The 71,519-nt window shown below is 43.6% G+C and overlaps 3 protein-coding genes across 6 annotated transcripts; 1 reads left to right on the top strand and 2 right to left on the bottom strand.

Moving 5' to 3' along the window:
• The first annotated feature begins 18,320 nt into the window (after positions 1-18,320).
• Positions 18,321-24,425, top strand: LOC125744340 (cytochrome c oxidase subunit 4 isoform 2, mitochondrial). Its single transcript, XM_049016032.1, has 5 exons — positions 18,321-18,501; positions 21,996-22,095; positions 22,590-22,754; positions 22,930-23,061; positions 23,281-24,425. Exons 2-5 carry the CDS (start codon positions 21,996-21,998, stop codon positions 23,412-23,414), a joined length of 531 nt encoding a protein of 176 aa, XP_048871989.1. The 5' UTR covers positions 18,321-18,501; the 3' UTR covers positions 23,415-24,425.
• Positions 24,426-27,996: 3,571 nt separating this feature from the next.
• On the bottom strand, positions 27,997-43,847 carry bcl2l1 (BCL2 like 1). 2 transcript variants are annotated; one of them, XM_049016030.1, is made up of 3 exons: positions 43,664-43,847; positions 41,191-41,904; positions 27,997-28,523 (listed from the first exon to the last, which is right to left on the bottom strand). In XM_049016030.1, the coding sequence occupies exons 2-3, from the start codon at positions 41,758-41,760 to the stop codon at positions 28,380-28,382; spliced, it is 714 nt and encodes a 237-aa protein (XP_048871987.1). In that variant the 5' UTR covers positions 41,761-41,904; positions 43,664-43,847; the 3' UTR covers positions 27,997-28,379. The 2 variants fall into 2 exon arrangements, with proteins under 2 accessions (XP_048871987.1, XP_048871988.1); XM_049016031.1 differs by lacking the exon at positions 43,664-43,847 and adding an exon at positions 42,777-42,996.
• Positions 43,848-45,387: 1,540 nt separating this feature from the next.
• On the bottom strand, positions 45,388-71,165 carry arfgef2 (ADP-ribosylation factor guanine nucleotide-exchange factor 2 (brefeldin A-inhibited)). 3 transcript variants are annotated; one of them, XM_049016027.1, is made up of 39 exons: positions 70,776-71,165; positions 68,063-68,093; positions 67,517-67,640; positions 66,918-67,064; positions 65,291-65,470; positions 64,955-65,198; positions 64,690-64,851; positions 64,269-64,399; positions 63,515-63,648; positions 61,324-61,558; positions 61,080-61,179; positions 60,509-60,648; positions 60,301-60,409; positions 59,199-59,388; positions 58,219-58,330; positions 57,707-57,912; positions 57,525-57,609; positions 57,135-57,306; positions 56,626-56,777; positions 56,285-56,413; positions 56,035-56,193; positions 55,746-55,893; positions 55,295-55,391; positions 55,043-55,083; positions 54,787-54,956; positions 54,331-54,482; positions 54,044-54,216; positions 53,715-53,875; positions 52,793-52,923; positions 51,536-51,665; positions 51,285-51,420; positions 49,982-50,120; positions 49,672-49,729; positions 49,343-49,457; positions 48,969-49,108; positions 48,594-48,765; positions 48,029-48,167; positions 47,533-47,650; positions 45,388-46,700 (listed from the first exon to the last, which is right to left on the bottom strand). In XM_049016027.1, exons 1-39 carry the CDS (start codon positions 70,939-70,941, stop codon positions 46,536-46,538), a joined length of 5,493 nt encoding a protein of 1,830 aa, XP_048871984.1. In that variant the 5' UTR covers positions 70,942-71,165; the 3' UTR covers positions 45,388-46,535. The 3 variants fall into 3 exon arrangements, with proteins under 3 accessions (XP_048871984.1, XP_048871985.1, XP_048871986.1); XM_049016028.1 differs by having other exon boundaries at positions 64,269-64,396; XM_049016029.1 differs by having other exon boundaries at positions 64,690-64,848.
• Positions 71,166-71,519: the final 354 nt, after the last annotated feature.

The following is a 71,519-nucleotide window of genomic DNA, read 5'->3' as shown; positions in this document are numbered from 1 at the left end:
TTTCCTGCACCTTCAGTCCACCATGCTCATCAAACCCGAGTCATCTCTGGGCCACTGTATAATGAATTAGCTGCAATGCACTTCATCATTATACGAAAGGGTCCAGGATGTCAAGGATTCAGAAGAGAAACAAGGCTAAAGAATCACAGGGATGCCATGCTCAGTGCACCTTCCAGATGGACCATTTCCAGAGGGACAGATAAGCTAGAGACCAACTGTTATTTTTTTATTTACCATGGAAGCATTGAGCTCTCTGATGTTGAGATAATAGAGCACAGATGTACCTCTATTTATAACCCCGTACCCCTATACCACCATACCTCAACTGCAAGAATCTGACAGCAAATGAAGTCTGGCTGTTGAAAACAAAGGCACACTGATAGATCTGGGGTATTCTGCTGGCTGCTGGTCTACATTCGGCTGTCTCTTTAGGGTAAATACAGTGGATACTAACTAAATGCTGCAAATGATGGCGTTCTTAACCAACACCACTCCCTCTGGAGACTCTATAGACACCATATCTAGTCAATCTCCTGGTGCCATACTAGCTGAAAACCTGGAATGCATCCACTCAGGACCTCAGAAATGCCTCCTTGTCTGGAACCTGTCCTTTCATATTCCGCAATTTTTAGTATGCCCTAAAGAAAGAAAAAGCTTTTAATTACTTAATACTTAGTTAATTTAAACAAACGAAAAACTGTTCAGAAAGTTACTGTAAGAGTATTGTAATGATAAAATGTAATTCCCCCTTGTAAGCCTAGTATGTGCAAATACCTAGTTTGACCTTTGTATTTTTCCAGATCATAAATATTGCAACAACAGGACTGTATTCACCACTTTAAAAGGCTATTCTTTCCATAAGCATTAATATTAAAGTTGTTCTTTACTGGTTCTGCTTACCTCCAGCACACTGTACTGTAGTTCAGGGCACACTTGGGAACATGTGAGGGAAGTCGTATAAACCTAAACAGCGATACTGTGTCCATTGCTGAACATGAAAGCGCTGAGAGGGAACCCTGCACCCTCTAAACATTTGTAGCCTGCCCAGCCTAAACCTGAGCCCATCTGCTCACTTGCTGTCAGGCTGGGAGTGACTCTTCCACTCCCGTACCTTCCTTTGTGTCTAAAGACGAGGGGCATGAACACCTGCACTAGAAAGTTATCACAACCAAATGAAAGGTACATGCACCACAGACAGAGAGCGCCAGACAGCCCTACTCCTAACTAAGAAGGTGCGCCTAGATTTATTTAGTAAATTATTCACACACTAGTATACAGCACTGCGATGGGCTGGCCCCCCATCCTGGGATGTTCCCTGCCTCGTGCCCATTGCTTCCAGGATAGGCTCCGGACCCCCCGCAACCCAGTAGGATAAGCGGTTTGGAAAATGGATGGATGGATGGATAGTATACAGCAGGCAGAAGGAAATATTATAGTAGTGACAGCAGTGATGCAAGGTATGTAATAAGGAAAAAAAAAATACACAGATTTGTATGCTTTATCTTCATTTGAGTATGAGCAAGGAATAATGACACATGAAGACTAAACACATTAAAAACTTTTAACTTTGTATATAACCAGAGGAGGACCCTATAACCAAGACTACAGGTATCTAAAAAAATATTTGCTACAGCCACATGTACAAGTAGGTCTGCCACGAGTACAGTCCACGACAGAATAGTCCTTTCCATTTCCATATCGTTTTCTTGCACCTCCAAGACTGTGCTTTCTAATGAATGTAAAATACCTAATTTATTTGAATTATAACTATGCTATAGACTATGCTGTATCCATTAATAGATAAATTGGAATTGTCCCACTGTAATCTTTACACTTCGATATGAACATCACTAAAATCACTTACCATATAGCATAGAACGAAAGCTTGCTCAACACAATGCCCATAGACAGTTGCTATATAATCAATGATGATTTATTATGTCAAATAACACCACTGTAATAATTAAACAATATACCCACACAGCAGTCTCTGTCAAGGTGGTTCGACAAAATCGGCATACAGCAAAATGTTTCTTTTTCTGAGACGTTTTGCAAATATTCTGTTTGTCCTCTGTAAAGCCAAAGTTAATTACTGCCTACTTCGTGGACTTTTTCGGACATTTCTTTGCTGACTTTGCTATGATGCAATGTGTATGATGTGTGTGGACTGTGAAGCGCTGGCAGTGTCCATTGAGAAAATGAATACAATACAGTAACGTTTTTAAAATAGATGCATCTGACTGGTTGCATTTGAATTGAGGCGCGTAATAAATAATTATACTGTTCTGTGAGGATGCGCTGTTTTCTCTTTTTTTCCCCATCCCATTGAGACCACTATGTCGAAGACCAAGACAAGACCAAGACCAAATAGAGTCGAGACCAAGACAAGACTGAGACCACAAAAAGACCAGTCTTGAGACCAAGACCGGGTTGCATCCGAACCAGAGAGGAACAAGTGTATTGGGGACACGTATGTGTAGAGTAGTTGAGGAATGTTTAAACTAAGGACTGGGGGGACAGAGAGGTTAGTGAAGAATTTAGGTGGGGAGAGACGAAAAGCCCCAATAGATATTAAAAGTTGGCACTTTAAAAGGCCTACCCTTTGCGGTCTGTATTTAAATGCAAGAGTATTAGAAACAAAATTCATGATTTAGAGGCTATAATTTCATCAGACACTTACGACATTATAGGAATAACTGAAACATGGATGAGTGACAATGATGGTGAAGAATATAATATGGATGGTTATACATTGTTCCGTAGAGACCGGACAGGCAAGAAGGGAGGTGGTGTTGCGATATATATAAAAGAAAACATGCAGGCAAGGTCACTGATAAAAATAAAAGTACAGAAGCTGGATGGATAAAACTAGATGCTAAAAACTCAAACGGCATAATGGGGCCTTGGGGTTTGCTATAGAGCACCTAATGTAGCTGCAGAGTAAAGTAGAATGTTATATGACGACATCAAGATTATGAGTAATAAAAATTATGTCGTGGTTATGTGTGATTTAAATGTACCTGGGATACAGTGGGACACAGTCTCTGGCTCTTCCGTAAATGAACTTGAGATGGTGGAATTAGTACAGGATTTTACTCAGTTTGTTAATACCCCTACCAGGGGAGAAGCCCTTCTTGATCTTGTTTTCTCTAATAACCAGGATAGGACTGGAAAATTAGAGCTTTATTTAGAGTTTTAGAACCATTGGACGGTAGTGATCATAGCATGGTTAAATTTCAGGTTAATTTTAGTGTCTGAAGAGCAAAGGCCACAACCAAAGTACACAATGTTAGGAAAGCTAACTTTAATGGTATGAGACTGAAACTAGAAACTGTAAACTGGATGGAGTTAAATAGAAAAACGGTTGAAGAGGCATGGGAATTTTATAAAAGCTCATGGTTGCAAGTGCAAGAGGACTTCATACCTGTTTCCAGCAAAACTAAATCTAGGAAACTACAACCAAGGTGGTTTACTAAGGAAATTAAGAATAAAATCAGGAGGAAAGGGGCTCTCTTCCAGAAATGGAAATTAACTAATGATTTAAAAACTAAGCAGGAGTAAGTCTACAGGTTGAGTTAAAAAACAACATCTAAGTTAACCAGGAAATTCCAGTTAACCAGTAAGAAATTCTGCTTCATGATGCAGGCCGCTGTTGTGTGGCAGCACATCTTACATTACAGGACACCAGGTTCATTGTGTTCTGCTGCATCGAGGAGGAAGTAAACACATCTGTAGTGCATTCCGACGACTCCTGTAATTACCTCTGTCCTGTGTTATCGTTTGGCTGTGATTAAATGAGAGTTCTCCCAGTTGCAAAATTCTGTATGGCTCTTCAATGTCAAAGAAAATGGATGTATGCATTTGTCTCTCCCTTTGTTGTATTTGAACATTTTTAGGATCACATAAATGCACATGCCTAACCACAATTCAATGGTTACAGACTTACTGTCATGCCCTGCTCGTCGGCTCCTCCTGTGTGCCACGCCCCCTGCCTACCCACGTGTTTTCTCCCGATTTGTACCCAGCTGTATCTAGTTTATTTGCTCAGTCCTGTGTATATCAGTCCGTGTCTTACCCGAGTCCAGTGTCCGTCATTGATGTTTGTGAGAGTCAATGCCTGTTTCCCGTCCTGTTCCTGAGAATAAACCCCCGTTTTCCCCGTATCCCGCTTGCTTGCCTGCTCCTTCCGCACGATCGCCGCGCTCGCTTACCAAGATCGTGACACTTACTTAATAAAATTAAGTCTTTCTCCTCAAAGAAAACAAGGGGGAAGCTTGGAGAACACTGGCTTCACCTTTTCTTTGGAAAAAAAAAAAGTTTCGCTTCATTTCCATCACTAAAACACAATAAAAATATTTGGAAAAGAGAATTTGGAAGGACTGCATAGAAGTCTCCAATTCCAATGTCACTTCAAAAAAGGTAAATGTGCACTTGCATGTGTGATTTAGTGTGCATCTTTTGAAAGTAATTACTTATAGCCGATGCTAAAATGATAAAGACTTTATATGTTACATTTGCATGCTGTACGTTTTTTGCTTGTGGGTGGCATGGTGACACAGAGGGTCACACTATTGCCTTGCACCTCCAGGGTTGGGGGTTTGAATCCCCTCTTCACTCTCCATGTGCAGGTTCTGCGTGTTTTCTCTGCATTACGCAGGTTTCCTCCTGCAGTCCAAAGACTTGCAATGAGGCTGATTGCTTCTCAGAATTGCCTGTGCAGTATTAGCGTATTAATCTGTATACTGTGTGTTGATTGGCATCCCCTCTGGGGTGGACCCCTGCCTTTGTACCCCATACTCCTTGGGACAGGCTCCAGGTTCCCCATTATCCTGTCCAGGATAAACGGTTGGAAGCTGGACAAAGAAACATGAAGAAAATATATAACTGAATATATTATATATATAATTAATTTAAAAGGGATAAAGGGCGCAGGATGCAAAAGAGTGAGAGGGAGGAGTCTTTGAAAACCTGAGCCAACAGAACAGCAGCACTTCCTTAATTCCTTATCGGGTTACCCTCTGTGGGTAGAGGGAACTCTGCTGCACCATTGTTCCCCTGAACTCCATAAACAAAGCTGTGCGATCTCAAGGCTACCCACGCGACACCTACCCTATTCCTGAACCGAGCCGTCACTCCACATCTACAGCCACCCCTTCAGCCTATAACTGAGCCTTCTGTCATTCTCAAGTGCTGCCAGTCAAATGTTTGGTGCTTCTGAGAAAGAAGACCTTCTTTCTCCTTGCTCTTTTGAATTAATAAAACAGGGATCCATCGCGACAATCCTATAAAATGTCATGCTTGATTTTAATGATCTGATTGAAACCATAATGGAATGTTCTGTAGGAAAACTGGACTGGCTCACAGATAAGTTGGTAGGTAGAACACCTGTTAACATGATATATAGACCAAAGTCTATCGGACTCAAGGGAGTCTATAAAAAACGGAACACAGACATTTCCCGACCAACAGGTCAAAAAAGCAGTCGTCTTTACAAGCGGCTATTGTTCCTTCAGTTTGAAGCCAGTATATTGTTTAATGCAAGAACTTTCAGTCAAAGGGGCATTTATGAGAGACAATTGAAACAATGCCAAGCCAGTGAGGGGAAGAGCAGAGTAACCGACAGCAGAACCTGTTTCACGGATCTCAGCAAGGTGCACAGATTTTCACTCTTCCTTCTAAACAATAAATACAGTTGTGTTTCATATGAATCTGTTTATTTTTTGGCATCCATCATGAATTCCTTCCATTGTCCTCTTAAGAACGATAGCTAAATAAGAAAAGGAGGGGAAAGTTTTCATAATCTAGCATTCATAACAGCTTGAGTGATTATTTTCCATGATAAGAGAGTTTGACACACCTCTGTGCAGGTCTTAATTACTGTCTTGACTATGGCATATTCACTCTGTTTTTTTTCCTTATGTACTGGCTGTTCTCGGTGGATTTTCAGTTTCTTATGGTGGCATGAACATTCATTTCCATGTACTTGCCTTTCTAGTTCCCATTTTATTTCAGGTGTGCATCTCTGTCTCTTCTGGCCATGGAAAGAGTCGCATGCAAGGAGGATTGTATGGGCTGTGTAGCCCTCACTATTTTCTATCTCTTTGGAACATGGGACGACTGCTTGTTCTCAAAACTACAGAAAGTTTTTTATAACACTCACATGCACGCACAGTATATATGCACAGTATGTGTATGGACAAAGAAGGGGTGCATTTTCTTCAGTAGTCCTCCAAGTGATTCTCCATTCTGTGTATGTTAATGGTTTATCTCTCCTCTGCATCCCATTTGGCCTGAGTCTATTCTTCCTTGTATTTGCTGGCTGTCTGATTGGTATTGTATTACTGCCGTGCATCTTATTTCTCATTTTATTCAAAGCAGTTCAAAGCAGACCTAATTTCCCTTTTAGTTGAAAAAAAGGCAGAGCAGTAACTTCCGGCAGATATCATTACAAATCACGTTTCCTGTCTTTAGCTTGTCCCTTTGCCTGACAACATCTGGGCATTTTTGCACGACTCTTTCTGTGTCACACCAACCCCCATATGCCTAGATAGCAGCATTTTACGTAACAGTGCAAATTTAAACCATGACTATTTCCATTTTGAATTCCCAGCAGATGTAAGCTGCTCATGTTAGAAACATGACTCATTTATGGCAGACTAGTGTAGTAGCTTAAACCTTATAACCACATTAGTGTTATGTGTGAATGCTTTGGAATGTAAGATACTTCTCACGGTGCCCGATTGTCCCCTTTTGAGACTTAGCACTCTGTTTGACATACAAACGTACATTTCCAGTGGCAAGTACAACCACTGTATTTCCCATAAATCTGATAAATTAAATGTAATTAAATCGAATTAAACCTCAGTCCTGTACAGGATAACCCATTACAGAAGATAGTCAAATGGATCTACTTATTAAATTAACTGATTAGATGAAAACCTCATAGTATGGACATCGATTGTGTCTGCTGTCTATATTCGTGTACGGAGTTTCTGGGAGGGACGGGTCAGGGATTTGGAGGGAGAGACCAGCAGGCACACTTGTGGTGCTTGTATAGGATCAAGGCCCCAGCAGCTAAAGGTCAGGTGATTATTGAACTACGACAGACGGAGATTCACCACCCTGCAGCCACTGCTCTTTGGTGGGTAATGACAGGGGTGACGGGCACCAAGACAACTTGTCAAACAAGCACCTCTGACTTCTTTTGTGAAACAGGCACCTCCAACTTGTGTTCAGTCTTTCATCATTTCTTTTCTGAAGGAAAATAAACTATGCATAGAAGCTTCTTAGAGTCAACCCTAGACTGCTTGCCAAGAGGATTGTGAAATAAAGTTCTGCAAAAGTGTGTCACCCTTACCGGTATCACTTTCATATCCCTACCCCATCTTCATTTCCCTCTTTCTCCAGACGGACAGCTGCTATCATTATCCACCCATTTCAAATAATGCCCCTGAGGAAGGTTTGGGGGGGGGGTGGTGGTGAGCAGGCAGGAGAGGTTGAGGGAGGCCCTTCAGAGTGACTAGACACTGGGAGTTAAAGGTCAGGCCTTCACGCTCTGAGATCATTGTGTCATTTCCCAGCGAGGGTACGGCAGAAAATCACCCCCCACCCTCGCTGAGCCCTTGGCAGCTCCCATTGTCCTGCTGCTTACCCCGCCACCCCCCTACAGGCCACGCCCACACAGCGCACTCATTACAAGAACAGTCGTCAGCAAGAAAGATGAGAGCCCAAGGGACAGGTTTCTGTGCACAATAGCGGCATAGGAATAAGCACAGGCCCTCCCTTTGCCCCTTAACGGCCCCACTCACTGACAGCCTGATTACCGGCACTGCTGCACTGTCACAGGCTCCATACACAAAGCAATACTGAGATTAAAGAATATCCAGTCATTTTTCCACCCTATTGACATAAGAGAGAATATGTCCCTCAATGACACAGGTAGCCAACAATTTAGAGCTTCCAGGATCTAAGGGCATTTCGTCCATCCTTTCGGTACCTGAGAGTTCAATATGCTTGGCTCATATTTGATTGTAGGTCTCGTTCACTTTATCCAATCGTGATGCAGATGAGCCCAAAGACATTAGAAAACACAGAACCCTGAACGTGTTTACCATATCATGCCTGAGAGATTGTTCAGTCAGCACACGGTCTACAGGAGAATAAGAATGGTGTGTTTCAGGGGTATATATAAAAGCAAAAAATGTGGACTGATGGGAAGGCAGTCATACAGTGAAAAAAATTACTAAGCAAGTCCTTGTGTGTGAATATGGCAGAAGCATTTGCACAAACAGTTAAAGCTGCACGCAAACTTGCGAAAAGGCCCTTTGTGAGACAGTGGCCTGGTGGCTGCAGCTTCTTGGCATGCTGCTGTGATGGAAATGAAAAATACCATCAGCTAATGGGAGAGGGTTTGTTGGGCTGGTGTGCAGCTGGCAGTGAGGGGTTAATGTGCACCGGTCTGTCAGGGTGTCTATTTATACATTAAATATAAACAGAGCAAGAGCCGTTATTCTGGGGAACCGGTTTAGTCAGTTTTTTTGTGAAGTGCGGAACTATACTTAATCTCCTCTTTCATGGCGCATTAGCCTGGCTGTGGCAGAGGGCCCCGGTCCCTTTTGTTCCTTCAGCTTCAGGCAGGCAGGTAGTAATGCACAGAGGCTCCCAGTTTGATTGTAGTACCCTAAGGCAAAGTGCATAACTTGACTTCCCACCCATTCATTGATCTTCCATGACTGTTTCTCCAGGGCAGAAGTGATTTTATTTGCTTCAATATACTCTCAGAAAAAAGGGTAACAATTTGTACCTTTGCTTGTCACTGGGGCTGTACCCTTGTAATTGTACCTTTTAAAGGTACATAAATGGACCTGAGGAACATCCCAAAGGTACTATTGTATCATCAGAGTCCATTTCTGTACCTTAAAATGTAAAATTACCTACAGCTAAGGGTACAATTGGCAGAGCCTTGAAGGTACAGCAAACAACACATGACAAACATAGGTACGAATTGGTACCCTTTTTCTGAGAGTGTATACATGCAGCTAAAGGTATAAGGAAAGGTGTCTATAGAGCAACACAATGAACATTTAAAATTTTCAATTTATTAAACTTTGCAATAAATTAGACATGTTTCCCCACTTTCACTGTTTTTAAATAATATTCCTGCAAAACAAAAACACATCCAAGCCTAATGGATCTCTGCAGAAAACAACATCACCCAGATGTCACACAGACTCAGGCCTTGCTGACATCCCTCCTGCATTATTTGGTATGATGACCAGTCATATCCTGCGATGGGCTGGCCCCCCATCCTGGGTTGTTCCCTGCCTCGTGCCCATTGATTCCGGGATAGGCTCCGGACCCCCCGCGACCCAATAGGATAAGCGGTTTGGACAATGGATGGATGGATGGACCAGTCATATCTAAACCCCTGAGGATTATTATTCAACCACAGACTAAATTAACCAGCACAAAGTGCTTAAGCCACACAATAATCCACTAGTGTAAACCAGAATCTAGTTTTTGCCCCAAATCTGTGATAAAAATGCTTGGTAAACAATTAACTAATTGCACACGATTTGCCATCCACAGCCCTGATGGGCACAGGCTCCATCTGAAACACGTCAGCAAAGCTACAGTAAGCTAGGTAGCTTCTGATTGCTGAAGTCTGCTGTTGCAATGAGACAGGCCGGGAGGACACTGAGAGGACACACAAAACCAACAGCTCCATCACGTACCAAAGTGCTACTGGCTCCTTCATCCAAACACCAGCCCTATGGATTTATTTTCATCACTTTTCCAACTTTGGCCCCTTAAAACATAGGCAGACAGATTAATGTGACAGCCAAGCTTTGTCCCCCAGATTAATTTGGACAGAGTTCATTTTGAGGACGGCTTCACAGTAGCCCCCACTTCTATTGTAGCCCTGGCAATAGATCAGGGGCTGCGGGCTGCATGCCGACATTAAGGGGAAGGTCCCAAATCAAACGGCAATATAGGATATGCGTTTACTGCCCTGGCAACAGCCACACACCAGCCAAACAGACGCTTCTGAATGTTGATGTCTCCTGAAAAAGAAATGCCCAAAACCTTCTACCGTCTTATATTCCTTTTATTTATTTATTTTTTATAACACATGGAAATTATTACATTTGACTAACCTGCCATTACATGGAAAATGGACAGGTGATGGGATAGATATAATTAATATCTGATAATAATAAGCGCCACTAAATTGTAAAAGCAACTTGCAGTACAGAACATCCCCACACATCCCTGCAGAGCCCTATATTACCCTACACATCCCTGCAGAGCAGTGGTGGAAAAAGTACTCAATTTTCATATTTAAGTAAAAGTGCATTTAACACACATAAATGCTTCTTAAGCAAGTCCTCCATTAAAAAATACTACTCAAGTAAAACTAAAAAATACCTGGTTTTCGAAGCACTTAAGTAAAAGGTACTGTATCGATGTTACAAAAAACAACTTATCCTTTTAATTAATTAAAAACACGTTTTAATACAGCATTGTGAATTACAGTGCATCACAATAAGGAAAACTGAGTCACATATTTCTTTTTATTCAGAGAAAAGGTGAAACTTGTTGAACTTGCTGGTGCATATTAGCGGAGTGACTTTTTTATTCTGTGGGAAACTAATGATCAAAAGGTCAAGATTTAATAATGAATTATAAATATTTAAAAGATGGTACCTTTAGGCCTCTTATAAGTAGTGAATGTACTGAAGAAAATGAGGGTATATATATTTATAATTTAAAATATGTATATATTTTACCGTCACCGCGTGCGTGCATGTGTGTCTGTATCTGTGTATCTGTGTGTGTGGATAAGGATTATATTATATTGTGGGGACCATTTCTTAGGTTCCACAAAGATCTGTGAATGCAATCAAAAAGTAAAAATGTCACAAGTCTTGTAATTTGTTTGGTTACTTAGGGTTAAGGTTAGGGTTGGGTGGGGGTCAGGGCGTCATGTTGTGATTACAGTTTTCCCCATAGAAATGAATGGAGAGTCCCCATAAAGATATAATTACAAACCTGTGTGTGTGTACTTTGAGAAAGATACAGGCTTTTGCAAGTCCATCACAGGGTGCTGTTTGCACTTACTGTTTTGCAGATGTTATGGATGATTCAAGATATGTACCAAAGTGACAAAATAAACTGTAATAGAAAAGTAATATATTGCTCAAATGGTTAATGATGTGTGTGTAGAATGTAAAAGTTGCACCAATTTAAAATAATTAAATACAAATCCAGAAAAGCCTACATAAACTGCCCTACACATCCCCAAAGAGCCATACAGATCCATAAACTGCCCTACACATCCCCAAAGAGCCCTACAGATCCATAAACTGCCCTACACATCCCCCAAGAGCCATACAGATCCATAAACTGCGCTACACATCCCCAAAGAGCCATACAGATCCATAAACTGCACTACACATCCCCCAAGAGCCATACAGATCCATAAACTGTCCTACACATCCCCAAAGAGCCCTACAGAGCCCTATATTGCCCCACATATCCCTATGGAACCCAACAGAGACCTATACTCTCCTATTCATTCTTGCAAAGCCATGCAGTGCACACCAACAGAGCTACACAACTTTAAACAGCACCCTGCAGCACCAGAAAGACTAAATCAGCCCATAACATCCTCTCTGGGATCGCAGGAATTAGACTGGTGTTCTGTCCAGCATCCAACAAAATAGAGATTAAATAAAGATTAAAATGAGTGGGTGAAAACTGGGACACTAAGAAATGGTACAGTCCTCAGCTGGTCACCATCAACTCTCAGTTAACAGCTTTTATTTTTGACCACAATCACAAGACTGACGCCATTACTTCATACCCTCTTGACACAAAGGAATCCTGTTGACTCCTCTATTTGAATGGTGAATGCATGGGGGAGCAGTTAGTGCAGCTTAGGGGACACGTTGATGGCTTCATTTATATATGAAATATATAGTTATACAACATCCAAACTGCTTATCCAATGCCTGAAGCCCATCCCAGGTAGCACAGGTCACCGGGCTGGGGGACATCCTGGATGGGATATCAGTCCATCACAGGACACATGCATGTATACATTTACATGCATACACATACAGACAATCACACACTATGGGCAATTTAGAAAAACCAATTCACCAAATTGAATTGTTTAGAAATGCAGGAAGAAACAGAAGTACCCAGAGAAAACCCTCATAACTCAGGAAGCACCTGGAAACTCCTTTTCAGAATTAGGTAGTTGTGTAACCATGGTTTAAATATAGACAGAGTTCAGCTCCACCTCCTTATGTCCAAATCACACCTTACCGGACCACAGCTCTGCCTCCTTATGTCCAAATAACACCTTTCTGAAGCGTAGCTCCTTCTTTTTTTCCAAATCGCACCTTTCCAGAGCGCAGTGCTGCTTCCTTCAACACTAACCTTTTTTTTATATCCCAAAATTTTGTAAAAGGTTCCAAGTGAGAGGTTTAATACAAGGTCAGTTCATCCATCCATCCATCACCACCCACGGGGGTGGCCACTGAAGGGGAGATTCCCAGGCCTTCCTCTCCTCAGCCACCTCTACCAGCTCTTCGAGGGGGATGCCGACGTGTTCCCAGGCTAGCTGAGAGATATAATCCCTCCAGCGCGTCCAGGGACTGCCCGGGGGCCTCCTCCCTGTAGGACATTCACGGAAAACCTCTCCATATAAATGCCCAGGAGGCATCCGTGCCAGGTGTCCAAACCACCTCAACTGGCTCCTTTCGACATGGAGGAGCAGGGGTTATACTCTGAGACTCTCCCAGATATCCAAACTTCTCACCCTTTCTCTAAGAGAGAGCCCAGACACCCTGAGGAGAAATCTCATTTCGGCCATCTGTATCCGCGATCTCATTCTTTCAGTCACTACCCACAGCTCGTGACCATAGGTGAGGGTAGGGATGAAGATGGTCCAATAGATCGAGAGATCGACGAACCGGTTAAGCACCTGCAAAGCTGCAGACGCTGTTCCTTTCCATCTGTCCAGCTCTCGATCTCGCCTACCCTCACTCATGAACGAGACCCCGAGATACTTGAACTCCTCCACTTGAGGCAGTACCTCCTCCCTGACCTGAAATGGACAATCCACCCGTTTCTGTCTGAAAACCATGGTCTCGGACTTGGAGGTGCTGATCCCCATCCCCACCACTTCGCACTCGGCCGCGAACCGCCCCAGAGCTCGCTGGAGGTCCCCAGCAGATGAAGCCAACAGGATGACATCATCCGCAAAAAGCAGCGACGCAATCCTGAGGCCACCAAACTGGACGCCCCCAATACTCAGGCTGCACCTAGAAATCCTGTCCATAAATATTATAAACAGGACCGATGACAAAGGGCAGCTCTGGCGGAGCCCAACCTATAGTTGGAACACTATAGTTGGAACCTCTTTCTGAAATAAGGGGACCGCCACCCCGGTCTCCCAATCCAGCAGTTGAGCAGTGAAATTACTCCTCTCCAAGTAAGTTTCATTTACATGTTTAAAATTTAAATACTATTTAACCATGTAATATGTACAATAATCATAAAATAGAAATATATTTTCATCACATTTTTAGATTCTTTTGCATTGCTTTAAATAGGTAAGACAACGTGATGACGAATGAACATACTGCATTCTTAAGACTGTGATCATAAATACATATAATTACTAATAAACTAATGTACAGAGAAGCCTATTCACTCCCCCCCCCACACACACACACTCTGTACTTGACAAGACTCCCCTCTTTTCTGTTTCTGATTTAGTCCCTTTGTGTAACCGATCCGGTCATAAGGGTTCTTAAATAAACTAAGCCAAATATATTATGTTCTGACTGTTCGATGTTGGAACTGCCCATCACATGCCTAAATATCATAATCCTTTTCCTTCATGCCTCCTTCAGCTGGCGTGGAGTGTTAGCTGCGTTTGCTGGAGGACAGATTGACTTCATAATGCTTTTCAAGGCCTAATTCCTCCCACAATCTACATTCCTTTTTTTCATTTTCATGAAAGAAATAGGACAAAACAAAGTGAAAAAAAATGACAAATGGTATCTGTGCTGGAAGAAATTTTCAATGCTAATGTGGCATTGAGTGGGAAGCTGAACAGCTCAGGGGTCCATGGGACAATGGTGTCTGTGGGGTGGGTTACATCACTGCGCTCTGAGCCTTGTTCTTTGTGAATGAATGGGGGCACGTGCCGCTTGGTGGGGGGACAGTCTGCGCCCTGCGGGTTCCGCGTCTGTCCCGTGCTTTGTGCACACAGCTGTTATCATCATGTGAAACGTCAACCATAGCCTGCCCCTCCTCTTTCGGGCTCCCACCGGGACACCACCCCATTCACACCCAAACAGATCCGCTGTAACATTCATCTGACAGGTGTCAGGGTGAGGCCGAACACTCAGCTGGCCCCGGTCTGACGACACACCCCAGTCTGTCCAAGTCCAGGCCCCATTCATCACTGGCCAGTGTGAACCATGTCCACTTGGGCTGTCTCCCAGTCCCAGAAGTTCTGACCTGCTGACCTACTTGACGGCGTTAGCCAATCACATGTGGCCTGTTTAACCTAACAATGCAGAATGCACCTGTTCTGGACTCTCTAAGTGATTTTTTTTCCCGATATATGTTGAGAAACAACTCGGTGACTAACGTGACCAATGGTGCCCATTCAACGGAGTTGGACCATGATGACTCTGATGTTACAGTAAAGCCTTGTACAAGGAGCAAAGTTCACAGTTTTTGTCTGGCGCATGCAGTAAAACAACATACAGTGAAACGCTTGCGATGGCAGATTCATCAGCTGTGCTGTATAAATAGGGAATACATTATTTACATAGCAGTATCTGAATCTGCCAGAAATGCTTGTTGTTATATCTAAGGTGATGCTTAGATTATGATGCTTATGAGATTATGTACGTTGCAATATATGCCATGGGGTTTCACAATGTTTATATTATATCGGGGACCCCCAGACAGCCCACATTTTTGCTCACTCCGAGTTTCCTACCAGAAGGTCTACATTTTTGCTCCCTCCCAGCTCCCTACCAGACAGTCCACATTTTTGCTCCCTCCCAGCTCCCTACCAGACAGTCCACATTTTTGCTCCCTCCCAGCTCCCTACCAGACAGTCCACATTTTTGCTCCCTCTCAGTTCCCTACCCAGGGACTACTTTTGAATAGCAGGGATAAAGGTTTCACTTTTATTAGTTCTCAAACAATCACACATCCATTAAATCATCTTCAATAACTATTGATCCAGCTCAGGGTCACAAGGTTATTATCATTAACAAAAACTAAAGTTAAAACAAAACATTTTCATAAATAAAATAAGGTACAAAGACAAAACTCACATCCATAAAACTACAACTAAATACAAATTATGAATATTGCTTCTGAAACTAACAAATAAAATAACCAACTCCAAATACTTTCCGTTACCATTTTTAATACTATTTACTTGTATGTAATGATTTGTTTATCTTTAATTACTCTTCATAATACCTGGAACAAACCACTGAAAACTAAACTGGATTTCAAAGTGAAAACTTTAAACAATATAAAAATAAAAACTAAATTTATAAAAAAAAAAAAAATCAAAACTGATTGACACTGCAGGGCCGTGATGAGCCTGGAGCACTAAGACAGGCATACTCACATGCAGATTATAGGGCCAGAGTCCTAAACTCTGGGATAGGATGCCAGTCTGTCAGAGCGCTAAGACATGCACACTCACATGCAGATTATGGGGCCAGAGTCCTAAATTTGGCAGCCTAAGCCTACAGGACTAACCACTAAGTCATGGTGGCCCACAAGGTAAACCATTCATACGTATCCCTTTTGTGTGGCTGCTGTCTTAAGCGGTGATGAAAGCGAAAGCGAAAGCAGACTATGTGAGACTTTTATCATGGATTTGCTCCATTCCACAGTATGTGAACCAGCATGTGTGGGCATGTGGATACCCATCGCACAGCTGCATCCCGTTTCATTTATCATTTTGTTTACCTCACCCTGGCTAATGTTTGTCCCATGGAGGACCGGATCCAGAGGTACCATTTCAGACCAGAAGATCCATTTCCGCTACTCACACACAGCAGAAACAGCTGCAGTGATATTGCTTCCTATGCTTGTGGTTTTATTTCCTTTACGGACAATATCATTCACTTGTTTATAATATTTCTATGTTAAGGTTATCATTCTCGAACTGGAACCGGGCTCCTGCTTAATTCTTGTTGAGTGGAAGTAGCACTAAGACACCATTCATTGAGGTATCCACAGTGGGAACTATCTGCTGTATGCTTCCTAGGTTAGGATCCAAATCCTTTGTGACCCTACAAAAGTTAAGCAGTTCTGTAAAAGGGACTTACACTGCCACCCACTGACCAGTAACAGTATATAAACACATAAACACTGAACATATAGTGTAATTTTACCATTGCTGCAGATTGTATTAAACATACTACCTTGACCCACCATGCAACTTAAAGCCAATGAAATGAAAAAAAAATCAATATGTAAAAGTTGAAAGTATTTTCAATATGTAAAGCATGGATCTATATACTATTGTTTTTCATTAAAAGAAATATTCCATTAAAGAAGAGGAGATGTTATAAGAAAAATGTTTTTGTGTGATGTGCTCCAGGTTCCGTGTGACCCTGCTCCGGACAATGGGTTGGAAGATACAGAACAGGGTTATGCTGACTTAAATAAATTTCAACCAGATCATGTTCTAGATCGTTTGGTAGAAACAATGGAGTAAAGGTCTGGTGTTTAATATCAGGAGAAATGCTTCAGCAGTACAATTGACAATTGAGTCTAATGCCATAGGTGAGCAGTGACAGCTGCTTTATATACAAGTCTGTCATGTACATGAATACTGAAGTAATCATGCTTGGGCTCACAGGAACTCTTCGGTGTCCAAAGTACCATGTCTGTTCAAAGTTCTGGAGCAGGTAGCCTCAGCTCGGCTTCAGTCGTACTTAGACACACACAACACTTGAAAGAACTTGAAAGATCCCAGTCTGACTTCCATCAAGGAAGCGGCACTGAAACTGCTTTAACTAGAGTTGTGAATAATATAACAATGGTGACTGTTATCACTGCTTCATGCACCATTTCGTCTAAATATTGTAATAATGGATTCTCGCATACGATTGGCAAGTATCTCGGGGCAACTCTTGCAGCATTTGTCAGCCTGGAAAGAGGGATGGAAAAGAGGGATGCTCGGTGGAATACCGTAGGAGGTAGTTGAAGATGAGTTGGAGACGAGTTAAAGTCAATGGAAGGAAAATACATGGATGAAAAAAGGGATGAAGGAGGGTTAAATGAATGAAAGTTGGTTGAATACTTTTGAGTGGCACACTGGATGTCTTCAGCAAGTTTGGAGGTTTTGTGTTTAAGACTGACTGAATGGAAGCAGTGTGAAAAAATTCCCAAGACAAGTCTACGGGAAAATGGAATGGAAAGAGGGATGAAAAAGAGGGATGCAGGTGCAATATCAATAAGATAAATACAAGCACACTTGTATTTGAAAAGTGGAGTTTCTAGGTAAAAAAAACTGTAGAAGAAAGGGATCAAAAATCATGGGAATAATAATAAAAGCAATAAATAAAAAAAACTTCAGAATAATATGGGATTACTTGCTCAATCACAAAATGAATTGAATTAAAAGAATAAACTGAAATTTTTGACTGCACATTGTGGGAATGACAAAAATATATGGACATATGGATGGTCATATGTATAGTTTTACACATTTTAAAGTATTTGATACTGATTTTGAGAAACAATGTGGTGATAGCTCTGTAGAATGTGCTGCCCTTTTAAAGAGGCATCGTGAGGGCAGCTCAGAGAACCAGCCCAGGAAGCTGAACATAAAATCTGTCCTTAAACGCTCCCCCTGTGGTCTCCATTTACCCCCCCCCCCCGCCCCTCTTCATTTAAAGCTACAACTAGGCCTGTGAAAAACATCACCAGATGGGAAGCATGCCAATCCAAAGGGACTCTGCCCAGAGCCGAGGCGCTGCTAAAACTAACGCAGAACTGGCCTCAATTCAGAACTCACTGGCCTTTTTTCAGGGCCCGTCCATTCCCCGTTCACTGGGGAGAGACAGCTCACCTCCTTTCAGACTCAGAAACAGCCCCGTGGGCTGATCAAGACACCACTAAAACTTAGGATGGGACTAACAAGAAGATAGTTTCCCAGCTATGGTCCTTCAAGCTCAGCCCCCCTGCGTGTCTGCCAGCAGTCACATGCCTTTGGCCTGTTTACATAGACTCCCCGAGTCTGTGAGCCCACCCTCCTTCTCCTCCTCCCCTCCATGCCTCTCTTGGCCAGAGTATCAGGGTGCCTCCGCCCGTAGCCTGAGAGCGAGACAGAGAATCGGAGAAACGTGGTGAGAGCCCTTGGAAAAGGACAGATTTTCTTTAAGTTTCCCCTGCAATTCCGACAGCCAAACGGTCCACTTTGGGGAAAGAGCAGTGAGTACCTGTTGCATGCTTTGCATGTCAAGGTCTTGACCGTGTTGTCGAGTTTGTTTCTGCAACTGTAGCTGAGCAAAATTATTTGAAATTAAACACACAAAAAATTCATGAACAGGTTTCACTAAGGAAGATATGTTGAAAGATAGCATTGCTTTAGTTTTTTTTAGAATAAAGAATTATTATTCTTTTTAGAATTCAGTGCCTGGGTCTATTTTAGTCTGTCTTGCGTTGTTGGTAACAGTTACTGTCAAGTTTTGCAACAAACAAAGAAGTAACTGCCATCATTCATGACCATTTTGGAATAGTATCAATGAGTTTATTACAAGCTAAAATGGTGCGTCCTGCCTCGATTGTCTTCAAAGCTTGTATACAAGTTAATATCCTAAGTTAAAGATTCTGTGCATGGAGGTCATTAGGACAGTGCTTCATGGCTGGGGTGCCACACAGCTGTCAAATCTGCCAGATCTTTCACTAGAAGGACAGACAGACTTGAACCACAGCCATGTAGGCTGTTTACTATGTTTTTAAAATACCACACTCTATATGAGTGTATTTCACAATCACCATATGAGTTTTGACTGTAAAAAATAATTCAGGTATAAAATATGACATTTGTTCTTGGTGAGCCCAACTTTCAAGGCAGGTTTCCGAAAGATTATAAAATACTGGCTTAGATTACAGTCTTTTTATGCAGTTTTCAGATGGACTAGGGAAACATCCTCTACAGGTAACAGATACTGTGTCATTTTATACCCTCTCAGTTTTCCCCTAAATAGTGTAATTTTTAACATCTGCAAAGCAGTAAGTGCATTTCTCGAAACAATTCATACAAACAGCACCACACAATTTGTTACCTGCAAAAGCCTGTAACTTGCTCAAAATCCTTAGTTCATCCCTCAAAAGTAAATATTTATGCCATTGAAATTATTGCCATCAGAATGGCAGGTCCTTGTGTCATTGATCATGAACCAGATGGTCAAAATGCTTCGCCAAACTGTTAACAGAACAGTCCACTCTGTAAGTACTTTCCGGTGTGAACTACAGTATGGTTGAGGTTTTGATGATGAGTGAAAATGCCCAAGGTTGTACTTTTTCTGTATGGTGTATATCAGTTTCAACAGTACAAAGTTACCTTTACTGCAACACACACACAAACAAACATTTTATAAATATACATACATATGTGTGTGCAACAGCATATGTACAGTATGTAATTGTATAAAGTAAATTTACTGTGTACTGTAAAATGCAAATGGATTACTGTAACACGAAGCATTGCAGTAAGTATACAATATTACAGTACAGTGCACATTGTTGGATTACATACCTCTTGTCTCTATGAAACGTATCAATGATTGAAGAAACGGTTGTTTTCCCAGCATTTGACTGCACTCTTCCACCAGCCTCGCCCATTGTAAGGCCATGACTGAGGACATGGTCCACAACTGTGGCCCTTATTTCATCAGAACGTGCCTCTGCTCTTGGCCTCTTCTACCTCTTCCTCTGTTTTGCCTCCCCACCCTTTCACCATGCAGCCTTTCTCCTCTTCTTCTTACTTGCTGTTGACCCTTTCCTTGTTCTTCTTCCATTGTCAAACTGTAACACTGTGTTGTGCTCTGTAAATATATGCTTGCCTACTGAAGGTTGATGAGATGCACCTCTGAGCTATTTTAGAGAAATAGCTGGTTGATCACTGGTCGATCTAATGCTTCAAACTTTCTCCTCTATTGGTGAAAGTCAAGATTCAACTGAGAGCAATTCATCAATTCAGGACACATTTGTATAAAAAAACTAATGGAAATGTATAGAGAATATGTTTGAGAGATTATGACAACTGGTTCAACCATTTTTCATATAATGACTTATGCAATGAGCTAATGCCTAGATGTTTTGGGGGGCTATTCAACAGAATACCAGTGTAATACATGCTGACCAACATGTCATAAATATTTGGTAATGCAGAAATCAGCAGATGATTGTACATAATCATTTGCATTACCGTGCCAAAGCATTTGCAATTTGCAAAATGAGACATTGCATTTATGACGTAGACAAGTGACTCCATGATGTGGAAGTTATACAAGTAGTTATTCTGAAAAAGTAGAATTCTACAAGTAGAATTTCTGAAAAATAAACGAAGGCAACTCAGAAAAACTGTAACTTCCACAAAACAATAAAATCTCCTACTAGACAAAAAGCTCATTCAGATGAAATGTGACAGTGAGAGAGAATCATAAAAAGGTAGGTTTCTAGACAATATCATAAATGTCCCCCGAGAGGCAGATTGCCTGAGAGACAGCATTCATGAGCTACGCAGAAACAAAATGACTTCCAGGCAGGAAAAGCAAGACAAGCATTTACTTGTGTGGGGTTTTTTTTTAGAAATTGGGGGGTGGGATTTTAACTCCACCCCCATATGCACGGGACTCTCTAAATTAGGGGTGGGGAATCTGTTCCATGGAGGGCCAGTGTGGGTGCGGGTTTTTTGAATGACCCTCCAGTCAGCCAATAATAAAACAGTGGCTCTAAACTCCAGTCCTGGCGATTCACTGCTATAGGCTGATGGAGAGGCCATCCCAAAGACCCACACATATACCGGCCCTCCATGAAACAGGTTCCCTTCCCCTGCTCTAAACAGTGTGAAGCCTGTCCCCAGTTTCTTTATTTTTTAAAATCTACTGATGTGTCAGCAAAACCATGGTCATTCTGCAGCATTACATTTGACATTTTCATCATTTCATCTTTTGTGATTAACTTTGCATTCAGAATGCCAATTAGTTCTTTTGCCTAATTTCTGGGCTTTATTTTTCAACAACAGTTGCACCAAATGAAAAGTCAAAGCCATTACAACCTTATATGTAACCATCCATCCATCCATCCATTTTCCAAACCGCTTATCCTACTGGGTCGCGGGGGGTCCGGAGCCTATCCTGGAAGCAATGGGCACGAGGCAGGGAACAACTCAGGATGGGGGGCCAGCCCATCACAGGGCACACTCACACACCAGTCACTCACATACACATTCCTACGGGCAATTTAGCAAGTCCAATTAACTTCAGCATGTCGCTGGGCTGGGCTGGGCTGGGCTGGGCTGGGCTGGGCTGGGCTGGGCTGGGCTGGGCTGGGCTGGGCTGGGCTGGGCTGGGCTGGGCTGGGGGACTTGAAGTGGGAGAAAAACAGGCACAGGTGCTCACCTTGTTATTCAGCACCAGGTGCACATGCTCCCCTTGTTATTCAGCACCAGGTGCCAGTACTCCACTTGTTATTCAGCACCAGGTATCAGTACTCTGAAAAGTATCTATCAATATTCTATAATTAAACAATACAGGATCTGTATTATCAATACTATTCTTGCAATTTAATCGATAGAATTTGTAAACATTGAGTACCCTGGATCGTAGACGTTAAGAAAGCTTTAATTTTATCCAGTTAACTGTCGCTGAATTAACCAACCTTGCGAATTCAGCTACCCTCGCTATCATGCCTTTCAGATGCTGCGAATGACGGCTTGGCGCCTCGGCAGCCTTTTGTCAAGACGTGCGACGGTGGCAGCGACTGGTGGTAGTGTGAGGATGGCATCCCAGGGGCATCGTAAGCACGTGTTTTGTTATATGTATACGTATTGAGTTGCCATTGAAAAATAAACGGTATTAAAGATACAAAGCACCGAGTGAAGTTGATAAGTACGCGTGGTTTTCCGCCACAAACAAATGAACGTATGAGCATGGCGTGCACTTTGCCAACAGAGGGCGCTGTCGGCCAAGGAACTGTATTGAACTGTACATCCCTAATGTTGAAATGCAAGCAAGGCATGGTGCCTTTAGGTATTTAGGAATCAAATGGATCTGCCGAACTATGAAAAGACAGCAAGTAGACGTTTTTTTTTGTTTGCCCACGTTGCGCGTGTTAAACTACCAACTACGGCCGTGCAAACACAAACCATTTAAATGGAAAAAGCAACGCGGCTGTCTCGGATTCATATCTTTTAAATTGATTTTATTTTTTTAATGGCAAGTCTAAACTATCTAAACTGCATCACTTTTAGCCTTGATTTGCTTTTCATGTTTGTGTCCTGTGCCGTATAGATGTCTCCACGCAAACAGACATGTCGCTGGTTATGTACTATGACCGTATCGACACCCCGCTGCCAGACAGACCGTACCAGGACACCCTCAGCGCCGTGGAGAAGAGCCTGAAACAAAAGGAGAAGGGGCCTTGGACCCAGCTCTCCAAGGAAGAAAAACTTGCCCGTAACATCAGCTTCCATATTCGATTCTTCCTTTCGTACCTGTGTACCTAACTACAGTCAGTTAGCAAAACTGATTGCTTATTTAAAAAGTTACGTTGACTTCCTCCGTTTTTTCGTTTCTTTAACATTCCCTCCTTCTGTCTCTTCGGTCCTTCTTGTGTCACACGCTCACACAGTCTACAGGCTGATGTTCAGAAAGACCTACGCAGAGATGAAGACGCCGTCTCATGAATGGAAGACGGTCTTGGGTGGAGTTTTATTTTTTATCGGCTTTACGGGACTGGTGGTCCTCTGGCAGCGATATAACGGTGGGTTGGCGCACAGCTGGTGTAGCTCCCATCATGTCAAAAAGCCAATTAGTGAAATCTCCATGCTCTTCGTACATTTTAATACCATAAAAACATTACAGTAGATACACTTCAGTATTATCTCAGGGCTGTGATAAGTCAACTGTTCTACACATAATAATTTACTACAAGGTTTATGGTACCTTATGAACGATTAAGATGGGTGTCTTTGTGTTGTAGTGTTCCCTCCACGACCTCACACGCTGGAAGACGAGTGGAAGGCCCAGCAGTTACAACGGATGATTGACATGAGGATCAACCCCATAGAAGGCTTATCCGCCAAATGGGACTATGACAAGGGCCAGTGGAAGTAGGGTTCTTGGTTTGGGGGCTGTTCTCTGAATTCTGGCAATGGCAGGATTAACTCTGCATGGTGTGTAATTAGTCCATCCTTCTCTCTATCATGAATGTAACTTGTCCATCAATTAGCACACACCCTACACACTTGATCGCTCCTCATGAATGACATGGTGCCTTTTCCACACTGTTAATTTACCGTTACAGCATAAGCAGGTTTTCACTAACCTAAATCAGTCATACTTCCTGTGATTCTCTGTCTCCAGGCTGTTAATTCACATTTACTTTACATGTAACTTACATGAATTCTCCTTGTATGGGTATTATACTGTATTTCACTATAATATAATCTATTAAACTTGAAGGTAATCGAAAGGAATGTCTTCATATCAATCAACGATCAGGCATTGTGCTTCTCTATATTTAATATTATGTTTTACTACATTGATAGCAAAAATGACATAAGTAAGGATGAAGAGTAAAGACGAAGTACTGAAACATGTTGGTTTTCTTCCAAATCCAAAAAAGGTTTTGGGTCAGTGATCATGTTCTGTCAACGCCTTTCATTAGTTTAATAGCTTTTAATTTAAAAGTAATTTTATGTGTTTAATACACAAATTCATTTTACGGTATTGCACTTCTATTAGCGGTGCACATAAGCAGCCAGGGGCATAAAATGTAATTGGTTTGGAATTAATTGATGCCGTTTGACAAGTAAAGACAGAGGAACTCCCTTTGTAAAGGATGGCATCTCAAACCGTGGCAGCTAGTAAGGTCTCGATGCTTCCCCAGTGAAAAATGAACCAACCTTCTTTCAGCAGTCATTCATTTAAGGTCTTTTTATTGTAATTCCTGGTAACTTTTACTTTCGAAAATATAACTCCACCTTGAAATGTCAGAGCTAATCTGCATCCTGATTTCATGTAACAATATTATACTTATTCAACTACACTTCATATATAGCTGCTTATACTGTAATTAAGTAGGTCAAATTATGATGTAGTAAATTGATTAAAGTGAAATCTGCATTTTTGAGACTCATGCCCTTCAATTACATACTTGTCAATTCAAATATGTTTTTGTAGAGGGAATAAGCGTAAGAAGAAAACCGTTATAAAAATCCCAGTCTAAACAATATTTTGAAATTTATTTCAGTCTACAAGTACATGAACATTCCCTTTGAGTCATTTATTTGCATGGTCCTTGCTTTGCAATATCCACACAAACAACAGCCAGGTACGCATGGCTGCTTGCCCACCCTCATAGCAGTCTTGAATGACAAGACCATCTGTATTTAGTGACAGTGTGTCACAAAATATGCTTCATATTTTCAGAGTATATGTGAAGTCTGATGTGATGAGATGGTCAGAAAGATGCTCAATAAAACAAATTATAGCATCTGTCCATCCATGCATTTTCCAAGATCAGGTATTGGATTTAATGTCTCGAAAAGCCTCGTGCGTATGCCAGGAACTGCAAAGGGAAAGGCGTGTGTCTTTGGGCCATAGGAGGATGCTGAGGGAATTCCAGGAACACCTTTTGCACTCTCATACTAAGCTACTGGATGGACTGAAATTCCTTTTTATGTCTTTTTCTTTAGCTTGACATTTCCTACAGATATTTTAACAAAATCCCAAAGTTAAAAATATCTCACCCATTCATTTTCATTTATCACATGTCCCATCATTACTGTGACCCCCTGCTAAATAAGCAGTTATGGAAGATAGATGGGCCTGTCCAGTCAAGGTCATAGCAATGTCAAGGCTTATCTCAGCCAGTGCAGGGGCTACATCCTGGACACAAAGCCAGTCACCAACCAGAATAGCATGTCTTAACTGTAGGAGGAATTCTGAAAAAAATGAACACATGAAAAACGAGAACACAGATGACTGGGGATGGTTTTGTCGCTATAAACATAAAGTAAGAATGTGGCTCTTTGGAGCTGGTCCAGCCAAACAGGCAGAGGAGCCACATCTGACTCCAGGATAGAGAGAGCTGGGCTTCTCTCCCAGCGCAACGTAGCTGAAAGTGAGCAGCAGGAGCCCTTCCCTACATAAGGGTCACCTGGCTACCCGTCTCTCATTTCCCTGCTGTGTTTACAGACATTCTCATGCTGCCAATTCAACCAAAGCAGTCAGCAAGCAGGAAAAAGAAGGCAACTCTTTCTGGATGACATTGCTTAATAAAATGTCCTGAAGAATTTGCCTATTATTATTATTATTATTATTATTAATTCTCTTTACTTTCTTTTGTTAATGGAGAAGAGCTTGAAATGATCCATTCTGGTATTGGATAGCCATGCTGGGAGGTGAACCACAACTGACAGACTCACCATGACCCACCCCCCCACACCCCCCCCCCCAAAGAAAGAAAGAAAGAAAGAAACAGTTTTTGAAGAATGAGACATTTCTGAAACAATGGTAATGAGGGCAATTCTCCAACAGATCTCCTGAATCATTCAATTATGAGGATGCTGTTCGGCTGTGATCACCCGCACTGGGGTGTGCTACATTATTTCTGCTTAATTTTCTTGCGATAATATACCTTCACATTCAGCTTTACATCTGTCACTGGGAGTATCTGGTTTATTCTGTGTCATTAAGTATTGAAAGAAACTTCTTTCACCACTATTGAAGAACCATAATTATGGTGTAATATTGCAACTACTCCTGTTAGAACCACAGCAGTGTAACTATTTAGGTAAGCATGTAAGGTAAGACTAATTTAATCCAGTTTATCTGGACGTCATATATCTATTCAGAGACAGTGTAACGTATGATCCTGTCAAGTGACAGCAGGAAGTGGGACAACAAAAGTAGTATTTGTGAGACTAATGCCCTAGACCTCATGAAATATTCATTTCAATTCAGATATTCTAATTTGGTTGGCTACAAGGCAAACCTTGAATATGTTAAAGTTTTCAATTAATGGACACCTTCACCCATGAGGACCCAATCATGCAAATTTTTATATTCATTTTATACACTTTGGTCTGATTGGGCTCACTGAGTTACTCTCTCAGAAACTGGTCTGTATTTACTGCAGCCGTTTAATGCTCTGTATGAGAATAGCTGTGTTTCTTACTTTTACTTATAAGGGAGTAGTTTGGGTGTTTGGACATAGAGTGCATACTACAATTTTTAGGATATCCATACACTTAGCTGAAATCTAAATATGAAATTCATCTTTGGAGTAGTTTATTTTACATATGAGCAAAACAAGTAGAAAATTACATGTAGCTGAAAGGGTTAAGTGTCTAGAAAGGACTGCTAGCTAAAAAGCAATCAAACATGTTGACTGATTGTTTACTGTAGGCGTTGTCAGTTCCTTGATTATAGCGAATGTGCAGGGGTGTTCCATTTGATGTGTGTCCCTCTCCCTCTTCCGCAGAAAAGCCAATTGTGTGACATTATCTCATACATCAGTGGAACATTTCTGGAGCAAAAGGGAAAATGGTTATGCAGGAACAGAGAGAAAATGTGTGCAACTAATGCAGAATCACTGGTGTGGGCAGTAGAAACAGGTTCATACATTAGAAGGTTCATGGTAACAAGATAATTGCTTGGGAGTTTTAGTGTAAATGTTTCTGGGCTTAACCATCTTATCGTGGCGACTCTCAGGCCATTACTGTCTAACAGTATTGACCTGTCTTACATTAGTGTGCAGTATGTGCAGCTCTCCTGAACACCTTTAATAAAAGGCCATACAGTGTCTGCCAGCTTCTGGCACTGTCACAATCGTTTCATTAATTAAGACTTAAAAATATAACCATGTAACATTTATGAATTTATCAGCCTGTGGAATTCGCTGCTATCTGGTCCTCTTGTGTTTTTACCTCCAAATGACAGAGCATTGTATGGGGAAGACAGTTTGCAACGGATCGAGGCAAAGGGAAGGTCAGGCAGTTACAACTCTATAATGTACAGCGTGTACTGTCAGGAATGCACTTCCCTAAAGAACGAATAATTCCAAGCTGTGTTACTTTTGATGAATGTACCTCTATGTACAATTCAATCCTAATATTGCTGTGCTTTATTTATATACATGTCCAAAAGTATGTGGACATCAGCTTGTCCACCATGAATTCAGTCAGCCTATTGTTTCTATAATAGCCTCCCTTCTAGGAAGGCTTTCCATTAGATGTTGGAACAATGCTGGTGAGATTTATGAAAATTTCAAGTTACAAATGGCCGTTCGGAATGTAACTTGTTTGTAAGTAAAGGAGGGTCTGTATATTATTGTAAACAAATGAATAAAGAAATGATTGTTACAAAACCAGTAATTTTGCAATATTCTTACTGAAATAGCAAGCGTTCCAAGACTTTCTGTGAGCGCTGTATGCTCTAAAAATCTACCCCCCTAAACACACATTTTCCTAATTTTGAAATACAGCCATCTAGTTTTATTTACAGATAAAAACAAACCCTCCACAACCCAACCGTTCAAAAATCATGATGCTGAATATATTGTTTTCCTCAGACTTATTCACCTGCTGCACTCAACTTCTATCCCAATAAAAAAATCTTTATTTCATTCCACTAGAATGTCTTGCCAAGAATAAAAACAAGTTAGTCACACTGAAAGAGCTATGAAACCAAATCTCTGACACCACCAACTTTTATTTTTTCGTTTTGATTAGTTTTCCATTCTTTGAATATGGCAAAACATATAGAACTTTTATAGAACCAACAATTGAGCAAAGGGGAAAGAAAAGAAGAAATCATTTTGCCCAAATATGTTTTTTTCTTTTTAATTTGATTCCATTGATGTATATATCAATGACGTGGACTGTAGTTATAGGAAATCTGGTGATGATCTGAAGATGCTGATGGACGACTACTCAGATGAGTTCACCTTGTGTAATCTGATCATTGAGTTAGTCCTCAGTGCATGAGGCTGCAGGAGAAATACGTAAACAGGACAATACTTGGCAAATTCCTTCATGTTAGATGGGGTGTCTGGGTGGTGGTGCTGACTGTCTCTCACAGGCGCTTCTGAGCAATGAGAGAGCCCACAACAACTCCAGTGATGAGCGTCATCCCAGCTAACAGCCACTTTTTGAAGTTCTCTTGGGACCTCCTGCTCTCAGCTGCTGCGTCCTTCCCAAAGATTTCAGCAAACCGGTCCTAAAAACAACAAAAAAAAAGGGGGGGGGGGTAGACAGGATGCTTACCAGCTGACCTTGCACTTTTATTCCTGGAGAAATACCATTTCGAGACCTGAATCTAACTCATTGAAGCCAGATTCTTGTAGGGTTTCACTGAATCATACACTGACCAATATACAATACTTGTGGAAAGGACATTTATGAGTTTTAAAATTTTTGCATCTTTGACGTAGCTAGGACAAAATTGGGAATTTTGTTGCTTTTTTCCATTTATATGCAATTCAATTTCTTTTTGTATAGCGCCTTTCACAACAGAGCTGTCCCAAGGCCCTTTACATGGATGTGTTGTGATACATTACATTTATATTATATTTATACTGTTCACAAGAGTTACTTAGTGTTAGCTATATTTATCTGGTAAACAAGGAGACTTGATCTGGGCCGGCCTTGTTCAAAATTCAGTTTTAGCCATCAAAATCAGACCAAAATAGAGACCACAGTAAAGCACTGCCTGTGCCTGTTAGTATGGGTGAGTTAGAAGAGTCAGTTTTGCCAGAATTGCCAAAATGTCTCAAACAGCAAAATGAAAAACTATCCAGGAAGTCACAAGAAACTCTGAAACATCATCCAGGAATCAATGTGCCTCTCCTGCTTTATGAAAAGTCAGTGTCCATGACTCTACCATCAGAAAAACTAATAAATTGGGTAATGTGGCTGAGTAACAGCTCACCAAGAACACAAACTATAGTCACAATCCAGTATTAGTTCTGGAAGAATGTTGTAGGAGATAGTGAGGTAAAGTACACCTACTATCAGTTCAATGGATTTATAAGTGAAGAACCACATTTACCAGCAATAACTGGAAGTAATCATTTTCTGTACCAAAAATGATCAAATTGACATAAATTTGGAAAAATTTTGCCCCCCTCTTCCTTATGACATTAGTTCAGTTCACTGGGTCCCTTAAGGTCTCATCACAAATTTCAATGGGGCTGAGGACTTTTTTAAAATCTTAATTTTTTGCAGCCAATCAGAAGTAGATTTTCTGGTGTCCTTGAGATCATTGTCCTGTTGCATAACCTAATTTCAGCCAGGCATTAGCTGCCGAACAGATGGCTTAACATTTGCCTACAGAATCCTTTGGTTAAAAAAAGGAATTCATGGTCAACTGAGTGACGGCATGGTGTTCCTTGTGCTTTGGCTGCCAAATAAGTCCGACTCAACATCTTCCCACCACTGTGCATCATAGCCGATATGAGGTGCCTGTGTTATTACACTTCATGCAGATTTTGCCAAATATGCCAAGGTACATTATAACCAAATATATCTGCTTTTGTCTCATCTGCTCAAAGAACAGAAATCATCTGATTTGTTCATATACAACACTGTAAACCTACACTATGCTGCCATGTTCTTTTTGGAGAAGAGGGCCTTTCTACTGGCTACCTTTCAACAACACCATGAAGAGGGCCTTTCTGCTGGCTACCCTTCCAACAACACCATGAAGAGGGCCTTTCTGTTGGCTACCCTTCCAACAACACCATGAAGAGGGCCTTTCTGCTAAATACCTTTGAACAACACCATGAAGAGGGCCTTTCTGTTGGCTACCCTTTCAACAACACATTCTTCATTCATTTCTGAACGCAGAGGCATGAACTTTAACATTTAAGATGAGGGTTTCTCAGGCATCTTTAATGGACCATGAAACTGGTAGGAAAATGTAGTTTGGCCCAAATTGGGTGGCCACGCAAGAATTTCCCTGATTGGGACACCCCCCCCGGTTGGCGAAATTTACCAAGGGGACACCCCTGGTTAAAGTGATATACCAAGGGGGGCCCTTCTGCTGAAAGAATGAAGAATAGCCAGTCCTTGTTGGGAAGGGAAACAAACTTCTGGGGAAGGCTGACAACTGTCTTGAATGTTCTCCATTTGTAAATAATACATCTCCCTTTAAAATTATGGATTTCAGTTTATTTGGAAATGGCCCAAACAACCCTTCCTAGATTGATAAGCAGCAACAAATGTTTCTCTGAGGTCATTGCTGATGTTTCCCCTTTGGCATGGTATTAACACAAACTTCAAAGTTTCAGACTAACAAATGGCAAAAGTTCTGCTTATATACTGTAGAGGTACTCATACTTCCTAATGATGAACTAATCAAGTGCAATAGAATACCATCACCTAGATGTTAAGCAGCTTCTTTATTCCTATGGAAGCAGGGAGGGTGTACTTTTGCCACTTGGCTTCTGCATTTTTGGCTTCCTTTTGTTAAATAACTAACATACTGAAGTCCGTTATGTGTTGTTTGTTATCGCAGACTGATTTTTCAAGCTGAAAAGGATCAAACGATGGCTATTTATTTCATGATATGTAAAACTTGAATCGAAAGAGGGTGTACTGTTATTTTAACATCACTATAAATGTTATACATGGTAAAAAAGAAAACTTGCACTACACAGTAAGAGCATAGGCAAAAGGTCAGAAAGGATGGGGGCATTTTCATGGCGTAGGGAGACTCTGCTGCTTGAGGAGCTGGAGGAGATGCCATCAATGAAAAAAATGAATGAATACTGAATGATGGACCATCTGTCTCTGAGCTGAAACTGAAGAAAAGCTCGGTCTTGCAGGGAGACGGCAACAACATTTAGACATTTACAACGGATGGAAAATGAGTTCAACTATTTTGCACTGATATGATTTTGAACAGAGATTGAGACTCAAACCTCACGGTTTATAGTGAGACTTGACACAGCAGAGGTGGAAATTTCAGGTTCAGAAAGTAAGACCAAAATTTTCTTTCAATCAACCAGCTGAGTATAAAGAGTCACAGTTACGGAGTAACTCAACTGGTTGGCTGAAACAAAATTTTGTTCTAGATTTTTACTTTCTTGACTTGAGTTTATGCAGGTTGCCAAGTGAGCCAAAAAGTCTCCATGGCACTGTGAGAGATGGAGCAATGACTTCAGGAAGAGGTCTGGTTGCAGTAATTGCTGCAAAGTGGTATATCCGGATACTGACTTTAATGGGGCAATTATTTTTTCACATAGGGACACTGTGGGTGGCAGAACAGTCTTTACTAAATAAATGACAACATTTTAGACATAAATTCCCGTTTAACCAGATTCCTTTTTATGTAATATTCAGGATTGGTGGAAGGTATAACAACATTCACCATGAGCAAGGTGCCAAAGAGTCAAACAGGATTATGCTGCAGTATCAGGTTCCTGTGATCTTCAGACAGCCCTCTCCATGCAGACAGAGCACCGCACACATTACAACACCATGGACCAGAAGAGCACTAATAATGGCTATATCTCAGGTATTAGCAATTCTATTAAAATTATAGGAATTCTATTAAAAGCAGTCAGTACACAACAGTGCTCACAAACAGCTTGCATCCCTTGGCAGAAGATTTGGCACATTCTCCATGCCATCGCATATGAGGGTCCGTCGGAGTCCCCGCCAACGGAAGAAAGTGACATGCTGATCTTGGCAGCTCTCCCCATGCCCTGTCGCACACAGAAGGGCCCAAGAGCGGCCCTGTAAGGCCGCGAAGTACGATGGCTTTGACTCATGCAAGCCGCCCCCGTGAGACGAGCGTGGTCGTTTCTCAGAAATCAGACGAAGGTGTTTGTGGAAGGCCGTTCCGAGAAGTGGGGGCTACGGCCGCGTGGAAGCGGGGTGATAACGGGCAGACGGGGCTTTATCGAGGCTGGAGTATTGTGCAAGTTTTTTTAGATCGGCACGTCACGTCAATCTTTGAAAAAAAGCGATCATATCCGTAACTCAAGTGTCTCTGGAATTTTTTGGTACTTCAAAAAGACATATTCAATTCAATTCACTTTATTTTTATATAGTGCCTTTCACCACAGAGTCGTCCCAAAGCACTTCACATGGATGTGTTGTGATACACAAAACATCATGAGAGAGATACGGAACGGGGAAAAGGAAGGAAAGAAATTAAATGAAGACATATGGCCTTCACATTACACACTGCAGACGATGGCATCTGTTTGGAGCCCGTCCACCTGCAGTTTACAGCTGATGCGGTGCCGCTCACCATGATACCTGATGGGGAAGCAGACGCGGTCAGGAGGAGTGAAATACCAGGTAGATTAAGCCAGTGGCTGAAAAACACGGGGCTTTCAGCAAAGGAGGGGACACCTGCAGCCACAGGCTAGGCTCCTCAGAGTGTCGTGGCCGGTGTGTTGGACCAGCTGGCGGATTGTCTCCACTGCTTTTTCAAATAGAAACCACACAGCCCATCGGTATGATCAGCACTACATCACGCTAATCACAGCATGGCTTCATATTCTTCCTTATTTTCCATGATTGTATTCAACCCACGCCCCCCTCTTTCTCATGGTGGGGGGCCGTATACCGTTACTCCTGTTAATTTACAACCCCGGCAGGCTCACCTGCTTATCCGTCTGTTAGCGGGCTCAGCCGTCCCGCATCAGGTGAACGCCTGCCCAGACCTGCCTGCTTCGCCAAGCCCGGTCCCCGAGCCGCATGCACCAATGGGAGTGGCCTCATGGGGGCACGCCACGGGAGCATCTGTCTGCTGTCTGTCAGGGTGGCGGCGGCCATTCGGAATGACCCCCCACAGAGCGGATTCACGAAACACATGCCTGGGCACATTGGCGAAAAAATTAAACGAAGAAGGCCCCTGGAGCTTTCAGGAGCGTCGCTCATCAGCGAGTCAATCAAGCGAAAAACACAAACAGCCCTAACCTTAAGTAACCAAACAAAATACAAAACTTTTGACGTTTAGGCGTTTTAGATTTGAACTTTTATAAAATTGAGCTTTGCCTTGTGAATGGTCCCCACGTTAAAATAATATGTCAATAATAACATTTTGAGGTTATCAATCACATTTTTATCATATTTGGTTCCCACAACGTAATATACACATAATTCCCCCCCCCTACACTCACAGGTTTATAATTATATCATTGTGGGGACTCTCAATTAATTTATTTGGGGAAAACTCTAATCCCAGCCCTAACCTTGACCATAAGTAACCAAACTAAATGAGACTTTTGGCATTTTTATTATTTTGACTGCATTCACAGATCTTTGTCGGGACCTGAAAAATGGTTCCCACAACGTCAAAACAACAAGTTTTTGGTCCCCACAATGTAATATAAACTTAATCCACACACACTTACTTTACTTTTACTCCCCCTCCAAATAACATATGTATCATGATCTTGAACACAGAGGGAACTGCAGGTGGCTATGATCTAAATACAGAATTTTAACGCCAGGCGGTTCAGCATTTATATTTAAATTACTGAATGAATGCAGTTTACTTTGAGCCCAAAGGAGCGTGCAGCCTTCATGGCTAAAAAGTGAAGCAGTGTGGGGATGTGAAAGCCTGGTGGGAAAGCTCTGCCCCCCACCCGCTCTTCACGCACACCTGAAGAGTCCTCCACTCGGAACGCTAACAGTGTGTCTTCTGATCTGGGTCGCCATCTGTTAGAAAGGGCGTGACCCAGCCCCGGCAATCCCCACGCCCCGCAAATCGAGGTCCACGTGCAGCCCTGACGCAAGGGTGGCTCTCTATCACTCCTCCCCCCCGGGCACAAAACCGGGCAACCAAGCCACCCTGCCCTTTGTTCAGCCTCATTCACGTCTACCAGGTGCCCAGATGACCTGTATCTATAAATAACCGGATGGATTTTTTTCCCACTTTCCCGTGTTCTGGCTCAGACGTCAGCCACAGCAGCAGGTGTTTTCCAACGCACCGTCTTTTGCTGCTCAGTGAAACCCAGGGAGAGCTGGGGGATTTTTTTGTGCCACCAGTTTCAGGACCTGTTTTTATGTCCAACATGAGTGTTTGAAATTACCAGCAGATTTCCAAGTAACTTTATGTCACAAAACCACCTGTCACAAGCCTGAATTTCTGCTGCACATACAACATGTCAAGGCAGAATGGGGGGGGGGGGGGGTAAAGTTAAAAGATAGCTGCGGTTATTTCTGCAGAGGTATCGTACTTTTATGTAAAAGACAGACCCGTGGACCTGTCCCATCAGTAACCTCCAGTTTGACACGGCTGTGTGCGGCACCGTCTGTTTGCCAGCTGTGTGCACAGCACTCTGCAATTCTGCAGTCATACCTGCACCTTCCTGTGTGTTTATATGACATAGCTGCTCATCATACGGGAGTCACTGTCACGCTCAGGGCAGGCAGGCGGGGGCTTTTGCAATCGACTCGGGTATCACACGCCAGGGAAACACCCTTCGGTAAACTGCAAAGGGGAGCTCATAAACAGAGATGCGGGAAACTGAGGTGATTTTCAGAACCTGGTCCTCTTTGTTCCTCATATTTCCAATGTTAATCAGAACAATTCTGTCGTCTGCAACAAGGAGGAGCCGTACGTTGCAGTCACAGGTAGTTAATTCCCCAGGACCTGCTCCAAGCACAGCCATATCCCCGACCCTCCTGTGGGAAAGGCTGCCATCTGCCAGTCCGCAGGGAGGGGATGGCACACAGAGAGGCAGGGGAGGGAGGCAGGTAGGGACAGAGGTGGAGGAGAACCTGAGGGTAACGAAGACAGAACAACAGAGTGACTGGGGTGTGCGGGAGGGAATGAGGAAAAGGGAGACGATGGAAACTCTGACAGCACAAAGGGATGTAATCAGGACAGCAACATCACGGTTCACCAGGCAGGTCGCCATCAGCACCGCAGCCCTTCACATCTGACCCAACAAACATGCCCAGCTGCTGGGCTAATCTCATTGGTTACTGCCACACACAGCTAGTAACTAGTCACCTGCACCCGTGTTCGGGTAGAGGAAGGTCACTTTTGATGGCCTGCCCCTCCCTGCAGCACCACCCATTCCCGTTAGACATGCTCGCTGGGCCTAGTTCCTCCTCCACTTTCTCCCCCATCGCCTCACCCGGGGAAGTGTTGCACCGTCTCCACCTCTCAGGAGATGCTATTTTTAGGCACAACGGAGAGGTGGAGGGGGCCCACCTCAGCAGGAAGCATGAGACAACACAGATACAGGCCACAGTGGGGGTGTAGAGGTGTAAGGGTGCAACCCACGGGGGTTTGCAGGGGAGAGGCATTAGCTGAGAGGCCCAACCTGCAAGTCGGTCCTTCCCCATGGCTTTCTGATGTCAGATGGACATGCACACGCACACACTGGTGCACATGCAACCCTGGCCCAGTGCTGCCACTGGCACGGAAAAGCTCACAAACCAAGCTATATGCCACACTACAGCCTAGCCAGGCAGCAAAATTGCACCCAGTCACAGACCCACCAATTATTCCTTCAGCAGCCACTGAAACACAAAAGGGGAAAAAAAGCTCAGTTATTTGACATTTTTTTCTGAGCTGGCATGGACAGGGCACCCCCAGACCTCATAAGTAGAGTGCACCCCCGTCCACCCCAGCAGTGGTATGGCCCGGCCTCGCTCTCACAGCCCGCCTTGTTTACTGAGGATAAATCTGGAGAAGGCTCCGAATGAGACCATCTGCTACCTGCCATTTTCTCACACTGCCGGAGAGCCCTGCCAGGTCTCGGGAGCAGCCGCTGCCGCAGAGTCACGATTACACAGTAAAAATGGCGAGGACCGAAAAGCAGGGAGAGTGACGGGGTCTTGTACAAAATTTTAGGAAAATTTTTAACCACCGATAATCACTGCCTGCTGCAAATAATTATGTGTAAGATTTGTTGCAAAAATCGATTGTTTGAGAAAAAACCAACATCTTAAATCCGACTGACTACATGTGCTGGGCAGTCCTCTGCCAAATTGCCTTATTGATCAGTAATGGGGAGCTCAGGTATGGAGGGGCCAGCATCAGCCTTGTCAATACTGATTTCTTCCCCAATGCGACAATGCAACGGAAATATAAAGTCCATTGATGGCCGCCATGGCAGTCAGGTGCCTGTCCTCAGAGACCCATCAGTGTCAGGGATCTCTGTGGCTGCAGAGTAGATTAAGAAATGCCGAGGCGCTCTCTTGGCGGTACGTTGCCACATGGCCCTTGCGGGCTGCTGGTCAGAGCGGACACGCAAGAGCAGCTGCCACATAGCCCCAAGGCTCGTGGCGCAATGCGGACCTACGCCACACTCGTGTGCATGCGCATGTGCCCAAAGCAGGAGATGCCTTTCGTACAGGCATCCAATGTATCCACCCATGGTCAGATCAGGAAGGTGAGTGAGGGAAGAAATGGGGGGTGGGGGGATGGCACCCACAATGCCCCCCAGAGTGTCATCTCTCATCCCATGATTAAGGACAGTCTAATGGGGTGGGGTCCTCACTAAACGATGTTGAGGGTTACTGTGACACAGATACTGGGGGGGGGGGGGGGGCAGGGATACACCACAGGACACCGAGAACCAAGACAGTGAGAAAAAAAGCTGTTCCTGTCTTGTCATAAACGATCCTGAACAAGCAGGGGTCCCCATGCCACTCTTAGTGCCACTCAAAGACCACATCTGCCAGCAAATGGCATTTGTCCCTCAGGGACGAATAAAGTTTTTTGAATTGAATTGAATTGAATAAAGGCTGCCTGTCCTCAACTCAACCCATCATAAGCATATATGCTTAAACTGTGACAAAAGCAGTTTGTGTCTTATCAGAAACCGGGGTCAGGAGGGTATTATCTCAGGCATGAGAGGAATGTACTTCCTGTTAGCACAGCGACAGGAGATGCCAAATGACCTGGAAGGTCCAACTGCTCTCCTGTCACCAGAAAGCAGCTACTTGTGAGGGCCACTAATGGGCAAATGGGGGGCAAAACAAGCCAAAAACAAAAACAGCAGAAACTCAACAGCAGCACGTGCAGAACAATAGCAATGTCACAGTTCAGCAGATGAACCCCCCTCCCCCCCATGTCGCTCTTTTGACGGGGGGGGGAGGGTCGTCTTCCATTAATAAACACAGGCCTTGTTGGCACGTCAACCAGGCCCCGTAGCACACCTGCATGGCTGCGAAGTTCACAGCTGCCAACGGCCATGCATGTGTGTGCATGTGCATGGAAATGCGACGGCTTCGGTGTGTCGCAGAAGACACGTGCTGACAGAAAAGGCCAACTGACTGAATTGTTCAGACAATCCCCCCCCGCGCTACAGTGAAAGCATGAGGACAGTGACGGGCTTCCCGCCAGCAACACGGGAAAGTACCGTGCTTCTGTAGAGCGCCCCACCTCCCACCAGAATAACCAACGGGGGAAGAATACTGAGGACGTGTAGCCAACCAGGGGGGAGTCCCGCAGGCTGCAGTGCCGAGCACCTACCTCAGTCATCTCCATCCATCATAACCCATGTCTTCCTTGCCAATGTCTACTACAGTACCTTTCGTTTTCTCTCACTGTCCATGGGCTTGTTATTAGGCCGTTGTGTGTGTGCATGCTGCTTTGCATGCTTTCATCACATCTGGAATAATGAGCACTCGTTCCCTCAAATTCATTATAAGTCTACTACTACTACCACTACTACTACCACCACTACTACATTTCCATTGTACAGAGCTTTTCAAGAATCCAAAGACAAGACGACATGGCAAGTATTCCGAAACACATTCAGGAGCTTCTGCGAGTGCACATACAGTAAGTCACATAATCACATATATAGTAAGTGACAGTGAGTATGTGACTGGGCCCAGCATGTTGTCTGTCACCTCAAGGCAAGCCAAACCACAGCAGACGAGGAACAGGAAGCACATCTCTCACCCACACAAAGAACTGAAATTCACTTCATTCAGTCTTATACTGCACAGGACGGCTGTGCGGCGCCTGTGTCTGGGGCAGGACTTCCATGTCCCAAGGGATGGAAATCACAAAGCAGTTCGATCTCTGTAGACCGGCTGATGGCGGGGATTATCCAACGAGAGCCCCCAGACCCACAACAGAGCCGAGGAGATGACAGGCCCCACCCTCGCTCTCAAAGCCAGCTGCGAAAGAGAGGTCTCCACTCTTTTCACTAGCAGTCTGTGTATTCGCTGTAAGACCGAAATGAATAAACCAGACTTATGGATTAACAATAGTCTGTGAACGGAACAACGGGATAGCAACTCCTGTTTGTTTCTTGGCCAACACGCGAGTTTGGCGTGAGATCTGAAACCAAAGACAGCAGAGCGGGGAAGCCTCTGATGAAGGAGCAGTTTACAATCTGGCATCCTGAACAAAACCTCTTTCAGCTGACGTTTTCTGCCAACAGAAAACAAAGAAGAATAGGCAAAACAAATAGGAAGAATAGATAATAAGATAAAAAGCTATCCATCCAGGCCTCCATCGTAATGCGCCTCGTTGTACAGATCAGTGGAGTTTTTATAAGGATAATCAATTAAGTTTCTAAATCTTTTTCACGTGGTTTTATTTAAAGATTCGCTTTTCTTTGTCATAGAAAAATGTATTTTTTTTTCCCTTTACATTGCTTATAAGAAGATAGGAATGAAAGCTGTGGTTTTGGAATGGATGCTCAGGCGACTAGGATTGTTCATGTTGATTCGATATCAAAAGGTCTCCATATAATGACATGGAGGGTACCAGCCAAAAGTTTAAGTACACCCACTCAAAACCATAATCCTAAGGTCATACATAGAGGAGAGTGTGTCATGGTTTGCAGCTGCTTTGCAGGTGAACAAGAAGATGATCTTTGCAAATCTACAGCAAACTCAACCAGCATGGGTATCATGGAAGACAAGAAAGGTATGGGTACTCACTAATTGAATGACACAAATACCTACTCCAAATTGTGCTGCAACTATCTGGCAAAGGACAACTCAAAGTAATGACCTGGCTAGCCCACTCTCCAGAGCTCAGTACCACAAAGGCACTTGTGGGATGAACTAGACAGAAGAGTCAGAGCAAAATAAACCACATGCAGGCGACAACTGTTAGAACCTTTGCAGGAGAGCTGGGAAGATATGCCAGGTGATATTCTGATTAAATCAAGGCAAATGGGCAAATGATTTTTATACACACACACACACACACACACATACCCTTCGCAGTAGGGGGCACTTAAGTAAATCGGATAAAAGGGTGATGATCTGCAAGTATTTTACGCTTTTAAAACACTAGTAGCACAGCAATTTTCAATCTTTGTAAAAACAGTTTGTAAAAGTTTTGAGAGTTGCATTTAGTGGAAAATCCCAGTAAACAAAATGCACACGATTGTGCGAGACAGCACAATTAATATCAGTGTTTCCCCTACCATTATATTAGGGGGGGCGCCCCGCCCCCCCAACGGAATCTTCCACCCCCCCTTGAAGGTCAAATGAATTTTTAGCTCATTTTATTTTCTATATAGCGCCAGATCACAACAGAAGTCATTTGAGGTTACCTTTCCTATAGAACAGGTCTATACACTGTCCTTTTATTAAGCAAACTGAATAGCCTTATGTTATTTATCATATTTACACAACAGCTTGTCATTTCTTGTCTGTACACGGTCGCCCGCTTACAATTTTCCTCTGCTCTCTGTATCGCGCATGGCGGAGTTCCTCCCCGATGTGAATGCACACAGACATGCGCGCGCACACACAGGTGAGCACACTCCCACCAGCGGACAGAGAGCGCGCGTCGGAAAATATGTCGCGTCAACCACCCGGTCAGAAGTGTAAACTGTGAGAAGGACTTCTCAAACCATGAACAGGGTAATAAATACTTTTCACAATGGGATTTTCTACTTTAAACTACAGTAAAAATCCCGCTTTAGTGGACTCACTTATAACGGAACATCGTCTCTGGGTATAACGGACTTCGGCTATAACGGAGTTTTGCCAGGTCCCTTGATATCCGTTATGAAATGTAGGTGATGCTGTTGCCAGTGGGAGAAAAACTGGGGCACTTTAAGCATTTGCTACTTGCGTATACTAGTTTGGAAAATATTCATATTGAATTGCAAATGCCGCAAAACTGGTTAAAACAAGATGTACAAACGAGGTGGGTTATGTTCCTAGTAGCCTAAATAAAGATTTAGTAGCATCTGATTTTCTCATCTGTACTCGTATTTACCAGCTTAAAAATATTAATATATAAAGTATAAATATACTACGTACATTTATTATATTAAAAGAGTAAAGTAAAAAGAGCTCGTGTCAGAATCTGTATTGGTATCAGCAGTTGTTTATCAGAATCGGATCTGGGAAAAACGTGGATTACCCCATATGCATATATGAAATGCTATGATGCATTTGGTTTACGCACCAATAAACTAGATACAAGTTTGACTCACAAGACATGAAATCTCTTTCCCTGTAATAAATTTCTGCAGTTCAGCCTCCGTGAATCAGTCGAGTGTTTGTATGATTCACCCCCCCATCCCATTTTTGCCTGAAGGCCTTTCTTTTGAAGCCGCTCCTGTTTGTATTTCTGTTTTGGTGATTTAGTCCAACACTACCCCATTCCTGCCTGATAGGAAAAAGAGAAAATATCGCAAACAAGTACTGCAACCAAGTCGCAATGGCAGGCTTCAATTCGCCATCCCAGTTAGAGATGTTCTCACAGGCACTTTGTCTTTTGATAGTACCCATATTATGAACACTTACAACAGCACGAATTGGCTAATACTGTGCAAATGGGTAGGTCAGAACAATATGATGTTCAGTTAATGACTGGGAAGATGGGTGCACCATCAGCATGGATGTTTGGATGAGGCTCTGGACCAGGTGTTCCCTGCTCATGTGGCATTGCCTGTGTGGCATCATTTTGCACCCTCACTCACCCATCCTCCCTGCTGCTGAATCCAGGGCTGGATGTTGTTGTCCAGGTAAACGGTCATCCAGTCAACAATACGATCCACCAGGTGGCCCATCTCCTTCTCCACACACTCAACGCACACGGCCCCGCCAAATGCGAAGAGGCCCACGATGCGGCCCCAGTTGACGCCATCGCGGAACACCTCGTTCATTACACTCTCAAAGCTCTGGTAGGCCGTGGAGGGCGTGATGTGAAGCTGGGAGGAGAGGTCGCTGAAGGCGCGGCTGTAGCGTAGCTCAAACTCGTTGGCAGAATCCCGCAATGCTTCCTTCACCGCCTCCAGGCCTTGTGGAGAGGGGAATGGGGAAGGGAGTGGCTGCTCAGGCACTGGGGACACCTGGCTGCCGGCCCCGCCAGCAATGACCAACCCATTGACGTAAGTTCCTGTCGCCATACCCCCTTCGCTCCCATCGGCCTGACCCGAGCCCTCTGTCCGATCCCTGTCCTCAGGAAGTCCAAAGTGGCCATTGTAGTTCCTCTGGGACAGTTTATACCTTATGTAGTCCATCACCAGTTCTCTGTTGCTGTATGACATTATTTCTTATTCTGTCCTCCTTTTCTTTGTAATCTTAGTCCAACTCAGGCTTCAATGGCCATTCTTCTTTACCTTGTGGATTTTGAACCAGGATTACTTCTATGGAGGGATGGAGGTGGAGGGACTAGCACAGTGGCTCACACCCTGCAGAAAGAAAAACCCACCACAGCAATGAAAGTAAACACTGCACCACATTAGTTACCCATTGACATTATTTACCCAGAGTTCAAATTAAATCTGAGGTCACCACAGAAGCTCATGAATAATGTATGACTCCTATCTCTCCCTTTCTTAATGAGACCATATTCCACCGGCCAGATGGTGAGACTTTTATCACCTGCTGGGACCTGGGTATCTTCCTTTGTAGCTTGGAAATACAGAAAAAGTCCTATCTAGGCCAACACTCATAAGGGATTTTTATACAAGCGCCATCCAACTCAAGTTTTCTAATTCAGACCTGTGAACACACTATACTAAAAAACAGACACCACAAAAGGATGCGTGCTTGCCAGCTGTCAATTACAGTAGCATTGCCTTCCTGATTCTTGGTCCAACATCACAGCAGTATTTTGTACGGAGATCCAGAGCCCGTGATTATCAACCAGTGTAGCTTCCAATCTTTCCTAGTGCTGAAATTTAACCGTTAAGTTTTCATAAAAAATGACATCCCCCCCAGTAACACTATACTGCTAAACAACCATTCGACGTTCACAGTTCGAATAAAACAAAAAGATCGTTTTCACAATGCGCATATTAAGCATTACAACCTTAAATCGTTATTTTCAAACGATTATTACTACGAAAAAACAGGGTACCAGACAAGCCAGTGTTTTAGTTGATCTTCATGAAATACAACGTAAATATATACGGGTGTAGATGTGAAGGACGGAATTTTAAGTTTTTGGTACGCAGAAGAGGCACTTAAAACGCTGTTTATCCTTCGTTTCGTTTAACTAGCGTTGCAAAATATTTAGTATGTTTTACCGCTAAACCCTCTTCGACTTTTTTTTCTTTACCTTAGTTGCAAACAGGCTATATATTTTTCAGGGTCTTGCGCACAGATAAGCGGTCAACTTGCTCCCGGGCAGTATCCCAGCTTTAATATCAGACAATACTAACTTTCGAGGTACTGCACTTAGACGTTTTCAACTAATGACTGCATACAGATAAAAGGCTTCGGCTACTGGTCCACTTGTCCCCATTTATTATGCAACAGACGCGCACGGAGGTCGGGCATTAATTGGTGGCGCGTGATAGAGACATCTCTCCGCTCACCAGGACGATCGTGACCGAACGTTCCGCGAGTCGAATCGCCGACTCTACCGTGGGCGAACATCTCGCGGGCCATGTGATCTTTGGGAAGGAGTCGACAACGATTTCTTCGGCCACATTACATGGCCAACTAAATAGGACGCATTCATAGCTACGATTGTTCTCCAAATAAGGTTAACTAGCCAGACATTGATACAATAAACTACCTGGTCAGCAGGACATCTGTTCTTCTGGGGTATAATTCCTTAAATGAAATAATGAGTTATACTATAATCTACGTCATTATAACTAACACAGCATTACAGCTAACTACAGTTAAGAAGCTAGTCGTGTCCAGCGTGATTTTAGCCCTTGCGACTGTCTTCTGCATTTTACACTTCCCGTAAAGAAAAAAAATCAAAAGTAACAGGTCACCTATGTGTCTTTACTTTGAATTACGAGTATAGTCAGTTATGTCTTATTTTATTTCAGGCTTTAGCGGCTACGTAAACAACTACTACTGTACATGTAGCTAGCTATCTCGCTAATGTTACTACCTTAAGCGGGTTTGTGTACACTGGACGAGCAAAAACTGACAGAAAACGTGTGCAGTGAAAGGATAAATCGCAGCGTAATACAGGCAGTTACTTACTGAAAAAAGTGAGCGTATACTCGAACACATCACATCTTCGACCGTACGATCGTACAACCCCCAATCGCAAGTATTTGGTAATCCGACATTTCTGCTGGGGCTACCAGGGCGGCTACTGTGCGCGGCTCTAGAATCGCATTGGCTGGTTTGGGAAACTCACTTCTCGGATGTCACGCCTACTGCTGTCAAAGACTAGGAATAACTGCAGCAACTGAACGGTTTCTTCCCTAACAGTATGGGTTTTTAATTTGGGAAAGGACGTAGATAGTCGGCCAATTAAACATAAATAGCGAATTAAAGAAACAAAGCAAGCTATACATTATAAAAGGACAACTACTCTAGACTTACCACTTAGCTGCTTGACTACATACGAATCTAGTTGCCATAGAACATCTCAGAGTCAGTGGTTTAAGGATGAATATTTACTTGTAAATAATTAGATTAAAAAATTTAGCTACCGGACACAGATGAAACACGAAATGCATCTCTATGGTAACCTTTGTTATACTGTACAGACAGGCATCCCGCTTCGTGCTGATACGCCCCCCTGCGGCCGTTACACCTAAAAAGGCTATGAAATGAACGGACCTATATACCTAAAGCTAAAAAGATGTAGTACGTTACGGCTCCACACGGTTTTTTCCTGACAAAAAGCTTTAGCAAACTATAAATTAAATAATCCAATTCAAATAAAAGGCACATATGATAAATGCTTCCTTTTTCATGTGGATTAACGAATTTAATTTCGTTTGACATCCAGCTAGGGCAATATCAAAAACCAGTAATCCCTCCTTCCATCCATCCTAGAGTTCTGTAAGCCCAAGTCCAAACATACACTTCAAACTGTTCAAACAAAAACAGAAGAGATCAGAATTAAAAGTTTATTGATTACTTGACCAAATGCCTGAATTATTACATCACGGTTTCTGTATATAGTATATTTTAACTATTTTACACGAACTTTACAGTGTTCTCCATATACTGTATATATATTTATATTTATATATATATATATACCCCTTTTCTCGAGGAAAAAGTAGACATCCACAGATGCAAGGAATGGAATGCTTTTCAAAATATGCACTTCATAAAATCACGTCTTTAAAAAAAATGCGCGTATTGAACTTTGCAGAGTAGCGTGGAAGTAAGGTTCAGCTAAATAAGTATCGTATTCGACTGCACAATGGCATATGTATCAACCGCCGAGCAGTTTCGCGTGCTGTGCAGTTAAGGGTTAATGCATCCACGTTCCCATTCGAATTATACTGGGCCAAGTCCCAAACGTTGGTAATATTTAACATACAATCGAGATATATGAAGCGCCGAGGTTACTTGGTAACAATAAAAGAATGACTGAAGGGGAATTTAGTAAATAAGTTTCAGTCCACCTTGTATAGCTCGACAACAAACTGCGAATCCAGTTCATGACTATTGGAACGTAAACAAACACGTCTGAGTCCCTCAGTTTTATACGCACATCTCACGTTTAAAACTTGGGTTATAAGACCAGAAATTAAAAACTAACAAAGTATATTTAAAATGTAATAGTTCCTTTAGCCTAGATAAAATAAATGTAATTCATGGCAGAAAAAACATAACTACTCCCTTAGCGTCTATCTACAGATAAGGTGATGTGAGTGGACCCCATTTTCACATTGTGAACTTGGAACTCATTAGGTCTTAAGCCCATAAAGAGAGACATTCACAATAAACAGGTAGAGATCTGGGTGTGTGAGAAAATGTATAATTATATACCTTTAAAGACGACTCTCCAATGAGCAGCAGAAGCCACATTACAAATACTGTCAGATAGATGCATGTTTTTAAACATCTTTTGTGTATGAATGTTGTTTTTACATTTTTTTTACTCCAGGGAGTAACAGCATCAGTCATTGACAGACAGAGCTAAAGCTGTAACACCCCTCCCCTTCTTAAAAAGTGCTATTTGCCAATCAACGAGTGTGGGCCCCCAGCATCTGGGTCAGCACAAACCTAGCATGTTAGCTCCAAAAGAACAAAAGTACTAACCGCAGACAATTACCTTAAAGAACTAAGGACTGTGCAGCCCCTGGAAAAGAGGTAAACTAAGCATAACCTTGACTTCACAGGCATTGTTTCTCATCAAAGCAGGCTAATGCCCACAGTGTAAAATCATTTAAATTGTCAGCACATTATTTTACAGAGCTGGGAGTACTGAAGTTCTTGTTGGTGTGTGACAGCAGTGTCATTGTAACTGATTCTTGTGACTGGAGGTGCAATGCCGTCTTCAAGTGAAGCAAAAAACAAAAACGGAAGGAATCAAAAGTTGTTTTTAAACAGAAGTCCAAAGTCAGCAAACCAATGACCTGTCATTGACAAATCTCCACAAACACAGATCTACCTGCTAAGCTTACACTTGCTAGACCCTTAGCACTGTCCGTGTGTTCAGAAGATCCATTAGTTGTTGCTCTCCCTTTAGACTTATAATTTAACATTTGAGAACACTTAATTGTTCAGTCTCAACATCACACACAAAGTCACAAACAAACATTAATAAATAAATCATTTTAAACCATGTTATTTCACTTCTGAATGTTGAATGCAGTCAAGGTAAAGGCTTGTCCACCTGTCTCACAGTGCATTTATGTGCGGCTACCTATGGCATCCATGAGTGAAGGCAGGTATGGATAATGCTTCAGGTTGGAAGGTACAATCACCGATTCTGGAATACAGACAGCCAGAGTTCAGCCTACAGGATTGGAAAGGGCTTTGTCCATTTGTGCCTGGAACACCCTGCTGCACTCCTCCGAGCCCACTAGGGGGTGCTGTGTTCTTCACCCGTCTTTCTAAAACCAATCTGCCACTGCATCTCCTCTCCGATCCTCATGCAGGCTTAGGGTGCCGGAGGCCGTGATGGCACGCCCTCCGAGCTGGCGATTTGGAAGACAGAGCCAATGCGCAAGAAGAATCGCCGCAGGGTGGCACGGAGCTCCGGGATCAGGTCGAACTGCATCATCTCGCACAGGTGGGGGTAGTAGCAGGATGCGTGTGGCTTAAACTGACGAGACAGCACAATCAGTAAGAGCATGCAGTCACTGTACCTTGACACAGCATTCATTAAAGGGCAGTCTTACGTGAGGCATAATTACGGCCCCATTTATTTACAAAAGCATACAACTCAAATGAATCTGAATTTCCATCTACACTATACTTGTACGATACTTATTGCCATGCCAGCAACCATGGGTATATTCATGGTGAGAGTAAATGTGTATTAAAACAAAGAGAAGAATCAAAAAGATAAAAACTTCATAAATAACTATAAAATGTTACAAACAGTTGCAACAGTCTAAAGCAGATGCCTAAGATTAGATTTCGCAAAAAAAAGCCTCATGCTTGTCTTTACTAAAAACCTTTTTTAAAGGGTCAGTTAAATGGTAACTCAGCCTAAGAGTTAAAACGGTACATTAAAAATGTACAAAATGCTATGTTATTTAAATACATCTGGAACTTCATACTGAAATGTGGAACTGAAGTGGAAAATACAGGACACAAAAATATACATTTTATTTCTCAATAATAATCTTTTTTTCTAACAGAATATTGCTTATTACTCAAAGACACCGAACATAAGCATATTGGTTAGATCCTGTTGCTATATCCTTCAGTTAAAGTGCTTAATCTAAGACTATAAAAATGTTTCAATGGATAAATTCAACTCAAGCTGCACTGGAAGAACGAGAGTGCTGAACATCAGCCAAGAATAAAAAATGTGCGAATGAATTCAGTGCCACATAAAATGAGACCTGGGTTAAATTTAGAGGGCATCATTTATGACCAGTGCTGTCTTGCCAGGCAAGCAGGTGTCCCAGAGGGGGCGCCGGTGGTACCTTGTCATCTGGGAGTTTGAGGGTCTTGGTGAGCAGCAGGAGCAGCAAGCTGGTCCAGGCCTCCCGATGGCTCTCAGACGTCAGGGTGATGAAGTAGGCCAGAGCCTCGCTGCACACACTGCCATGAGAAGGCAATCGATCACCAGCAAGCTCCGCATACAACATCCCTGACACACCTACAGCCACCTCCACACACTTTCACCGCACTTCTTTTAAGACATGCAACGATAGCGGAGTTCAGTACTGAGCAGGTCCATCCAATCACCAGATTACTGACAGTTTCATTAGTTAACAATCCATCTGATGCCCTGAATGGGAGTTCTACAAAAAAAAACACTAACGGAAAGAAGGATTCTGTCCAGACTCCTGCTGATTATGGACAATGCTGCTCACCTTCTTGACAGTGTTGTGGCTCAACAGAAAAGCATATATGTAGTGAGTGAGCGCTACCCAGAGCCCCAGTCGTATTGATACTTTGGTGAGCAGCCACACTCACAGTAGTAACCGGGTCCGAATATCCGGCCAGGTGTCGCAGAGACGCGGGTCTGAATACATGCGGAAGAGGATGCGTAGGCTGCAGGCCAGACTGCTGGTCTCCTGCTTCAGCAGGTTGGGCTTCGACTTCCCCTTGAAGCCTGGGAGAAACGGGAACACGAGCCATCAGAGGTAACACTTCTCTGCACCCGGGATCAGGGAGCGGAACAGCTTTTGTAGAGCAGCCAAAGCAATGTTACTGCCCCCTTGGGCCTCAGCAATCCCAAGACTGCCGAGTGGTCTTTGTGCAAATCCAATGGCTCTCTCAACTGGTTAGATATTGGAGTCTAGGTTAGCAGATTAACTTCCACATCTCCTTGGCGAGTACCATGTACATCAGCTTATCTCACTGACCCCAACTGTTTTATACCATTATTTCTTTTGCACTGTTACCTGTTTTTGCGTTGTTTTGTTATCTGTTCAAAGCTAAATCGAAAACAGGTCAGGAGGCGAACACCTGAAATGCAACTTTTACAGTGACAATAAAAACCAAGGCTGATGAATGCGCCATGACACCCCATACATGCCTGCCCTCCAAAGTGCCGTCCTCTGCTCATTGTTTGAATTGAAGCTTCGGGCAAAGGTGTGTGATTCTAGAAGGCAGTCCAGCAGCTTGAAGAGGTGCTGGGGTGACAGCTGGAGGTACATGCCCTTATCCTCCGTGCTGCTTGGCTCCGCCTCCTCATCCAGCACATCCCTCTGGAAGAAAGAAGACGGGATAGGGTCCTCCTAATCCATGTCAGGGGGGACGCTGAGCTACTTCAGGATTTCACAAACTGTGTTTACAAAACAACCACCAACGTCATGACTATAGACGAGCACTCTCTTGGTATGTCTGCATGTGGATTAATCCCTCGTGTTAAACTGCAGCAAGCAGTGGGCCAGTAATGGCGGGTACGGACCTGGGCGGCTGCCATGTTCTCCGCGTCCTCCTTCTTGCTTGTGGCGGGATAGAAGACGATGTTGTCGATGGTCTGGATTAACTCCAGCTGCACCACACACTTGATCAGGAGGCAGGAGAATAGCTTCTGGTCTGTCATTTCTGACAAAGGGACACATTTCATTTCGTGTTAACCAAACCAGCAGATAAGAGAAACACAGTATTAGAAACACGTAGTGAGTTGGAAGGAAACCGAGACCTATCAGAATGAGTAATACTGCCAAAGGCAGTATCTGTACAAACAGGGCATTCTGGGACAGAACTCCACAGCAACCATAACACTGCCCTCCATCTAAATCACGGGAAAGTCAAGGGAATATGAGGAGCCCAACTGACTGGCATGGGATCTCCCCTTCCAGGTGTCGTCGCTGACGGTGGAGATCTGACTGTGGGCGCGCTCAGATAAGGTCCGCTCGAAGCTGCTCTGAGACTGCGAGTCCAGCTCCACATCCTGTGCATGGGAGAAGCAGCAATCACGGAGGTTAGGAAGCGGGCGTCCCTGGAAAGATGCGCTCAGTCCGAAGGGCTTTCGTGCTGCGCAGATGTGATTAAAGCCACACCAGCATGAGCAGCATTTAGTCAGATGGAGTCTGTTGCTATGCCGATCTAAGGGGACTGTGGCAATGGACACGCTGTTGCTCCTCTGCAGTGGGGCGTGACCTTACCATGTGTTTGTAGTCGCCAGCTTCCTCTTCCTCACCTGCGGGCCGCCACGTCAGAAGTCTGAAGGAGAGTAAAGCTATAAATGAGCCCAACCTCTTAAAGATGTGCATTCATTCACACTGAGAACATGTCATTGAAGGACCAAGGAATGCCAACTGTCCATTAAAGCATTAAAGAACAGTAACACACCGCTACATGCTGAGTAAGTTTCAAGATGATCTAAAATACAAGTTTAATAAAATGTCCATTCGGATTTAAAGAGCTGTCAAAATCATGGTGAAAGGGGAGCCCAGCAGGGGGCAGTGTGCTCACGCATGGGGGCTGGTGGACTGGAAGATCTCCAGCATGCAGGCGCAAGTGACGTCCCACACCTCTGGGCTGAACTTCTCCCCGTTCAGGATCACTAGGTTCTCCAAACAATTTGTCCCCGACTGCGCCAGCTGCTCGTTATCTAGATCAACCGCACAGTCACGGTGAGACGCGTCCCCCTCCACCCCAGGATGACACCAGTCTCTTTCCACATGGACACTGAGCTCATATTGCTCTCCACTGCTCACCGTAGGTCACACCAGACAGCAGTTTCTACAAGTGCGCCATCAACAGCTTCCATATCAACATTCCAAGAATCATATGAACAGAGTCATATACTGTATTTTAGGGTGCTTTTCCACTGCACCAGGCACCGTACTTTTAGTATTTCAACAAAGCACCAAACATACGGTACTTCAAGGTGTTGGTTTTCCACTGGCGTTAAAACTGGAACCAGCACCGAATGACATCAAAGATGAGGCTGGGTATTATGTACTGAATTTGAAAATTTGCTATACTATATTATAGGGCTGGACGATGTGTGGTATGTTATGTGCAGCTATATACCTGCAATTCTTACATGGCTAGTCAGCTAGATTGAGATCAGGCTTCTTCATACTGTCCGGACATTACAGCACAAGGGGTTTAAGTTTCACTACACCATATTTACTGTCATAGAAATAAAAAAACAACTTAGCAATTTTAATGATTATTTCTTTTCAAGATTAGAGTATGTTTAAAAAACAGTTTACCTCCACTGCTTTTGCATGAGCGCTGCATTCATTTTTTTTAGACAATCATAATCATTCTTACTGTTTAAATCACTCTAGAATGGTTTGTGAGAAATTTGTTGAACTCCTGTTTTGTTTTATAAATTCCTCAATATTTATTTCAGAGTACCATTCTGTCCTAACATATTATACAAAATACTTTATCATCATGCCATCCTAATCTTCTTGTATCTGTTCTTCCGACCAGATCGCAGTTTAAGTTTGGGTCTCTTCATTTGTCCACACATCCATTATTACTTTATTTTTGTTTATCAAAACTTTTTTTCAGGATGGTTGTTGTATTGTGTTTCAGAGGCTATTTGCAAAGCCAAGTCAACAGAAAGCGTTTGCACTCCCACCCCAGAGCACTGAAGTACCCCAGCTGGTTTGGCACTTTAGGCACTGGAACTCGACCGGAAGTCAATGGAAAAGTACCGTACCAAAAGTACAATATCTGGTGCAGTGGAAAAGCGCCCGTAATCAAACTATATAGGTATTTAAATACTACACAGGGAGAAGAGCTCTGTTGGACTCACCTTGCTGGATACACCATTGCAGCTGGTTAAATATGTCCACCAGCAGCACCTCACTGAGCGGCTCGTAGAACTGTGTGAACACGTCACAGACGGCATACAGTGCGTGGTTGCATGTCGTGGTCATCCACTCCATTTTCTGTTGAGAGACACCAGAACACCACAGGCCGTCAGACCTCCATGGGATCAGAGAGCTGCCCTGCAGTCCTGCCCCATCCACCAACATGCCCAGCCCACCAACATGCCACACCCACCTCCGTCTGCTGCTCCGGGAGCTTCATGTTGTCGAAGATGCGGAAGATGACACGGAAGAGGTCATGCCACCAGTGCTTCTCGAAGGTGTGACCATAGCTCTTCATGATCTCAAACATCACTGTCAGGCCCCTGTATGGAAGAATCAGGCACGAGTAGGGAGGGCACAGGTCAGGGACACTTAGAGAGATATTACAGCAGAGTCAAGTTTTATTACCTTGTAAATAGCCTGTAGGGTTCGCAAACTGCAGCTAATTTTAAGTTCATAATGGAATATAGATTTGCCGTAAGATTTCTTGCGTGAGAGTCTGAGTTTGCAACCCTGAACACATACATTTTTATATTCCAATTTACAATTATTTACAATTGATTTGTATAGAAAACAATATTACAATTTTTCTTTTTGTTGCAATTGTTTTCATTATTACATTATTTAACTTGACACACCACATCCTTAAATTCTCATCCTTGCATTAGAATATAGACCAGTTAATATTGATGGTATCTCATGCTGCATTATAAGTTTTAAAATTACTACACACTGAATACTGAACTGAAGCTTGACATAAAAAAATTAAAATCGCAAATCGAATCGTAATCGCAATGTCTGTCAGAAACACCGCGATTAGATATTTTCCCCAAATTGTGCAGCCCTAATGTCAGTTCTTTCATGATATGGGTGGGTGATTTTCACCTTGATCAGAGGTGTCAAACTCCAGTCCTGAGGGCCTGGAGCTCTGTGTAGGTTAGTTCTTTCCCTGTTCCACCACAAATGATTCAACTCAAGAGCTGTGTGGTATTAGCACAAGGAGTTAAATCAGGTGTGTTAAATGAGGGGAAACCCAAGAATGTGCAGGGCTCTGCCCCCCCCAGGACTGGAGTTTGACACACCTGACCCAGATCTTTGTTCCTGTCTTAGTTCCATGTTTATTGGGCTAACTGCTCATGCTTGGAAATCCAGAGGTGTTAAAGCATGTCTGTAAACAGGAATGGTTAGAGGGTCCTCAAAGCAAGGTCTAGCAGCAATACGAAACATATGGCTGTAGTCATGCCACTTAGAGAATGTGCCTTAGGTTAGAGTGATCAGGTCTTAGATAAAAGTGGTACACTTAATAAATAAATTAGTGTTTGTATGTGCTCTGGTTACCTACATCCTGATAAAGTTTTTGAGATATACATTATGAAGGCTCATAGATGGATACAGTACAGTATCTTTAATGTGTTTTATCAGGTCGCCAGTATCACTGGTTGGGCCCCACCTGGTACGCACGTCCAGCTTGCAACGGTTGATGATGCATGAGAGTTCGAAGAGTATGGGAAACCAGCCTCGAACCCACACCCGGTCACCAGGGGCGACGTTCATGTCATCGCTGGTGTACTCCTGAAGAACCTGAGGCATGGGGTCAAAGTAACACATCAGAGACCACACAGCAGACAGGGCACAACCGGCACAAACCGCCTGTGTGCTTCATCTCCATGCAGAACTGCCAAGCTCTTCTTCATTCATGGCTTCACTCCCCACAAGGCTGAAGGAAGGTGTGCCCTCTACTGGTTACAAGAGGAATTTAACAGCAACATGGGTATCAACTGGTTGACTAATGGTGTGTTCCGTTTGCTCTCGGAACTCGGTTTCCGAGTAGGAAGTGACGACATGCGTGCTTCCGTTTCTCGGAGATCCGAGAAATATATCGGAGCAGTGCAGAGGATCCCAAGTTCAGAATCCAAGATGTCTGCGCCCTTTATCAACAGAAGTGAAAGTTGCAGTTTTATACTGTTTAAGCACTACTTCTTAATTTGTGGCTCATTAAATCGATCGCGCACACTGTACTGCCCAACTTATCTGTGGACGGGTTGCTATGGAGTTTTACTGTATGATGCGTACACTCATGATTTGAAGGCATGGCTATGTGGATGCTGCCATCACCCAGCATTAGTAAAAAAAGTATCGTATGACATACCGCTAGTCTGGGAACAGATCAAAATTCAAAGCTTGATGAATACTAAATGTGCATCGCTATCGCACCATCGTAAAGTTGAAATATCGTAAGTCGACCCATCCTGAAGCCATTTAAAAACACATGGAAACTGAAAAATTCAGACATCGGCACAAACGCCATGTTTCAATAACTACATTATTAAGCAACCTGTACGTCAGGGGGAGGCAGTGAGTGTCGCGCTGACCTGCGGCCTTTCAGACACGTATCTGGCGCAGTGGCGGATGAGTCGGATGGCCTCCATGCTTGTGTCTGGGAATGCGGCATTGCACACAAATTCGGACAGGCACTTGACCGCATCCTGGAAGGAGTCGATGGCGGCGGCAAAGTGCTGCTGGAAGGTGTGCGCTGTGGGGGAGGGCAGGGGGGCTGCATTAAGACCTTTACAGCCGCTTACTAATTAGAAACCAGTTATACACCAGAGTGCTCTAATCGCTGTATAGGTGCTTCAACAAAGACATTACCGACTTACAGAACCCTGTTGTGAGAGTCAAACCGCAGAAGGATTCAACTCACTGACAATGTGCCCAGTGGTTTGGAAGGCGAGCTCCACGATGGTCTCGTCGTGATCCGACGCAGCCTGGTGGAACACCGAGAAGATGTTCTTCCAGCCCGAGCGGATGTTCGCAGCTTGAGAGTTCACCATCTGGGCCACACAGCGGATAACCATGTCTCGGATGGTGGGTGACCTGCACACAGGTTCAAGGTTTATGCTCCTCAAAATGTGAGAGAAATAAAGTGTTGGTCATTTCTCATTGAGAGTCATGAGCCATTTTTAGGTGGTTTGGCGTTCCTCTCGCCACCTGTTTTTCTTCATGATGTGTTCAAAAGGCCGCAGGAAGTCTTTCTGGAAGCGAAAGTTGGCCAGCTCTCCCTTTTCCAGGAATTTCATGGACAACTGTCGCAAAGAGTCCACTGCGAAGATGGCTACATCCTCATTGGGGTTACAGCCCACCTGTTAGAGGCCACACAAACACAGATGCACCATAAACAGGACTCAGTATTGTTGTTCAACTCTGTAGGTTCATCATATGCTATGACGATGCGTGTTGTTGGGCCATAAACAGGGTATCTGCTGCACAGGCGATAAGGACCAAGCATTTTAGGTCACCTGAGGAACACCCCAACAAATATCCCCAAAGAGAAAAAGACCCCTCAGATGAATTGGATCAAAAACATGCAATACAACATCTAACATGTCAGTCTGGGTAACGGTCTGCATAGTAGCAGACATATGGCATGCTTGCTTTCTTGCGCACCTTGTTGAAATGGTCTCCAATGACTTGCCAGATGCGGGACCACTGCAAGCGGATGCGGTTCATGTTGTAGTAGGAGATCTCCACTATCTTCTGTAGGCTGAACATGCGCGGCTGGTGCGGGGACGCCAGTTCATCCATGGAAACGGCACAAAGCCAGCGCACGAAGTCCACTGACATGAGAGGAATATGCCATTAAAGCCACAGGCTGGAGAAAGGGATGGAGCAGATTCACTCAGAGTCCAGCGTGGACACTCACCCACTGCGTTCCCATCTAGCCGAGTAGAGCCAGTGAAGATCCTGAAAAACAAAATCCAGGACAAAGGTTGGAAGATTTTAGGAATGCGGGGAGATCTCTAGGATGGAGGGAGGGGGAAGAGTATCATCTACACACCCCATGGGCAGTAAACAGATGATTAAATAACAGGCATCAGTTTACGCAGGTGTGATGTACAAGGATTATGCATTTGCCTCAATGGATTATCATCCAGCCATGTTAAGGGTGCCCAACCTGTCCACAGCCACCACGACGCTCTGGGAGCTTGTCTCCCCAACGGACTCCTGGATGTGGGCCATCTGCCTCCTGTCCTGGCCCCCCACCAATGTCCCTGCAGCAGCAGCAAACATGCAGACTCAGCACTACATGCTCATACTTGGAGTCACTTGGAGTTCATATGCAATGCTAAAAATGGTCAAATGGTCATTTGTTTTTGAATATCCGTTATATCACCATCGCACTGAAGTGTGCTAGGGCAAAAATATTACAGCAGGGAGGTTCCTATTTAAAAATGCACTGAACTAGAATCTCTGAAACACACACACATGCAGACGCTCCTTTCCCAGGCACGACAATCCAGGACATTGACATTACCTGTACATAATGACTACAATGGGAGCTCATGGCAAGCCTTTCTTTTGAAGACATTTTGTGCTGGTATCTGTGATAGTATCGCAGGACCTACCGAAGCTGAGGGGCATGAACTCATCCCCACCGACTGGAAATCCCTTAATGCTGCCCTCCCTGTCCCGCACCATGCTCGAGATATAGCGGGTCTTCACCCCCGTGCCGATCAACTGGGCCAGTTCCAGCTGGCTGATGCATCGCAGGATCTGCGAAGGGCAGAAGAAAACTTACAGGAAAGTCAAACTGTTCTCTAACACTTGCTCACAATGCATTTCCAATAACATAAATATAATGTTAATGCACTAGGTTAGTGATGGTAAACATTCACTTTGTAATGGTCACCGCACCTCATGCCATGAGTTCCCCAGGTAGTTGCCGTCCGTGTGAGCAACAGTGATGAGAGTCTTGATGGTGTCGATGTTCTTCTGCTTCATCTCAGTGATGCTGGAGCTGGCAGTCAGCAGGGTGAAGCGGGCAAGAGCCTGGACGTACGCGTCCCTCTCCAGCTGTGAAGCATGCACACCGTCCGATGGCCCCAGTGAGCACACGCTTACTGTACATGAGAGCTGGCATGAAGGAAGAAAGCTGGGGGCTGACCTGCATGCCAAAGATGCACGCGATCCTGATGGCACAGCGAATGCCTTCTAGACACAGCGATGCCACCTCCTGGTCGTCACAATCTTGTAGGCCCACGCTGAAGGCTGCCAGCAGGGGCGTCCAGGCCAACTGGAATGCAGAGGGAAAGCGCATGGGAGCCACTGTCAGCTCCTGGCCCCTGGCAGCTGGTTGCCAGAGTGACTTCGATGCAGGTAGCCGACGTAGGCATTGCGCTGCGGGAAGTGGCCGCTGCCAAGGGCGTCTGTCCAACTGGCATGCAGCTCACCTCTTTAGCGGGCGCATTCTAGAGGTTCACAGGGGGAACGAGTGGTGTTCCCTACCTTGAACATGGGCCTCACATGCTCCAGATGCGTGGCACTGAAGAAGTGTGCCTGAGCGTGGCTGACCGCCTCCATCAGCGCCTTGGCCGTCTTGGCCATCTGCTCCATCTCCATGTTGTAGAGGAGCCGCCTCTGCTTCTCGCTGGCGACGCCTGTAAGGGAAGCAGAATCCGACAAGCTACATTAAACTATGTTGTAAATGGTTTTTTTCTCCATTGTGTTCTTTGGATCAGCCAATTTGGTTATTTTCAGTTTATTTAAAATGCAATTCAAGTTTGCAGACCTACTTTGAGTCATTTAACACTTGAATTTGAAATTGCGCAAATGTTTTTTCCCCACTTTTTCCCCACTAGTTCTTTAGTGACTGGGACTGGCACCACAGGTCAGGGAAACGTTCATAGATTCCTGCTGGGAATGAGAACACCGCTAACTTGGCCAAAGCAGGCCTGTAAGTAGCTATAGATTTTTTTTCGGAGTTGCTTAAAGATCAGCGCATTGCTCCCACTCACTCTGCTTGATGGACTTGGGAGTGATGGTGTACTCCTTGCTCTCCTTCATGGCAATCTTCTTGCCAGCAATCTCATCATAGATGACTGACAGGTACTCCTCAGGAAGGTCCTTGCTGTCGTTGATACCGCGATTCATCTTGATGTACTGCTCCTTTGTCATCTTGTTCTTGACCTGCATACGGGTGAGTTTGAAAAAAGGTGCAAGGTGATCGGCGGAGGGGAGTTCAGTAATTTGGAAAAAGTGCAACAGTGAAAAAGATCGAACGAGAGAAAAAGACTTGCTGAAAGTGCTAATGTTCTTCTGCTTCGTCTTGGCGATGCTGCACAGATATATGCATGAGCTAACCTGGGCTGAGGAGCCAAGCAGACGATAGAGGAGAGAATGCAAACCTGGGCGCTGTGCAGGTCAGTGGTCAGCATGATGATGGAGTAGGCCAGTACATAGGCCGTGTCGGCGCTGGCGAAGAGCGTCTGTCTGCAATGGGAGGAGCACACCAGGCTGGGATCAGCTCCCATGCACGCCTCGCACGTGCCCGAGCACGGCTTCTACGCACACGCACTGCGGCCCTCACCCCTGGTTACACTCGAGGTATCTGGCAGCAAACTTCTCCATCAGTCTGTCGATCTTTTGGGCCTCACCCGGGAGCCGAAACCCCTCCAGGAAGGCACGCAGGGCGGACACAAAGTCCCGCCCACAGAAGTCCAGCTGGTCCACATAACAATACATCACTTCCTTGTTGAAGCGTGCATTTTCTCCCAGGAACTCACCCACCTGGGTCTGCCGGGGTCAGGAGAGATTAACCCAAGGGTGGTGTTACTGGGAGAGACATGATGCTACTGGGATTAAACTGTGGCTGAAGACCTAGTGGTTTCAGGTATAACTCTATTGGAGCAGCCAATACAGCAAAATTTTGGGGCATAAACTAGTTGGAACTAACACCATGGAATAAAGTTCCTCCACTAAGATGGCAAAAATTATATCAAGAATGGAAACAGAATGCATATAGTCTCCCCGCTCTCAACCTAGTTCTGAGAGGAACGCTGAAGAGAAAGCGGGAACTGCAGATACACTGAGGCCTCTTACCGTGTCGAGCCGCTCCTCTTGGTGGAGGAACTGAGCAATGTCCTCTGCTGAATTTCCCAGCATGCCCTGCTCCTGCAGGTACTGGATGCCTCGCTTTGGTTTTTTGTTGAACCTGGCAGCACAAGAAATGTAAACGGGGATGAGATTATCAAGGGCACCCTGTGAAACAGTGAAAAAACTAAGAAATCACCATGTACTTAATCATTTAATAAAGATAGTTTGAATGACTATTCCTGCAACCACTAAACTATTTGGTTAAATGCTTAACTGTTGATGCAGGGATGCAGGATGCTGGCTGACCCCAAAACCCGCTGTTACCTTATCTATTCATGTGGTTGTTTCTCGCGGGGAGATTAAGATGCTCACAATGAAATGAACGAATACATTTATTGACATGGGCAGAACCTAAATTCACATATAGATGTTCAACACAAAAGCATTATGCTAATTGCACCTGGGAGTTAGTTATGGCTAATACTGCTCAGTCATAAATCGGCAGTTTGGAAACATTTTGGTTTTCCAATAAATTTCACCAGTACTGGAGAGAGTGCAGTTGATACAAAACTATGTCATCTCTGTTATACAGAATTGGGATATGATGAAACACATCCAACGTGCTAACTGGTTCGAGACGATGTCATTCGAGTATGTGTACGTCTGGATCAAGACAAAAACAGCTTCTGCAAGTTAGTCTGCCCCTGGCATTTGAGGTGCTTCTGCCAGGAAATTCTGACAGGGTTAAAGAAATAATTACGGCTATAGGGGTGTTTATTTATCGCTATGGATGCAGTTAATATATAAATAATTTCAAGACTTGTTTTCCCTGCTGTACCAAAATTGCACCAAACGGTGAACCCAAAATCAAAGTCTGTACTGTAATTTTGTGCATCATTAACACCCCTACAAGTGAAAATCCTATTAAACTGTACAAATGAAACATAAATGTACTGATAATTCAGTTGTTCTGCTAGTTGGCTTACAGCTCGATGCCGTGCTCAATGATCTCCTTCTGTTGCTTGATGACCTCATACTGCTCAGGGTGGTCCAGCTGTGAGATCTGCACCCCGGACGACACCGTGGAGTCCAAGGAACTGGTGCTGTCCCTGCGGGAGGCAAAGTGATCGGGCAGCTTCCCCTCCAGGGTCTCTGCTTCTGGTGGGCGCTCCAGGCCTGCGACAGCAAGGCACACACACAGGCACACACACAGGCACACAATCAACTCAAGAACTGGAGATGGACCATAAAAATGCATATTAAGGACAACCAACTGCGACAAAACAAAGCAGTGAAGCACTGATAAGGAAATTTCTGGTCAATACCAATAACTGATTCTTTTGAAAACTGCCACCTATAGATACCAAAACTTAGGGAGGTTTGTTTAAATAAGTTTAAAGGAACTCTCCGTCCAAATAAATTTTTAAATGAATGACATTCCAAAAATATGAAAAAAAAATAATTTTTTTGGTAAGAAAACAACTCTGGCATATAAATAGTCCTCTAGGACTGCTGATGTAACAAAGAAGGGCTGATCATCAAGTCTGATAAACTGTAGTTTTCCAAGTAATCTATTTTGATTTTGCACTATCTGCACTGAATTTTCTTTTGCTATCAAATTCTTGCATTACTGACAGACTACCATTATTCGGCAGTACTGCAGCCTTCTTTATTGGAACGGATTTGTTTTTTCAGAAACTCTTCATATTCTTCACTGTCTCACCTTAAGGTAAGCAATCAAATTTGCCATTTTAAAATATTTACTAGTAGATCCTCATTATGAAATTTTAGCAGAGCAACGTTTGCAAAACGTCTAACGACATTAAAATTGTACACAGCGGACATTTTTCACACAGCAGACAGCACGCTGGTGTGCAAAACAATATGGGTCACCTTTTCAAAGGGAATTATCGCAGGTAAATACCGGCTCATTTTTAACCATCAGGTGATGGCCGATTGTTGCTGTAACAGCCAATAAGATAGTTGGCCAATACATTTCTAAATGAAAGCAAGGTAAGATTAATAGTGCGTCTCCTGAAGCTCCATACAAAAACAGAGACACACAAATGCACACGGAGGTCTTCTCACCAAGGTTGGCCTGTAGATTGGGGTTAATATACAGATCTCTGCTCCACTCTACCATGCACTTCAGGATGGACACCAGACATTCAAGGCCCTTCTTACGTAAGCTCAGTTCCTGGGGGAGGGTTAACCATATTAATGATTAGTTCTCTTTACATCTTTTCCCTAAAACACAAAACTAAAACATTAAAATTGTAATGAAGCAACGCTTCACCTGCAGTGGGGTCATCCCCAGCTCTTGGCCACTCCTGCCCTGGGCGATTTTGGACAGGTCATTGACCAGCCGTTCAAAAATGTTGGCTGCATTGAGGTCGCAGTCATAGTTGACGTAGATATCCACGACACACTGAGCGTCTGGCCGAGCCGCAGAGCCAGGGACACAGCAGAGGACATGTGGCTTTAGTCTGAGGTCTAATGGGAATCTACCAGCCCTATTCACAAGTTTTTATGGTCTAAAACTGAAAGCCGTATGAACCAACTACAGATAAAATTTTAGTGGCAAGGTAATTTGTATAGAACGGTTATGAACAGAGCGATGCAGTAATGAATTTCAGCAACTTTAATGGAGGGAGCACTCATACCACCCGCAGTGTGGGATTAATTCCCACCTCCCCTCTGACTTTGCTCTCCTGTATCTTTGAATACTCAACTTTCCTCACGCTGCTATCTCTGGCCCCATCAGTGTGTGTGTGTGCGCCCTGTGACAGACTCCGCCTCCAAGAATAGGACGTAGGCTTGCTATCTGCTTAGGGTAAACAGCAGGTACATCTTGGACACCTGGTTACCTGCGCAGATCCGAGTGAGGGTTTGAATCACCATCCACTTGTGTTCGAAAGAGCTGGATGATGTCTCTAAGATGGTCAGAAAGATCTCCCTGAAGAACACCTGCCACAAAAGTGAAAGGATGACGCCGATACCCTGCTCTTCACTGGGAGCTGAATTTAACGATGGCTGGTCTGGTGTGACACCGATGGAAACTCCCCCAGCCCCACAATGACACGAGTACAAGGAGTGACACGAGGACCATACCTCGATCTGCATCTTCAGGTGCACCTTGAAGTGCGACAGCAGAGTGAGGAAGATGGCGAGCGAAAGCTCGAAGACCTCGGGGACGGAGGAGACGCCGTTCTTGGAGAGCGCCACGCACAGATACTGCTTTATAGCATTGACGAACATGTCGTGTGTGCGGAAGACGGGACCAGCGGCCTGCAGCACGGACAGCAGCAGCTGGAGCGACACCACCTTGGAGCGCAGCTCGTGGGACCTGGTTGGGGGGGGCATGTGAGCTTCACCAGCAGGCCACCAAGAGAGACGTGCACCAGCCACTCACACTGACTAAACATCAGAGGTGTCCTAAAAGACCCATGTGCTCCAATGAATTTCTCTACTAATCGGATACCTCTTTACCTGAAATGTTATGCTGTACTTCTACAGTGGGTTGCACCAGCTAAGCGCAAATTCGATCTTAGCCTATGATGGACGTCAACTGCCTCTAAGTTTACGCACTACTTTAAATAATCGGTTGCACCATGCGAATAGTTTCAACATAGCACTAAGTTATAACGTAAATTTTATACTACCTTAACATCAGGTACAATGTCCCTCATACCAAAAAGTGGTGAAAATGGCACAGATGTGAATAACCTAACAATTCTTTTTTGTTTTTAACATGTAACAGTATTTAACATTAGAGATTATTTTAATAATATTACCTTTTCCACTGATTTGGGATAAAACAACGTTGCTGGCTTGATATATTAACCTTAGTCCAGCGAGTAAACGTTGAAAAATACGTTTTTTTCTAGAAAAATACGTTGCTCTGCCATTATTTGTTTCACATGAACCCTGTTTGTATTCATTAAGCTTGAGCCTCTTGTGTGGCAGAACAACTGTGAAGAACCTACAATGAATGTCTGTCTAACTAAATCACAAACTTGGTAAACATACGAGTGGTATAACAGACCCTGTATGGATCCCCCCGTTTGTGAACCGCAGATTAACTGCAAAGTTCAAACATGCTGGTGTGAAAGTTCTATTGCCACTAACATTTTAAACTTAAAACCATTTCTCACAATAAGAGAGAATACCCCACTTAAGTACAGGACATGGGGAATTTTAGATTTCTGGGAGAATGCAATAACGTGGTAGTTATGGCTATTTTATTGGAATCCACTTCCCTCCTTCTCATGACACGTGTCGCATGTCTAATTACAACTTCTGTTTTTCTAAGATAACATTTTGTGATCTTAAGAAAACAACTTTGGCTATAGAGATCATGAGGAAAAGATGATGTGATCTTGCCACAAAGCAGAAAAAACAATAATGTATGTCCTCTATGGACTACAGTCCAATGCACAGCAGCAGTGAAAAGCAGTCTTTGTTCATGTAAAAAGGCAAGTTTAGGTTCCTTGCTTAGACTTTTCTTTTAGTTCTTTATGCAGTAAATGGATGCTAATCCAAAAAATGATCCGATTCGTGACTTAAATACCGTTAATCAAGCCAAACCGTGAGTTTTGTGATCCATTGCAGCCCTAAACCAAACCCAACAAGCTACCTAGCAAGTGTACTTCTTACATCGCACCGCTGATGGTGGTACATTATGGGATCATTGCAGTGTATTTTTACACAGTTCTCACAAATACAGACAAAAATCGGTAGCCATGCATAACCCAGACTCAACAAACATGTGGAACAGCCAGTTAGTTACGGTAATATCAGACAGCAAAATTAATTGGTTGTCCACTACAAAAACAACCTTCTGTGTGACATTTTTATTTAGTAACTAACTAGTAAATATGATGTAACAAATAGGAGTGGTGCAATAAACGAACGCGGCGCTAGTTTCCACGTAAGACTTAAGGTATACTTTGCATCAGAGTTTATGATCAAATTTACACTAAGTTGGTGCAACTCACTGCTGGTCATCAAATTATCTTATTAGGCTCTTTGTCAGAGGTAGTTGTGCAGCACCGGCTCCAATACTCCTCACAATTTTACCAGGGCATTCTTCGGAAGCTCAATCTAGCTGCACTTATTCTTAGTTGACTCCTTAGTACATGTTTGTAATATGCCGTTTGTCTCACTTATACATCACAAAAGGGAAAAAAATGTCTGCTAAATACATAAACATAAAAGTCACCATTTGAATGAAACTGCACATGCTGGGTTTCTCACTGATCAGATAACCAACCCAGGCCCTCGGTGGGGACATGAGACTCACTTGGGGTCCGGGGGGCCGTCGGCCAGTGGCCGCATGGACAGCTTGCAGAGGGTGCGGAAGACCAGGAAGGCGTCCTTCTGCAGAACATGGGAGAAGCGGATGACAGTGGGCACGCCCGGCGCTGCCTCCACATCCTGGAAAAGTGGAAAGAGGGGAACATGCAGCAATGGGTTACGCAAACAAATTCTGCCAGAAATCATGGCACATGAAACTGCTGTTTCGCTCCCAAATAAGTAAATTCCCCTCCACTGTGAAATCTGACCACTGCTACTACAGTCAAGGTGCCAAAGTCAGGCTCCTTAGCATTAATGTCCAGGGATGCGCTAGACTGACAACAAAGACCAACTCGCCATTTCAGAGCCTCTATGACATGTTATCTCCACAAAAAAACAGCTGTAAAAATCAAGCTACTGTACCTAATTTATATTTTTCCCCATTGATGACTGATATAAAACACACCTGTCAGCCTAACTCCCCACCAAACACAAAAATCAAACCAATAGGACGCGAGAGATGTACACCTTCAAAAGTCAATAGTGTACCTGTGCACTCCAACACTGACAAGTATAACCAACTATGAACCATGTGGTTAGCATATCAACAGCACTCTGGAATGAGCTCATAACCCTGTACCGGTGCCTAGACCTCATACTGTCATGGTTCTGTAAGGCTGGGCGTCATTATTCAGGTGTTGGCAGGAGGACACGCCCCCGGTGTAAGCTACCCCCGCCTGACTGCAATCCAGGCTACGTACCAGGATGTCTGAGGAGGATATGTGGGCGTGGTCTTCTGAGACACCATTCATCTGCTGGCTGTCATTCCCGCTGGGAGCGCCTGCTACTTCAGCCGGATCACACCGGGAAGTGGGCTGGGACTCTGTCTCTGCTTCCAGGGAAACAAAGAAATGACCAATCCAAGAGACCTTGAAATTGAATATCTGATATTTGACTTGTCGTCCTAAATAGATGTGTACTGACCAAATCCGGTCACCTGGCAGATTTCACAACAGATTCTGAACACCAACGCAGTCACTATGCAGAAATGCTACAGCTTTCAACAAGCATCTCACACCTTAACCGTTTGTTATTATTATTCTTCACTATCTTGACTTTCATTCATCGCGTTATTAATTCACACGCAGCATTTCCTTCCTGGCAGGAGTCGGGCCTGCTCACCCGGTTTGGCTTCTGGGCTGTCCTCCACCTCCACTCCTGGTTCTCGCTTCCGATCCTGATGTCGATCTGCATCATTCACCTCATGCGATTCCCCCGGCTTCTCCTCTACCACTGGGCCGGTCCTCTGCAGATCCTCCTCTGGCTCTGTCGGAACTTTGGCTGCTTAATAGACAACGTCTTTAAACACAACGCGAAATGGAAACCTCGTTCCTATATGTTCCCCAGGCCACCGTGACTGCATTGACTCTACAGACTGGGCTCCCACCTGGACCCACAGAGACGGCACATGTCTGATTCTCCGCTGCTGCTGCTTCCTCCTCCTCACCCATGTGCATCTCCAGCCGGCCGTTGAGGGAGGGGCTTCCCGCAGAGGAGGGGGACACGCCGCTCTGGTCAGCAGAGCTGGCGGTGGGCGAGGGTGACACGGATAGGCGCGTGGCAGTGGCAGCAGGGGAGGTGCTCTGCTGCAGTCTGTGTCTCTCCATCTCCATCTCACGGGCTTCCAGCATCTAGCAAAGCCAGCAGGGAGGCTTTCAGTGAGACCTCCTCTAACGACACAGATGCACAGAGTGGGGGCAAACTGGAGCAGGCGCACACTGACCGCCTGCGTCTCCATGCGAGTGAAGATGACGTTGAGCATCTGCGTGAGCGTAGCCTTGGCCGTGGTCTGGTTGATGAGGTTCCGGCTGGCCAGGTAGATGTTGTAACAGGTGCGCACCGTCAGCAGGATTGTGCCCTCGTGGATCTCGATGTGGGGAGAGGTCACAGCCGTCAGGAGCGCCTGTCCAGAAGGGTGACGTCAGGGGCAGTCGGCATTTGTACAGTGTGTAAGTGTTTGTATGTGTATAAATACTATATGCATCTTATATATTGTTTATGTATTGTAAGATTGATTGCTTGGGACTTGAACAGCTCTTTGTGTCTTTTGTCTCCGAAAAGTGCTTTATAAATAAAGTTTTACTTACTTAGTGAAGCCCCCACACAGAGACAGACAGACAGACAGACAGACAGAATCACAATCTCTCTCAAACACACAGACACACACAAACACACAGACACACACACACACACACACACAGACGAGAAGGGGCCTGAAAATCAGCAACTGCTGCAAAGGGCTGTTTGTCAACAACAGCACTAATGACACATACATCATAATTAAATTAGAATTACACTGAAACCAAATATTAGTTTAATATTTGGATGAAAATGATGTTCATATGTATTTAATATGATTATTGACAAATTTCCACAATTTTGGTTATATTTCTGTATGAAAACACCTGTGTGACAAAGCTAAACTTTCCCAGCATGTTAAGATGTTGACCCATTAATTTAAGATACTAAAATACACCATAATTAATATTACATGCAAAAGGAAGCTGTTGGCTATTGGCTGTGTAAGAGCCTTTTTTGTTACTGTCGCAACTGCTGAACAAAACACTTATCAAAAGATGACATTGCCTCATCAAAATGGACTTTGGTCCATCGCTTTGCTATCAGATACTCAGCCCACATATTCAGTGAGACAGGGCTGCGCTGGGCCCTCAGGCAGCCCACAGAACCACCTGATCTATGCTTGTTACTTAAATGTGGAATCAGACTCCAAGTGGTTTAGAGCAAACCATACATCTGGGCATGCAAACAAAAGGAGTTCAGAGTCAGGCACGACCTGGACAGCCTAGCTGGCAGTCATTGGGGTCCTCAGCACAAAATCAGAGGACATACCTGTTGGCACGCTCACCGTCACATTCAATATAGGATACTGCAAACTAGGGCTAAGCAATGTCTAAAAAAAAAAAAAAAAAAAAAAAAATGGCGATATTTTATTTAAAAAATATTGGGACTGATTATATCTAGTCATTGTTTGCCATCATCGATTACTGATATCATTGTCAAATCACACAAGCCTTCTGCCAACTGATCAAATAAAGAAAAAGAAGCAATCCCTGGGTAACAGAGGGACAACGCAAAAGCCCACCTATCTACCCAGGCATCTCTCACAGCCAAAAAACAATAGCAATACACTTCAGTGCACTCACGTCCTGTAAGAAGCTGCCATTGATACTCATTTCCCTCAAGGGTGTTCAAAGGGCCTCCCAGAATTCCCCACGCACAGCTTCCCACGAAAGTTAAAGTCTCAGATTATTTCAGCAAGTGCCCGACTTTCTGTCAGGAAGTGGCCAGATTGACAAGAGCAACAGCTGGCTAGCGAGATGAGCTCTCACCTTGATGATCTGTAGCTGCACGCCCTCGTCCGTTTGTGGACCCTGGAAGCAGTTACAGATGGTCTCGACCAGGCGGTCGATGAGTCGCTTGCCCGGAGCGCTGCTGTCAGGCGCATTGCCAGTGATGTGGCCATAAGCGATCAGCTTCTGCACAAGGGAAGTGACATGACTGCAGGACCAGTGATTCTGGGGGATTCTGCGACAGTGCTTGGAGGGGTCTCCATGAACAGTGGCACTGTAGCACTTGTCATGCTCTGTTAACTTTTTGATAAGACTTTAAGTCTTATATAAAACTTTATGGTACTTGAAAACTCAGAGGAAAAACCTCTGTGCTTATGAGAGCTACTGTACATGAATACAAATTTGTGTCCATAGATGGCTATAATTTCGCTAAGGGGCCCTGGTGCTTTTGGCCAAAGTGGCCCACAAGTGAGGTTCAGAGAGGAGACAGGGTGGTGTCTCTGAAGAACTGGAATTAACTCAAATTTCTCTGACAGCTACAGGATTTGCTTCTGATAAGGGTCAGAGAGGCACACATCACCCCATGAGTGCATGCACAGATACTGATTGACAGTATAAATCAAACCACAGCTACAAACCTGTAAACAGTCCAGAGAAGTGGTGACGATGCGTGGGGACTTAGACTGGCATGCCAGCTCAAATGGAAGCACATACTTATCCGCCTCGATATAGTTGACCCTGGGGGCAATAACAGTGCCATCTCTGGCATGTCCAGCAAGCACACGTGAGTAACACATCATTCACAAAAGACTTTGCATTATTACTATCCTCTGAGCATATGATATGTTAAGAATTTTGTAAGCAAGCCATACTTGTTTAACTAAAAGGGCAGTTTATGAATAAGGGATATCAGTCACTAAAGTGCAACAAACACTGCAGTGAAGTAAGTAAAGAGAGAACAAACAAAATACTAAAAAAGTTTCTTAGAACAAAATAGAAAACATTTTACTTGTTTTGCAACCGAGTTGAAACAATCTCCTCTAATATTTACATTGCATAAACAGAATGATTGACATTTCAACTTTTATTATGAAAAGCACTACTAGTACAATGAAACAGATGTTTAAAACTGGAAGAGAAGCTGTCTTTAAAAAGCCAACACACATCTTTGTGTCCAAACTTACTTTTGCTTTTCCAGTTCAATTTTGATTTCATCTGTGAAGGGGGAAAAAAGAATTATCATCAACTATGTTTAATACATGCGTGTCACACAACACCAAAAAGTGATCTGGGAAAAAAAAAAAAACTAACAGCGAACCAGCTGAGGAAAAGCAGAGAGCCGACATCATTATTGTGTGCTCTGAGATTTGATAAACCCAGCAAGGCTGCAGCAGTCCGCAAGCAGCTGTCACCTAGAATCTCTTCCCCATATAATGCAGGAACAGTCCTTAAAAATATATTCCTATACTATAAACATTCATATCCATTCAGGCAACAGTCCATATTTTTACATTTTAAAAACATTTAACATAAGCACTTGACAACGGCAAGTATGCGACTTTTCTTCAGAACAGCAATTCAGTTAAATACACATCATAATTTTTTTGTGTGAAAACATCTTTGTTTGGCCATTTTCCTGCCTACATGTTCGTCTTGGGTTGGGGGGGGCACCTTGCCCCATAACAGTTAAGGTAGTGTTCCTCTACAGTCAGCTTCCCATTAGCTACCAACATGCCCATGTAAAAGAGTGAGAGCAGGCTAGGTGAGAGGGATAATTACCCATAAATGCGAGAAATATACTGAAGTAAGTGCTAATGAAATAAAGTGCAAATGCGCAGACATAAGTGGGAAATAGGCAGAGAAGGGAGGCAGGGTTAGGCCAACAGAAACCATAACTGCTATTAGGGTCCATGAATCTACAGTGTACAAGGCAGGTGGATCTACATTTGTAAGGAACATGGTGCAAGCAGGCATGAACAAAAAGGACAAGAGCGTTTAAAAGGTCAGACATATACACATGTAGAAAAGATAACTGATGGACAATGATTAACATATCAGCAAAGAAGAGTTTTTTTTAACTCTAAACTCATATTTTTAAAGACAATTTTCCAGAGATAGACACACTTTAATAATAATGGTTAATAATGGCCACCCATTTTAGCATACCAAAAGAACCAGTTTAAAAAAATGTCTTTTCATATGCGGTATGTGGATAGCACACATTCTCAAGTGAGTGAGGGCTGAAATGAAGTTTCAATGGACAAATGTATGTTCAAAGTACAAAAATAATCTGTACCTACACCAGCTCCCAGCTATCAAACTTAATTCCTTATAAGACCCATTTTCCAAATAAAAAACTAACTGTATGTACTTCAAAATAAAAATTAATTAATTACATTGGTAAATTCAGCATTATTTGAAAGCCTTAATGATGCATTAGGCAATAAGCAACAAGGGGAAAATATCTGAGAATTTTAAGATATGCTCAGCTGAAGTTTTCATAAAAACATCAAAGGAAATAAAATATTGTATTACTACAAAAAAGACTATAAAGTATTCAAAATTCACAGAACAGGGACAAACACAAAGATCTGAGTAAGAACGCAACAACTGAAAACTTACCACTGACAAATAATTAACTACGTTAAAAGGACAGATGTCTGTGGAAAAGTGTAACCAATTACTATACATCCATAATAAACCACAAACTGTACTATCAAGAATTGCCTGGCAAATTAAAGACGGTTCCAATTTTAAATGACATCTGGGTACGCCATACGTAACTCTGAAAAGGAAAATTAATTTTAGAATAACTCCGTAAAAACTAACTTTAGAACAACACGCAGACAGTGATGATATTTGAGAGGCTGGTGAATAATTAGACTGCCTCGTATATATAGGAAAACAAGTTTAGACCCCGGGTTCGTGTTTTCAGTCAATCCCCGTAATCATATACCATAACAGATCGAAATTTTAAAGACTGAAATAAATATGCAGCACAAACAAAACAATAACTAGTCAAACTGTATCTGGGTTGAAAACATTTCTCTCGAAATCTGCTCTATGAAACAAAAAGAAGTCAGGGTAGCTGTCAAACCTTCATAGTGGTAAGTTATGCTTGAAAGCTGATCATTAAAAGGTTTCGTGAATAATAAATACACTGGCTCCTATTAATATCACGGCCCACACAAAACTGTCGCCTTCTGCTGACAAGCAAGCACAGGACCAGCCTTGAGCTGTGTAAACAAAAGGGGAGAGCCGTTCTGCTTTGAGGGCATTTAAGGGAGGCTTTAAGAGAACATTTTATTTTGCACAGTTAACGATTTATCTTGATGCATTTGAGAATGATAAATAAGTCAGAACTGACCCATTCAAACAGTAAACGGAAGTAAGGTAGCATTGCGCAAAACGGCCAAGCGCTTCCTTCTCCGCGACTGCCACGTATGGCACACGCGTTTGGCCTGGGCGAAGGACTCTCCCCCGGCTGACAACAAACTGCCGGATCAGCCCCACACCGGCTACACGGACCAGGGTTATGACGACGACTATTCGGTGCGCTGTTAAACAGCAGATAATTTTACTGCCGGTGATCGCGTCACTTTCTAAAATGTGGTTTATATTCTTGGTGGGCTTTAAAATATGATGAAAGGTTCCGATCTGAAAACAGCTGATCGGCACGGCGACACAGGGGACAAGTATAATCCTTTACGGCCTATTAGATGGACGAGTCCGTTCACGTAACGTACTTAAGTTTCCAGGCTGGGTGACTGACATAACATACAAGCTTTCGGTAGGGAAGCTCGCCGGCCCATAGCTCAACAAGGAGGCCCACGCCTTCACGGTAATGTCCGTAAAGGAGAAGAGCCAGGTAACGCGTAGTAGCTGCAATCGCCTTACCTAGCGCTACCTGGCAGGCCTTGCGCAGCTGACTGTGCTGGCTCCGCTTTACTTCCTTATCCGAAAGGATTTTCTCCAGCGCCCTGGACAGAAACATGCTCTTGGTTTTGGTACTTTCCGTCTGCTGCTGCTGCCGTGGTCGTTCGGGAGGTTGTTGCTGTTGCATCTCTCGCCGATAAATAAGCAGTCTCTGTCTCGCTCGCGCGCTCTCCCTCTCACTCTCTCAGGCCGTCATTGTTGATCGAGCACCGAGCCTAGGTAGGTGACAAGTATGGAAACAAAATCTGGGTGACGACATGGGTCGTTCTCTCTGAGCTGTCCAGAGCTGTGCTACCTCAGCACTGCGTCGCCATGTTGGCCGCACGCAATGTCACGTGACATTCCAGCTCCCCTTGTTGAGTGGCGCCGGGCGCGCGCTTTTGATTAGATAACTTCTACACACGATTCCCTGATGTCGCTTCCTGGGTATTGTAACATTGTATCTTCCCCATTATGATTACGGTATGAGTATTTTTAAAGAAACACCCAAACTACCTGGAAGTAGAACTGGTTGCCACATTTGTTAAAATTTCACGGTGCCATTTCAGATTGCTCTTTAACACCCTTGGAGGGTCTTAAGTCGGGAAGCAGATCCCTTTAGTAGTGTCGCATGATCACTTTCAGAATGGTTACTACTATACTATATATACGTGCAGTATCTTAGATTCCCTTGGACTGCTACGAAAGTCCCTCGCAGATCTTAAA

The sequence above is a fragment of the Brienomyrus brachyistius genome, chromosome 6, assembly GCF_023856365.1.
Source record: "Brienomyrus brachyistius isolate T26 chromosome 6, BBRACH_0.4, whole genome shotgun sequence".
NCBI classification, from domain to species: domain Eukaryota; kingdom Metazoa; phylum Chordata; class Actinopteri; order Osteoglossiformes; family Mormyridae; genus Brienomyrus; species Brienomyrus brachyistius.
Note: the sequence above shows the minus strand (reverse complement) of the source record. Positions and strands in the feature narration are given on the sequence as shown.

What these genes read in the sequence shown, in the direction of transcription:
- bcl2l1 (XM_049016030.1), bottom strand. Translation starts at nt 41,760, where the DNA reads ATGTCATACAGCAACAGAGAACTGGTGATGGACTACATAAGGTATAAA. An exon ending in TTCAGCAGCAGGGAGGATGG is followed by an intron (nt 28,524 to 41,190) that starts GTGAGTGAGGGT and finishes TGTTGTTTTTAG; the next exon opens with GACCGGTTTGCTGAAATCTT.
- LOC125744340 (XM_049016032.1), top strand. Translation starts at nt 21,996, where the DNA reads ATGCTGCGAATGACGGCTTGGCGCCTCGGCAGCCTTTTGTCAAGACGT. An exon ending in GATGGCATCCCAGGGGCATC is followed by an intron (nt 22,096 to 22,589) that starts GTAAGCACGTGT and finishes TGTGCCGTATAG; the next exon opens with ATGTCTCCACGCAAACAGAC. An exon ending in CCTCTGGCAGCGATATAACG is followed by an intron (nt 23,062 to 23,280) that starts GTGGGTTGGCGC and finishes TTTGTGTTGTAG; the next exon opens with TGTTCCCTCCACGACCTCAC.
- arfgef2 (XM_049016027.1), bottom strand. Translation starts at nt 70,941, where the DNA reads ATGCAACAGCAACAACCTCCCGAACGACCACGGCAGCAGCAGCAGACG. An exon ending in CTTCTCTGGACTGTTTACAG is followed by an intron (nt 67,065 to 67,516) that starts GTTTGTAGCTGT and finishes TCCCTTGTGCAG; the next exon opens with AAGCTGATCGCTTATGGCCA. An exon ending in AGAACATGGCAGCCGCCCAG is followed by an intron (nt 48,766 to 48,968) that starts GTCCGTACCCGC and finishes TCTTTCTTCCAG; the next exon opens with AGGGATGTGCTGGATGAGGA.